At 43.1% G+C, this 72089-nt stretch overlaps 1 pseudogene; it reads left to right on the top strand.

The window, feature by feature from the left end:
• The first annotated feature begins 27355 nt into the window (after nucleotides 1-27355).
• Nucleotides 27356-47149, top strand: LOC121186786 (annotated as a pseudogene).
• The last annotated feature ends 24940 nt before the right edge of the window (nucleotides 47150-72089 follow it).

The raw sequence follows: 72089 nt of genomic DNA, 5'->3' as shown, positions 1-72089 counted from the left end.
GAATATCTATGACTTTGACATACAGTATAGTGTACAACAAGGGGAAAAACACAAACATAAAAATATACATCAAAAGAGCAAAATTAGGGGAAAATGTACGTACAGTTCATTAAATGCAGATAGTAAAATACTAATGAGTGTATACAGAATAAGGGATTTAAGATTAGTGGCATTATTACCTGAACATTTTATAACATCATATGTCACATAAATACAACATGATATTAAAATGTTACAAGAAAGAAGTTAAGAGTGATTCTTGAATACAAACAAAGATGAGTGGTCCAATATTTGTAATAAGTACAACAAACAGCCACCAGCTCCAGAGCACTGAAAGAATTTTGGTTTTCTGTAGGAAAAATATCATGAGGTTCTTCATTACTCTTAAGACTAAAAGTAGATTTTCATCTATGCCACTGTCATGCTGGAGGTTATGGGGAGAATAAATGTAGTTCACATTCATGTAGCCTGGGAATATCTGAAACTAAGAAAGTGTTTGGATGCTGTATGGGTAGAGCTGGAAGTGATATTAGGTTATGAATTACCCAAGACGTGTAGTGCTGCATTTAAGAACCTGACATGGGAAAATATACAAAATGAGAAGCGATATCTTTGTAGAGTTCTGTTAGAGGAAAGAAAATGGTGGATAGATCCACTGGCTTCCTCTTTGTGGTTTTGTAATCTGACGGATGGCACAGACCAACAGTTCTCAGACTGAATGACAAGCTTCTTTAAATACAGATGACCTCAGATCAGTTCTGTGTTTGCCGCACAATAACATGTTCTAACAGGTCTGCTTGTTTCATCAATGTGCTGAAGCCTGTGTAGCCGAAGGACCTTCTCCCTCCCTGCCACTACATGGCACTGTGCCAACTGTTGGCACACGGAGTTGTGGGAGGCGCGTTGCGCCCCTATATATATGCAGGTGTGCCCATATCTCGGTTTCTCTTCCCGTTTTGCTCATCCCCCCTTGTGGCTGTGGCCTGGCGTGGCAGAGCGTTTTGTTTGGCGTGGCTGTGACTTCTTTCAGTCGGACGCAATGGTTGTTGTTTGTGGCAGCCGACGATCACCTGTTTCCACGCATTCAGGTAGGGTGCACCTCTATCCCTCCTCTGATTTGCCTGCGTAATGAGCGCATTTTAATATGGGTTTTGTGTGCGTAGCGCACCTGGTTGCTGGCGCTTTGGGAGACGGATTGTGCCGCTGGTTTTCTTCCGGGTCCGTTCGTTTGTCTGTTTGGTAAGTCGCCATTGTCTGCCTACCTTTGCGTGTCTGTGGCTTGGCTTCAGGTCGGACAGTAATATATATTTTATGCTGCAGCGTGGTCGAGCTGCGGCCTTTGAGGCCCGAACCCTCTAATCCTCCGCGTAGCTGCGCCGTATGCCCAGGCGAGAGTGGTATGTATGGTTTCGGTTATTCCTTAAAGGAATAATCCTTTATTATTATTATTATTATTAAATCTATGCTGTGCCCTCTCTTCTAGAGTCCTGGCATTGCTTGGCCTGCCACTGGCTACCACTCCCAGGAGGCACTGCTGTTCTGTGCTGTTCTGTTCTGATTTCAGTTCTCTGCTGTTCAGTCTTACTTTGTTTTCAGTTTTATTCTGCTGTTCTGTACTACTGTTTTGTGTGGCATTTGGCGCAGACTGCTGCTCTTTTGACCACTGCCATTCTTTTGCGCGGTCCTGCTCGGCACTGTGTTGGTCGTCGAAGAGTCCTGAGCCGGTCTACTCCACAGAAACCCCCACAATATTTTAAATTGTTACTTCTGTGATTCCTTTTTGTTATATCATTTCTCTTTAGTTATTTAGGTTGTAGCTTTTTGTTTGTTGTATTTTATTCTTTTTGGGGGGGGGGGGTATTTGAAATGGTTTTTTGATTTATTTAGTCAGCACTATGTGTGTAAGCACTTGGCCTCTTTTAAATTTCTTTTCTTTTAAACAGGTCCCGAGGGCCTGAGGCGGCAGTTGATCCCTGGTGGTGGTGTTCTTCACGATTCCTTTTTGTTGGTGTGCGCTGTTACGGGTGGCTAGTTTTATGGACCTTCCCCTTTTGATTTTTCCCTGCCGCCGTGGTAAGCCTTCGCCCTATTTGCACTCCTAGGCCCAAGTGCTAGTTTTATGGTGGCTAACCCCTTAGTGCCTGATCTGTAGTTTTCTTTTTGGTATTTCAATTGTGTTAATTATTTGTGTTAAATAAAGTTATTGTTTCTTTTAAACCCTCCTGCACTGTCTCTTGTTCAATTGGTATGAAAGAACCTGTTATTCTACACTTAGTATATCTTAGTAATTTCCTGGGGTGAAATTCCCCAGGTGGCGTTGTCGCAACACCACCTTCCTTAAGCCTTCGCTCTGGCCACACCTGCATGAGTATGAGAGAAGGTAAATGTATGTAACAGACTGAATATTTATATGAGATAAACACATAATGAAGTCAGTGCTGTCCTTCAGGTAGGATCACAGCTGTAATATGAGAGGGACCAAGCATCTGTCCACATATACTGATCGAGGTTCTAACAGGCTGACAGGACTTCCAGGTGGTTTTTCTCTGACCTTCTCAGACTCTGACATGACTGGAGTAACGGGAAAGTCTTTATTGTCAAAAATTTCATTTCCGATCCTTTGCTCAAGAAGTCAGATTGAAAACTTATCGACTTCTTTCTTAAATGTATTTGTAGGAGCACTAATGAATCTGGTGTAGAAAGCGTCACTGGTGAGTTGGGAATGTATCTCATTATAGCAGGTTCCATCAGAACAATCCCATCATCTTTATCTGCTGGTTTAAACACTGTATCCTTCATTTTACTGTTGAAGTATTTTGCACATGAAAACATCCTGATATTACATCCTTATATAATATCTAGTATATCTATATATATATATATATATATATATATATATATATATATATATATATATATATATATATATATATATATATATTATGGATGTGTATATATACAGTATTTTGTGTGTTTATTGTTGATGGTATTATATATAATTATATATAAGTGTCAAACAATTTATCAAAGTCTCTTTTGAGACAAAATATTTCAACGCAAGCCATTACAGGGAGGAATGAAAGTGTTTTTGATACTTAATGGATATTTTCTGACAGAGAGAGGGTCTACAGACGCGAACATTGTCTTTGTTATATAAATTTCATACTGGTATGTAAAGGATATGAAGGGGTGCAGAGGACATATGACAAACTTCTAGTTTTCAGAGTCTGAGTCTGAGTTTTGGGCAGTGTTGGGCTATTTGTGCCTGTCTCATCTTCTTGGCTGGGTGTTGAATCAAGGTGGGTGATGGGGAGCGTGGTCCTAAACCTGACTCTTTAAAAAAAAAAAAAAAAAAAAAAACAACTCCTGGTCAGATTCAGAATCACAGTCAGATGGGCTGTAGATAGGCATCGGAGCAGTTCTCTTGGTTTGTTGAAAGATGGAAGCCTTAGCCTCCACTAGGTGGTGGAGGCTAAACCTTTGTTTTGTGTTCGGTGTCTCTATATTTCAAGGTGACTTTCTTTATCTCATGCTTCATAGTACTTAATGTGTCATTGTCTGTGTTGGACTGCATTTAGTGTTGGATTTCATCAGAGCATCTCTGGGTGTCTGAGAGTTCGGAGTGGTTGTGTTTTCAGAATTTCACAGCACTTAGCGCAAAAAGACTCACTGTTACGTCCCAGAGTGAAGCTTTTTGAATTCTCAGGCCTCTGGTATGTGTCTTGATGCGCGTACTCTCTGAGGGTGGTACCATGAAGCTGCAGTGTGGTAGCCTTCAAAGAAAAGCATCACAACCTTTTCACTAGGTTGTTCTCACCTATGGTACAAATATCCACTGACTCAACACTGTCTTCTTCGGTGTGTGTGGGTAACAGGTTATTAGATTATTATTATTGTAACAGATTATCATATTTGCTTTTCATTCATTCTTCTGCTGAAACAAGACACATAACACATTTATTTAACTGCCCACCATGACCCATCTTGACCTGTGTAATAATAGCACAGATATTTGTGTACTGAGTTTGAGAAACAAAGACAGCTTGTCCACCCTGCACTGACAGAGCCACCTTGGCATCCACCAGCATGACAAGAATGACTGGCTTCATCCAGAGAGCTGGAATAGACAGACCACAGTAAAAAAAAAAAAGAAAAGAAAAAGAAAGAAAAGAAAAGCTCCTGGCTGAGGTCTGTGTTTGGCAGCCCAGCCTGGTCATGATGCTTTTATTTTTAGCCGAAGAAATAGGAGGATCCAAAATAGTTCAATGTTCATCAGGCCTCTTTTCATGTTCTTTGGCAAAGCTTAACCTTACAGTTTTGAGCAGTTTTAAGAGAAATCTTCTTTGATGCTGTCCATAGAGTTTAACTCCATGCAATGTCCTTTTAATGCAAGGTTGTGTAAATAGTGAATTGTGGTGTCATTCATGAGACAGCTCTGGTTAGTTTACGGCTTTGTTAATGCAATTAGCCTAAATTGGAAATCACATCTTTTGTTGCAGTGGTCACAGGTGATTCACCTCAACTTAAGAATAATACAATTGTTGTAAAATGGTACAATTTTGAATCATCATTGTTTTGTTGTATGCTGGTATATTCAGTCTGCATGTGAACAAAACAACCAATAAGTAGTTTTTTTTCTTTCTTTTTTTTTTTTTTTGGCAAACAACAGAAGAAAAATCAGCCTCTGTCTGCCACCACCTCAGACTCAAACAGCATTAAAAGGAAGCCAATTCTTTACCAAGTGTGTGGAAGGACAAATAAACAGCGTGACATAAATTTCCTGCAGCGGTTGCAGCATTCAGTGGTGACTTTTATAGCTTGAAAGTGAGAGGAGAGGCGCTATCAGACTATTGGGCTTTATTACAGTGAGTATAATAGGGCTGGCTGGAGAGTTTTATACGTTTCTTTCTGGTTGAGCGCCATTGCATCTCTCCATTCTCCACTAGTGTGATTGTTGCAGCGGCAGGTTGTCTGTGATAGGCTATTGTGCCCACTCTCCAAAAACCCTTCACTTCAGCCGCGATTCCACCTCCTCTTCTCTCTCCTCTAGCCTCTGCTGATTTTCAGCAGAGCCCCCACCACCCCAACCTCCCCCCACCCACACTCTCCCCTTCTCTCCCCGTCTGAATAAAGAGCTCTATCTATCAAAGCCAGGCCAAGACTCAATCTCTCACCGGCTCTCCGGCCTTCGATCAACTATCTGTGAAAACAGTGGCTTATAGAGCTGAGGCATATATGCGAGGGCCACCGTGATTACATTTTAGATCCAGCACAGGAAACATCAAGCCCCAAGTCTCCAGCAGACACAGGCACACACAAAAACACACAGAGTGAAGCCCTGACTGCCCAAATCCCACCTCAGCACCATACATGGCTATTTTTGTTAATGAGAACTATGACAAAACATATTTGCTGACAACCCTTTTTGTTCACCAGGAAAACCAGACTAAAACTAAATAAAAAGTAGGCACTGATAAAAAAAAAAAAAGTAACCACAGGAGAAACCTTCTCTGTGCATGATTTCCATCATCTGAAAATAATAATGAAGTACAAACTGCACGTTGATACTGAACGAACCAGTAAAATGTTCCCAGGCGACAGATTTGTTTTCTGTCGAAATATTGTACACACGTAGTGACAACAGCTCCATTACATTTTTTATGGTCCTGTTTAGACCCTCACAGCACCTGGTTAAGGTTGGAGAATGATCCTGGTCTGGTCTAACACAGAAAAAGTTAACAGTGACCTCAGACATTTCTAGGAGACAGGGTTACAGCAAGGTAATTGTTTGGTGAGTTTGGTTAATCATTTAAATTTTTTTTTCTCTTCTGAATAATGAATGTATAGTATATGGATGGTATCTTTGGCGACACTAGGACATCCGCTAGAATATAAAGCTAAATTCTGTGGGTTTGAGCAGTGTTTGGCAGCACAGCATGAGTTTGTAATGACTGGTCCAGTCAGTGGGTCTGAAGAGGTTAAAAATACAGTCATGCTAAATGCAATAAGTAGCTTCAAATTGGTGAGGTAAGCTGTGAAATTGAAATAGGGCAACTAAGTTACAAAAAGCCTTAAAAGGCCTCAGAAGATTATACCACTCGAACTAACTTGCCTGTAATTAGTTTAGTGCAGGTACGAAGGTAAATGCATGTGAACAACACAATAACTGATCAGATTTTACACTAGTATTGATTGTGAGAGAGCAAACTACTCCCCCTCCTCCCTCACCGAGTTTATTGTCTCATCTGTGAGATAGGAAGATTGGTAAGAAAAGAGACAGAGCGAGAGGGAGGGAGAGATATAGAGGTATAGAGTTTTAAGCCTAGCAAGGCTCAGTGGTTAGCCCCAGTCCCCTCTTCACACTGCAGGCCTGACTGCAGCCCAATATGGTAAGAACTTAATGCCACCAGGGACCCAGCCCATTTAAATGCTCAAGCTTCCTTTATCACAGGCACAAGTGGTGCAGAAAAATTGCTCAGGATTAATTCTGGAGGCCTTGCAAATACACACAGTTGGGATCAGTGCTTACAGCTTTCTCGGAGGTGGCACTCTTTAAAAAGTGGGTCTTTTTTGGGTGCTTTTATAAACGGTGGGTTGGGCCTTTCCATTGAAGCTTTGCCTTTTGTGGGGCTGGAGGGGAGGAGGGGGGGTGTGTGCCTGAGTTGCTAATGCAACTTAAAATAGTGTTATAAGACATAATAGCATACATGTACAAAGCGATAAGAGAATTACGGCTTTTTCTGCGCTCCCCAAAAAACCTGAGTTTCCACTGAGGTTCCCAAATGTAAAGAGTTTTATCACCTTGTTGGCTGTGAACACTGCTATGCCGGTATATATCAGCCCCCCCCCCCCCCCCCCCAAATACAGTGCACGGCAGGATTTGGGTGGGTAAGTGTAAGATAGGATGGAGTACAGTTGTAAAGTGGTTTTTCTCTTGCTACTGCACTGCTTTCACTGTGTCCATTAACAACAGGAAGAGTGAAGAGTAAAGAAGCCAGCCAGAGCCACAGACCCTCCCTGGACATGCATGTCGACTAAGAACTGACTGGACTTGATGAAAGACCTGCAGGTCTGAATGTACAGTATCACTGCCTTGAGTTTATAGCCTTGAGCTACCTCATGTCGTATAATGCAGAAATGTGTTCATTCATTTCAGCGCATCTTCAAATCAATGCTTATATTATCTATGTTACCTGTGCAACTATTTAACCTCAGTGTAGGAGAGGGTGACAGAGGTGCTTCCTGTCACTGCCATAGGCACAGCCTTTGGCATGGATGATAAGGATATGGCCCTACCAATGTCAAGTCACACCAATTTGACAACAAGTATAGGGAAAAGAAACACATGACAAATGCTGTATGTATTTTTATTTCCCTAAATGTGAAGTATGTTGTCATAGTTACTTCACTGTTATAAGATTACATGCTCTTACTTGCTTTAAATCCAATATTAATGAGTGTATAAAGAAACCAGTCTTTCATTCTTTTTCCTCCTCTTCCTTCTCTTGTTCTCCTGTCTCTAAACACACACACACACACACACACACACACTGACTGACTGACTGCTGCAGCAGCCTAAAGGTGAAATGCTAGCAGCACACACTGTCACCCATCTAGTGGAGTGCACTTTGAGCACCAGTCCGCACCACACAGCCAAGCTATCATGAGACTAGTCAGCATGAATGCACACACAAATTCGCACAAACACAAACACATAGTTCAATAAACACAGACAATCATTCCCTCCCCCCATCACTTTCTCTTACACACACACACACACAGTGAAAGCTATCAGCACGGGCATGCCCCCTTCCCTTAATGCTGATGACACTGTTTCCATTTTTGTGGAGACAGTGCTCTGTAGCTGTGGCGATATGGATTCTTATGGCCGACACACTCCATCGGCCAGCGGCTTGCTTCCAGCCACATAGCTTTGTTTATGTGGAAAACCATATCAAAGTGAATTACTATTGAGAGGTAGCTAAATCAAATATGTGGCGTGAGGAGAGGAAATAAAAAAACATCAACTTTCCCATTTCAAAGTCGTTTGCCCTTGAATGTTATTCTATAACTGTTAATAATGAGTGCTTTTTATGATGTAATATGGATGCCAGAGACATCCAGGGCTGAGCTCCTGAGGTGAAAGATATGGAAGTGGACAGACTCGCTAACCATCAAGGAAAGCATAATTTCATTCAGCTCCACCTCAGTGTGTTACTCACTGCACTTGATAAAAGGTCACATTCAAATGTTCAGCCTTGTAGTTGCTGTGCACCCGTACGATCGGACAGAAATAAGACATAAAACTAGCTGTAGTTTGGTACAAATCAGGAGAAGGGATGGTGGGATGTCCTCCAGCTGCTGTAAGAGACTGTTTGGTAACTACTGAACAATTTTGTCTCAATCATTTTTATGTTCAAATCAACTGTTGATGATGAGACAAGTTCAAAGCCGAGGTAGGGGCCTGTAAAGGCTGCATTGTTCAAGAATTTTGAAAATGTTGGCACTGGATTTATAAACTGACCATAATCCCAGTTTCTGCAGTATCATATGGATGATCTTTGTCAGGCTGTTATAATCCCACCATGTTCAAAACCATGTTCAAAACGTGTAATAATAAAACTTACAAATGAATAAAGGAATAAATTACCATAGGTTATTTGAAGTTTTAAGAGATAACCAAGCATTTTTAACAACAACAATAGAAACTACCACTCACTACCACCGGCCCCATACATGAGTACAACCATTTTCCATCAGTACAGCTCTAGGATTCCACACTTCTGTGGAACAAATGCACAGAAAAAAAAAAATCAGGCAGGAGGGAATAAACAAGGAGAGGACATAAACACAGTGTTAAGGACAACTGAGCCAAAAGAGATTGAGTGCAGGTTGTAGCCTTTGAACTCAGCGAGGTGGTTAGATGGGGAGCAGGAAACCACCATATAGTAAATATGTGTGATAGCAATCAAACAGAGTCTGCCTCAATTGTCCATTCCCATCAGGATGAGAGGCCACAGTGAGGTCAGGGAGGACTGAGGGCGAGGGGGGAGGGCTCAGCTACAGCAGCTCTAATCAGCCGATGGGCTGCTGTAATTACCTGCTACCATCCATTCCAAAACTGCCAGCCCTGACCCTCTTCCAGCCACAGACAGCCCGGTTCATTTCAATACACAGCATCGTCAAGTGCAATTGGCAGAGTAAATAGGAAACTGCTGTTTGTTTCCTGTTCCGCCACTATCTTCTTACTTGATTTCAAACAAACTCTCATTTTCAACCCCTCACACACTGACACGCATAATTCCTCCTCTGGAGACAGAGGGGGGAAAGAGGATGCCATTAGCTCATGATACACAATCCTCCCCAACTAGCGGGAAATTACTGTCAGCGGGGCAGCCCACCGCACCACAAGCTGCAAAACAATGGATGGGCCTCGACCAAATTAAAGCTCCATAAATCACAAGGTGTTTAACTACGCCACGCGTGTGGTGGCTCGCCTCGTCGTTTCATCTTTCTCCATCTCTTTCCCCCTCGAAGAACAAGGGGGGACTAATGACAGATTCATATGCATGCATCAACTGCGAAGGAAGAGGGAGGAGGAAAGCTCTGTACTGTTTCCTAACAGGAACCAGGATTATTCTGTAGCACCGTACACACACAGTGTGATGCTACAGGTACAAGTGAGCCACCCACTGTAGCCAGGTGAGGCATAAAGCTGTGGCTTCACATATACAGACCCAACGTGCAAATGTACTATGGGTTTGAACTGAGTAATCATACTCACATGGTGCTCCATGTGTGACAGTCAAGATCCAGTATTCTTATAACACAGTCTTCATGGGTTTCAGTTAAGTCTACGTGTGGCGTTCAAATGCTGATATATAGTTTTTGTTAACAGTAAAAGTACCTTGGCAGAATCCTGGAGTCTTTTGTTTCTGTTCTCCAGCAGACTCTTGGAAGTGGAGGTTCCCACAGTGAATGGACACACCCCAACACAAAAGAAAGAAATTAGCACTGACTAAATGGAACCATGACTGAATGTGAACCAAGCCCCAGACATTACTCTCAATACCACAAGATTTTCCTTTTCAGTGAGATGAATGAATCACCATAGATCTTTTTTCAGTGTTGGAACAAGCAAACAGTGCTGTAACTTCTTTAGTAAGTGGCATGTTGTGTCAGAGATTCCTTTAGACTGAAATGTTCTGTGCAGCTTTACCTTGTTTTAAAAAAATCAGGTTGCAAAATTGAAGAAGAGGGATCAGTGTTGATGCTACTTTAGGTCTTTAACTCGTGACAGGCCCGGTATCAATACACCAAATTGTTTTTATTTGGATTCCATAAGAGCCCACATTTACTATAGAAGTCCCATCATAAACTAGTCCATTAGGAATCCATGTTCATTTTACTCTAAGTTATTACTATAGGACGTAGTATATTGATACTACAGTGTACTGTATTTCAAGGAGCTTCTTTAAATACAAAGTACAGTACAGTCATGGATGAATGGTTGCCAGATATCCATAAACTTTTGTCCAAATGTATCCCAGTGTTAACATACAGTTAATAGTTTGAAAATCCCCCAAACTATCAACAGTATTTCATCCAGTTGTGAGAGTTTGGACTTTGTATACAGTCAGCTCACTCAGCTGGAAAGTTATTTTTAATGCCCTAAAAAAAAAAGGAGTGCTGTTTAAACAAGTTGAAGACAGTTTACTACCTCTATGCTGTTTTACTGCTTAAAAAGTTCAAACTGACTGCATTTATGCTTTAAAATGTATCACAGCTAAACACCTGATGGAAAAAAAAACAAAAAAACTTTGAATTCAAAGGAAAAAAATTACCATGATGGCCACTAACTTATCCACTGCAGACAGTGTGAGGGTTCAGTGCAATGAGCCTCTACACAAACAGCGCCACAAACAAAACTGTGACAAATTAGCATTAGAAGAGGCCAACGCTGATACTACCAAAGCAGCTCTGATGGCTTCTAACAGTCTGTTGTTACTGCAGTGGTCACAGTCATTTCAAATAAAAGTGAAATTGTCTATGAACCCAGTCTTTTTTTTTTTTTTTTCTCCAGGTGAAAAAAATTGAGCTTGGAGTGAAGGTGCTGCAGACGTCAGACACAACATTTTGATAGGAAGGACAGAGACATTTTTTATATCATTTTTCAAGGGCACTGTGCTGCTTTCACGAAGGTCCTCATGGATTTTCAATCAGTACTAACAGCAGTATTTGGTGACTACCACTCAGGGGAGGGCCTCACACAATGATATTTGACTTGGGGTTCAAAAGGCCATAGAGTCATTCAGACTTTGGCTTTCTCCTTTTTTTTTCCCCCTCATCGTGGCTGAATGTACCATTTCACACAAAATGGAAGCCTTTGTGCAATACGCTCTAACAACAGCCACAAAAATGACTTCTCATTACTTAAAAGATATTTGGAGCAGTCTCTTAAATTACACGAGGCCTGACAATCGGTGAGACCTGGAATTCATTTTCACTGAAAAAGACAGATGGACAATTTTCAACTCTTAAATCTCTCTGGGAGAGAATAAACCATTTCACTGTGAAGAGGAGCGTTTTACGGACTGAATTGACAGCTTTGTACAGGTGAGGACTTCTTCAAGGTCCAGCGACAGAAACACTGCAGCAATTGTGCAATGAAGACTGCTGGAGTTTAATTTAAGGCACCACAATACTGTCCTGGTCCAGCAGAGTCTCCTTTGGCCTGCTCTCTCCAAATAATAATCCTAATAAATGAACACAAGTTTGTACGCACCATGCAGGGAATCTTTTGATGGGCAGAGAAAACAAGAGCATCAAATGGTTAAAATGATCTACGCTGACCTGTTTTGCTGACAGGCGACTCCTGACGGTGGCTGAATAACTGCTGTCCTCGCTCTCAGAGGAAGAGGTGGAGGTGGTGTTTTGTTGTCATAGCACTGTAACACCTGTTGAGGTGTGTTCAGACTGAAGCAAGTTCTCGCGTTCTCACGTTATTTGTGAGAATTTAACACCTGACTGATTTTGTATTCCAGGTCTATTTCCCCCCAAGCGACCTGTCGTTAGCTGTAGCTGGCTAGCAACATACACACTGACCCTGCTGTAGTAACAGGTGATGTGATAATGACAGATAACTCTATTTAATCTAATAAGAAAATAAAACTGATGAACTTGTGTAAGATGTCAGAACCTTACTGTCATGTAATACAAATGTGGAGTGAATAATGTAAAACCATTTTGTGTAATTACTAAAATGTTTTTTCCATATATTTGTCAAAGGATACTACTTCCTCACTGCAATTATTCTTGATCCTCACTTGCTTAATCCAATTCTACCATGTGCCTAGACATCCTGAGGCATGCCAAGCTCAGACTGGCCAGGACAACCAACCCAGTGGGAGGGACTCACAGTGGGTGGGAACCTAGTGAGGGATTAAGTTCTGGTTTTTCTGTATAAAGTACTTCAGCTGCTTGAGGGATGCGGTCTAAGTGACTGATGGACATATACTGACAACAAAAGATTTGAGAGAGCACATAACAAATTCTCAGTCTGCAAGCCAACATTGTAGAGCACACAGGTGCACAAAAGGTGGTTTGCCAACTATTTTTGACTTAGCAGCTGCAGCAGGACTCACCCACATCTGCACTTGTGACTTTTTCAAGCCTGCACAAGGGAAAAAAGTCAACTTTTGAATACATTGCTTCTCTGTAAGCAGCGACTGACAGTCCTATTTAGACTATTTAGGACTACTTATCCAGAAATGGTTAGCTCTTTGTGGAAAAAAATAACTAAAATACATTAAAGAAGGTTCAGCAGCAATGGAAATGAAAAACTGAGAGACTGAAAGGGATGGACGGAACAATATGAAAATGTGTAACAGAACTGACCTGATCTGAGACGGTGTGTTTACCTCTGCAGCAGACGAGGGTTCCTGGCCCAAACCCAGCTGAGCGGTGAGCCCTCTGTCCGTAAAGCTGGCATCGGCACCAGAGTCAATGAACATTGCACTTCAGGTCCAGGAGAATAAGCTGGGCGTGTAGCAGAGGTCGGGAGGGTGAATTGGGGCTGTGGGCTCAGCTCACCAGTCCAGGTCCAAGTTACTGATGAGCCTCAGCTTTTACTGGAGGTGAAGTGACTGGACAGGCCACAGTGCAGACAATGGTTCTCCCAGAGGCAGAGTTATCGCTCCTCTGGTGGCAGAGCTGGCAGGGCCGGACATGGAGGCACCAGAGGTGATTGTGGAGGCATCAGGCATGAACATGGAGGACCGTGGGAACTAGTGGGCTGAGTTTTCTTATTTCCGTCACTCTTGGAGGCAGAGATCAATGCGAATGGTGACAGAGATCAGGTCATCAAGCCCTGCAGGTGATTCAGGCTCCACCAGTTCATCTTTAATATAGTAATCACAAAGTCCATGATAATGTGCGTCATACAGGGGAAGCTTGTTCCACTTAGTCTCTGCTGCCACGTTGAGAACTCAGTGGAGTGATCGGCCACATGCCTGCCTCCTTGGCTCAGGCTGAGCAGATCTGACACTACACTGCACTTCCTCAGCACTGTGGTATACATCTCCAGGGATGGATAGAGGGATGAATGGATGGATAGATGGATGGATAGATAGTAGAGGTGCAGCAGCCACTTCGTATAAATCACAAAAACAATGACATAAGTAATAATACACTTAAAAGTTAAATGATATACAATACTTTAGTATAAAAACGAAAAAAAAAAAAAACAAATACAGAAAAAGAATAAAAGAAAATAGAGACAATATCTCACTTGGCCCATGAACAAAGAGATGATGTAGGCGACTTGGGATTGTTCCGAAGGGAAAGAGGACGGCTGGAGGAAAGGGCTTACAGCAGGTACAGCACGGCAGACAGTATGGCAGGGAATGGACTGGTATAAATACTGAGTGACTAATCAGATAGGTAGGTGGGTGTGGGAATCAGGTGACTGGGAACAGCAAGTCGTCATCATGTTTTCTGGTGTTCATGTGTGGAGCATGTCCAACTTCAACTGCTATATTTGAACAGAAATGAACATTTCTCAAACAGGGGGGAAGAGTTGGGGACTGTGTTCAGCTGTGAATTAAGACAGAGTTTAATGCAACAGAAAGATGTGTAACCTTTACCAAGCTCTGGCTACACAGACGATACAAGAAAGCTCATGTTTGATCACCTCCAAAGGCAGAGAAAGGACACAGGCTCGGTCAGGGGAGCAGGCTTAGACTGTCATTAGGTCCCACATAAAACAGCCTGTAACTGCTAAATCAATTCTGCTTATTGTCACACAATGGACAGCATCAGGTGAATTCCTCCACAGTCGTTTTGTTTCAGGGAATAATGAGCTTCTGACACAAGACCCGGCTGCCTCTGAGCCCCCTGGATTCAAAGTCTCTGAAACACATCCGGGAAACACAGTTGCTGCAGAAAAGCAAAAAGCGAACACCACTGTCTGATAAGCATGTCTGTATCTCGATTTGTTTGTTCCTCAGTGATATACTGCACACAAGCAATGTGATAGAAGCGGTGAAGTCGTTACGTGCAGGGGCCGACAGCAGTAGAAGACAGCTGGATTTCTAGTGTTCAGCATGTAGGGGACATGGAGATGGAGGTTGTGAAAGCGGCCACTGCATCATGTCAGTCAGTGAGTGAGCTGCCTGCAGTATGATCGCAGCTCCATCTAGTGTTCCACTCTTTGAATTTTAGGTAGGATTCCAGGCAAAGTCTGCCTGCTGTAACCATGGGAAGGTGCTTTACAGTCAACCTACAGTTACACAATAAAGTTTTATCATTCCTCTTATCGTTTTGGTCAGTGGAAAAGAATCCAAGCTGAAGGCAAAATATAATCCGCTCAGGAATTCAAAATATAAATGAAAAAAAAAAAAACGATGCATGTTTAATTAATGCTACATGTCTTCATAAGCCATTACAGCTGACATTTGCATTTGATTATTAGCTGGTAATACAGAAACACTATCAGAAATACAATTCAAAAGATTTGATATGAAAAATGAAAACAAAAATGTGTGTCTGTACACATACAGTTCACATATAAAAGCATTTACACACACAATCACATGCATAAGTTCATGTTCTTTTACATCCAACGGGACAGTTTATATGACAAAAATAATGATGATTATAATAAAAATTTATATAAGACGCACACCATGAGACTTTGGCTCATGGTGTGCGTCATTTTAACAGGCATTCTGACATTTAACATTCTGTCTGTTTCAGTTTATTTTATTTTATTTTTTTTTTTTTTTTATTCAACAGAGTTTATTCTACAGGAACCATACAGATAGACACTGTTACATAGGAAGAAGTCAGATGCCTCCTTCCTGGTTCAGCTTGTAAAATAGTGTTTAAACAACTAAATAAACACCTTTGAATTAGTGTCCTAATAATGGTCATGCAATTGATTAATATTTAGTTTAGGTTTTATTGTTAAGCGACATCTAGTGGCCACAGTAATCATGATGAGGGCAATAAAGTCTGCATCAGGAGGAGGCTGGGGTGGATGGATGGACACACGCACACACACACACACACAGAGGAGACAGCTGTTCCTTTCCCATGTGAAACTGATAGCCAGTATTGTTTCCTTCATCTATGACTCTTTCATGCTGTACCTTTTTTTATTGTAACAATGATGACAAAGGTTCACTAACCTTAAGGAAGCACCCAGTTTAACCCAAACCACAATCATTTCTTCATGCTAACTGCAACCTATCCACAACTGTAACTGCAATTTTATTCTAATCACACACACACACACATATATACATGATGAAGAGCCTGCATTCTTGCCGTTGGTACGCTCCTAAAGGATAGTATCCAGCTGTACATGTTGGAGGACATCTCACTTAATGACATGTAGTGACTTGTAATGACCTATTTGAAAATGAGACAATGCATTGTGGAGCTTAATAAAAAGTGTTAAGTAGCTGATTAATCTGTGATGTGCAAAAATTGGTCCCATTACAATGCAAGTACAGGATCCAAATGTAAACAAGAGGCAGCCTACCAGCAAAATTCAGACATGACTGGAACCTTCCGTGAAAATATGTGAATGTTGATTGATGAAAGCCATGTATACTGTATGAGAAACTAAAGAAATACAGCTGAATGAAGAAAAACATGAGCAAAGTGACAAAGTAGCATAAAGTCAGTAAAATAAAGTCTATTATAGAGAGCTTGCATCAGGAGAATGGCCCAGTCACCTTTTGTTTCCAGCCTGGGCTTTGAAATCCACTGAAGGGCCCTGGCCAGCGGAGCGTATTATACAGCCACATACTGCCTATCTGGGAGCTGCTGCACAGTGAAAGACAGATCCTGCCTATAGCGCGTACACCTCTCACCCCCACCATCTTTCCCTTCCCTTCCTGCTGCATCCCAGTCTGGGCTTGCCGTCACTGCTGCTGCTGCTACCGCCGCTGCACCGAGAGGGAATTTACATTTTAATAGGCAGAGCTGCTCACCGTCTCCGAATGAGGGTATGTGTTCAGGCAAACAGCAGGAAACGCACCCAGCTGCACGTTTCCAATGAACCCTCCAGACAATTTCTGGGCCAGGGAAAATGATATTTTTAGCTACTGGGCCTCCCTGTCTGGAGCTTTTGGCAGCATGTATATAAGCATAATATTTATATACATGCTGCCAAAAGCATATATATATATATATATATACATATATACACGTATACATTTTACACAAAAAATAAAAAAACGATCTGTGAAATGAGACTTAATATGGTGCCACTTTAGATAAGGTGACAATGCAGGGCTGTGTTTGACCTGCAGAGCTCTCTCTGGTGCAGGGAGTAGATAGAGACGGAGCAGGAGCAGAGAAGGCCTTGCTGTGGGCCCGTGTGATCACAGAGCATGACGGTTCCATCACAGCTGTCATTACGGGCACCAAACAAAAGGCGCATCAAGAGCAGGACAGAGAGGAAGAGGCAGAGGAGGGCGGGAGGGGATTGGGAGGATGGTTCTCGTCGCTCCTGCTCTTTCACAAGGCCTCTTGATGAAGTGTCAGCCCCGGAGCATGGAAAGGGAGGTCAGCATGACAACAGATTCCAGTTTAACACAGAGGCCATGACCACGTGTTGTTTTCTTCTTTCGCATCTCTGGATGGATCTCTGTTTTATTTTGTTTTCTTATTTCAAACCCTTTATTGATTTTAAGACATGCTAAAAAGGTACAACAATGAAGTAATCGCATCAAATTAAGCTGTCTCCCTAACTGTACCCCCAAAACCAAACACTCAGAAACATAGAGAGAGGTCAAAAAAAAGGTACAAGAGTGAGTTGGAAAACTTAGTCAGTCATAGTTTTTTTTCCAATTTAAAGCTGTGTCAGCATTTAAAGATGAACTGTAGGACAAATGATACGTGCAATATGGAAGCTGCAGCCAACCACTGTGCATGTGCTTGTTTACACATTACGCAGTTACAGAGCAACATTAGCAGCCATTAGCAGTGGTGTTTGTGTCCACCTGATGAATGGAAGTCCATTATTCACTCTCTTAAAAAAATAATAATAATCATAATCTCACATGCTTTACCATTCCAGATCTGGCCAGTGAATTATTACTATTTCATTTTACACTGTCTGAAAATAAATAAGTGGTAACACATTTCCTGTCCACATTTCTGCTGTTTGACAATCTGTTCTTAGTTAAGAAGACACTATCAAAGAGGTTACAGCCCCCACCCCTCCTACCTCCATTTTTCACAGCATCTCTGTTATTCTGGAGTGTGAGACAACACAATGCGTCACAGCTTCAGGCATGCAATCAAGACTGGGCCCCTCCCCGCTCTAATTAATAACTATTGAACATGCCAAAAACAATCAACACTAATTAAAATGTGTGCTTGTTGACAAGGGTACAAGCTTTATCAAAAGACAGGAGGGTGTGTGTGTGTGTGTGTGTGTGCGTGAGAGAGAGGGGGCATTGGTGAGGGCCTCTGTTCTCCATAATAAGTTAACGAAGTGCCCCAAGCCATAGTTTTAATTCAAAACCTACCACAACTGCCGTCGCTCTGTGACACTGACTGTTGGCGCAGGGAAGCTGGATGGCTCCCACAGCTGTGGACTGACTGAAATCCACACTGTGTGTGTGTGTGTCTTCTGGAGATATGATCATTGCAGCATCACTTGCTTAAACACAGCCAACCCACACTCTGTGAATAAAGGACATGTTTCTGTCCACAGTGATCCCAGGACATTTCATGTCTTTCCTATTTATACATCAGAGCACACAAGAAAGACATCAGGCCAAGGAGAGTAAATTAGGATGACACGCACCACCATAGAACTTTTTTAATAACACAGTCTTTATAAAGGGTTTGTTGTAGGTACGGCATGTAGGTACGGCACAAGTTTGTTTGTTTCTCTAGGCCAACACAAACACGACTCCCAATGACTGATAATGTTTTTAAGGAAATGATTGTGAACAAGTTCACCATAGCAACTTAAAAAAAAGTGATCATATGCCAATGTTGTCAGTGTTCATAACTTCCTTCAGCTGCCCCCAGGTGGTGAAAAAATACAGTGATTACAGATTTAAAGGTTCAACATCTTCAGAGGAAACTGATGAGATGAATATAAAAACAAATATCTGGGATGGACTTAACTACTTATTTTACTGATTTTGTCATCTTACTTCAAACTAAATGAAGTTCAGTTTTAATTTGTTATCAAGTAAAACACCAAGGGAAAAAAACATTTTAACAGTTCAATCAAAGGGGCAGACATTTTCTGATTTTTGTCCAGTACATGTCTAAAAACACTGGATTCCGCTTTTCCCATGAAGCAAACTGACAGCATTAGTTAGAAAGTCAGATCCTCAATGCCTGGTAAAAAGGTAGTAGTTTCCAGGCTGAGACAACCCTGATGATGTGAACTGACTTGACAAAACTCCAGAGGACACATCAGTTTCCACAGGCAGCAGCAGTCCCTGTGAGAGGTAGGTCATGTTGAGGAGTTTTAGGCCCTTAAATGGCCTAAAACTGATCTATAAAGAATTAAATACTTTTAACAATTAATAGAACCATTAGTTCCCATTTCTACCGCTCTGGTGAAGTGCTAAGACGAAGTGTCATATAAGGTCATGTCTGCATGTACATGAGTACTCAGTGATGTCACATGAACCTCAGTGGAACTCTGCATTTATAGAAAAATTGATTATGAACGTGACCCAGAAACCCTTTAACGGGCCTGCTGAAGCAAAGTTTGAACGCCCTACATTCCACCTACTGACAGTCCACTGGGTGCTGCAGTCCCTGTGGAGCCTCAGTAAATGAAAAAGCCTGTTTAAATAGGACAGCTCTGTAACGTCTGCAGACAGGCTCAAACCCACAAGCACAACAATAAACACAGTCAAGTTCAGGCAGCAGTTAGTTTACTCAGAGAAAAAAAAATGACAGGTAAGGGGTCAAACCAGGTAATCAGTCTTCAAGGTAAACAAATCCAATAAGGGTCAGGCAAAGGGAATCCAAAAATATAACAGCAGCCCAAAGGTCGGGTACAGGCTGGCAGGAACACAAGAATGGGATACTGCAAAGCTGGGTGGAAAACACTATACAATCTGGCAGAGAAGGAATTCAACTGTACAAATACACAGAGGGACCAATGAGGGCATGGGATGCAGGTGTATATGTAGGTGGGCGAGGAAACTCAGGTGAAGGGAATGAGGCAATAAGAGGATTTAGGATGTGAGTGGATCTGAAATAACAAGAGAATAAGAGACGGGATCAATGGGAGACTAATAACAGGAATTTAAAGAAGCAAGGTCACTGACACACAAAGCAGGACTGCAGCAAACAGGTGTGTTTGTTAGTGTGTGTGTGTGTGTGTGGGCTCCATTTACTATAATTGTGGGCTTCGAAAGCTGGGAGCCCACTAGACATGTGGAGGTGTGTGTGTGTGTGTGTGTGTGTATAAACAGAGGTACATAAAGTCTTGAGTGGTCAGTAGGAAGTCTAGAAAGTCAGAAAGTGTGTGTACATGTGTGTGTGCTTGTCTCAAGAAACACACCAGAGAACTGTACAATCTCGCAGTGCTGATGTTACAAATTCTGCTTGAATCAACAAAATCAAAAGCCCTCAAGTTTACAAGGGAGACACTTGACCTCGTCGTGTTTTCACTGGGCTTTATGGGCCCAAGCCTGAAGCTAAAGAATCAGCACTTTCCACCACACTGTGGTTTTTAGTCAAAGTGAAGGTAGCAAAGAGTTAGGCAGTGCACTGCATTTTCTGAAAGATCAAGACTGAAGCTGTTATAGGTGTGGCTCCAGGGATGGAAATGTCAGTAGGTCAGCCCACAACATTAGTCCAGACAGAAATATCTCAACAACTATTTAATGGATGAATATGAAATATTATAATTACTCACTAAATTATCTCAACTTATCTTCATGGATTGACACACTTTGTTCACACTTGTGGTCCCCACACAGTGTATCCTAATGACTTTTCCTCTAGTGGCACCAGCAGGTTGACAGAATGGAAGATGAGAGGAACCCTCTTACTTGTGCAAATGTGTTTGCACAGCTGCTAAACACATGATGGTGCATGTCCTCTCTGACTCCCTAATTTCACTGTTTAAGTAGTGAAATCTTAAAAAAACAAAGACATTCGTATGTCCACTGTATTGCCTTTTGCACTCTGTCTGGGGTACCATAACAGGCATCATCAGCCACTATGTAACCACTGATGCCCAGCATTATGCCAAAGAGCTGTCCTGCCTCACACTCTATTGTCAGTGAGCTCTCCCTCAAGATGTGTGCATCGTGAACAGATCCATACCACCACGCCTCAACAACAGTTCAATTCCTGTCTGCATTGCAAACAACCTGAACATTAATTGAGTGAAAGCTTTTCCTATTTCCAAAAAGATTCACTTCTTTATGTGGTGGGGAATCCTCCCCTACTCTAGGTGGAGCTGCTGAGTGCAGCCTTGAGCCAGTCCCTCCTAACTCCTCCTAATCAGGAACAAGTTATATAAGACACCTGTGATCTTTTGTCTTTCTTTGCCTCCTGCTCTGTCCTTGCTGTGGCTGTCCAGGTGCTGCATTGCTTTTGAGGAGTTTGATACTAGTTTTTAACATCCTCTGGTGAGTTGGCCTGTGTTCTTTTTTTTAATAGCTTTTGAATAAGCCGCGTGAACTCGGTTAATGGTGTTTCTTCCCCTTCTTTTTAGGTTCACCTGCACTATTGCTGTTTGGCCTTAGTTTGGTCTTGTTTTGTCCTTAGTTTGCCCCTTCGTTTACCCCGTAGTTCACCCCTTAGTTTGGCCTTGTTTTGCCCGTAGTTCACCCCATAGTTTGCCGTTAGTTTGCCTTTGTTGGACCTTAGTTTAACTTTTGCCTTGAGTTTAGGTTTCTGTTCCTTTAGTTATTTTTTAAATTGATTTCTTTTGTTTGAATTTGCTTCTGGCCAACTGGGTTACTTTGTATTTTTGCTTTGTTGATGATTATTATTTATTGGATTACATTATATTTTTTGCTTTACCATCATTGTTCATTTGCTTGAGATTCTTTTCTTTCTAGGTGGAGTGCTACTGTGGAGAGGCTAGGCACCTGTGGTGAGGGCCCTTCACTGAATTGCATGTGAGTTAATATACAGGGACTCTGTAGACTGCACCATTTGCTGTGAGGTTGCCATGAGTTTGATTTGCTTCACCCAGGGTGAGTAGTGGTAGCACTCCTTTTGTGCCTCTCTGCATGCAGCCTCTGCCTAGTGTTTTAACTTGAGTTTTAAAATCTTAAATATGTTGTTCTTTTAACTTGAATGTTGAGGCCTTCCTCCTTTTTAGTATATAGATTATAATAAAGTACATTTTAAATATTTCATTCAGTTGCCAGTATTCTTTTCACCTTTTTTTTCTTTCTTTTGCAGCAGTTTCCATCAGTTCCAGTCCTTGCTTGTTTTTTTGTGATTATTAAATACATTTATAAATCTCTTAACAAACGTCTCTGCCTCAGTAACGTACTTGTGTGTCTTGTACATTTACTAAGTCTTTATGCAAGGAATTTCCTGGGGTGTGAGTCCCCAGGTGGCGTTGTCGGTGATTTCAATCCTCCCCTCAGTGTCCCTCGCCACATTTAGATGGTGCCTGTGTGCACATGAGTACTTTGAACTTTATGCCAATCAGCACTAAACACAACACAGGGAATGTCAGTTGTTGGTTTTGCAGTTATTTGGTCATAAACCAAAGTATTGGGCCAATTAGTATTAATGACTACAGTTAACTGTGTCATGGTAATCCATCCAACAGTTGCTGAGATATTTCAGTCTGGACCTACATTGCTATCCCTAGAAGCATGCTGGTAGCATGGCTAAACATGTAACATACTGTTGCAAAAAGACAGCAGTGGGTTCATGTCATGCCAAAGCACACCATAGATGTGACTTGCCATGTGCCAGTAGTGTTATCTGTGAGGAAAAACGGGACTATTTTCACTATAGCTACCGCATAGACTTAGGAAGCCTCTACATAGGCTTCCCAAAACAATTAATACTGGTCAAATTCTGAGACAATAAATAAAATACATTTTTATTCGTCCTTTGTCACTTTCAGTGTTACAGATATCTCTATCTGTATACTCTATACGCCACAAACTGCCCCTTCTCATACTGACCTTTCCTACTAACAGAGCAGCTTCCTGGCACTGGGCCTAATTTTTACTGACAGCCACCAAATGACCAAATTCCCTGAAGTATCGACATCAGCCGCTTGTTCCCATGAAAGGCCCGCAGACAACAGGCTAAGCCTGTGACCCTGAATAAACAGCAGCCCCAGCCCTCCCCCTTCCCCTTCTCTTCCCCGCTGCCACCTAAACACGCACATTCACAACGCCCATCCTCCTCAATGAGGTGATCAATAGCTAGTGACTGATATTGATGACTCCTCCTCTTCTTCTGTCTGTTCCCAGCTAGTGGTGGTCCTGGGAAGAGATGGAGCTGGGTTGTCTGTTGCACCTACACATACACTTGTTGAGAGCGAGTCCCCCCTAACAAATGGATATTCACACAAAATATTAACTGCATTCTTTCACACATTGATGAACTCACAAACATACAGCAAACTAAGAATAACACATTTTATTTTGTGTTACTTTTAATTTTACTGCATTTAAAATGTGTTTTTTGTCATGCCACATAAAACAAAATGAAATGTATGCACATAAGTCAAAGAAAGGTCCACACACTGCAGCAGAAGTTCCCTGCAAATGTAATTTAACAGAGCTGGCACTAAATTTCAGTAATGACTATTGAATATTAAAACTATGAATATTACAGAATGTATAAAAACAGAAATATTTGCTCGCTTAGCATCATCGACTAAATTGTTTTGATCTATCAGAGATCTGGACAACAAAAGACATCTCAAAGAGGAACAAGCATTATAAAGACCATTAAAATGACGTGATTCAGAAATGGCACAAAAAATAAGTCCTTATCATCTGTAGCCTAAGATACATCTTCATTTCCAGAGCAGCTGTCATCAAATCCTCTAATATCAAAGAAAATGCTGCTCTAAACGAATTGATTTAAACAAATTTTGTCAACAAACATCAACTAAATCAGTGTGGAGGAGAGCATGTGCCCATGTTTCATTAGGGTTGGTCACAGCTGAAAGATTTATTCATTTATTTGTTTTTCTGGACCAATACAATTATTTATCTATTTAATCTGATTAGTAAATTTTAAAAATAAAAGAAAAAAATATGTCTCAGCCTTTATTAAAGGGGTGGAGGTGGGTAAAAAAAAAAAACAACAACAGAAAAACAAACAAATCACAAACCAGTCTCAGGTGCAGCAGGTAGCTGTGTCAGAGCTCATCTACAGCAGCTGCCAGAGCCATATCCCAAATATCTAAAAGTAGCTCTCAGAGAAAAAATCCAGCTGGGAGCCCAGCGGAGGCGGGGGGCTCTCATCCTGTAGCTCAGGTGCAGCTTCGTTCAATATTTCTCCTTTGGAGCCACTCCACATCCAGTGCCACACGGATCCGAGGATGGTCCCCCTAAGCACTAAACAGGTTGAAGAGGCAGATATTGTGGAGATATTAAAGCATAAATGTAAAAACAGCTGGAACAGTTTCAAGCAATTAGCAGAGAATTAAACAGGGAGAATTTAGAGAGATGCAAAAATGAAGAGGCAACACAAGATCGATGGGAACCGTATGAAAGAGCTGTTTCATTTATTCCTAAGATTTCAGAGCAGCACATGGTAGAAATGAGTATTCAAAGGGCAACTTGTAGTCAAAGCACACCAGAGTAAATCTAATTCACAAAAAAAATATATCTTACATCAAGGTCCCTGAACTAGCTTTTTCCAATTGTCTATTACCAGATGGCTTCAGTTTTATACTTGGGTCACATGATGGTAACTGGGCTGTCTCCACAATATAGTATTATGGAAGTATCTATATCCAGCTGAACCTAAAATGAGGCTTCATTAGTCTGAGTTATACAATTAAAGAAGGTATCTTTGAAGGGATATCTTCCTAAAAAGACTGTAACTCTGGATGAAAGCCTCTGGATCGGTGTAATTCAAACTGCTGAAGCCTCATATTAGCTTCAACTAAACTCTCAAATGCTTTCTTGCTCAAAAGAAGAATTATGTCCTTCATGTATTACACAGAAGTTGTGATCACCTCACAGTCAGTATGTAAAACAGGAACAGTTACAGCAGCTAACAAACTCTTTCAACGTACATGAGTGTTGTTTTAAACCAGACTGTTAAAAACTTCAAAATATGCCAAAAAACGTCATAGTATAGTAAAAGTCATACTTTAGTATGACCTCAAAATATAAAAAACGTCAGAGTATAATAAGGCTTCAAAATAGGCCAAAAAAAGAAATGGTCATAGTATAGTAAGGCTTCAAAATAGGCTAAAAAAAAAAGTCATAGTATAGTAAGGCCTCAAAATGTCATAAAAATGGTCATAGTATACATCCATCTACATCCAGAGGCCTCCGGCTACCCCCAGCGGTTGACAGGGGCTGCAGTGTCCGTGTTTGTTTGCCAATGTTCGGATAGGTTTTTGTGACAATATGGCTTGTTGTAGTGTGGACTGTACTAACCGACCGTCTAAGGAGTTTGTGTTGCCGTTTTTTCGGTAAGTAAATTTCTCACTATTTTACCTGGATGTTTGCACTAATTAGTACCGGCATATTTTGCTGCTGGCTTATGACTTAATTGCCGATTTATGGTCGCTGCTGATACAGATAGAGGACCAGAGCGGATAATCTTAGGAACACTGTTGCGGTGTGTTCCGTGCTCTCAGAGTCCGTTTATTGGGGGAATACTAGGCTACAGTTTTATTTCGTCTCATTTTTTGTTTAAAAAGTCCAACATTGCATGGACAGAGCAGCTCCGTCAGTAAGCGGCTGCTGTAACTGTAAGTGGATAGTGGGTGGAGGCAGCGGTGAAAACCGGTAAATATTAAACATTTTAATATATTATTAGCATCATTATTTTTATCGTTATCATTAATAATGACAATAATAATAATAACAATAATAATGTTTTTTACTTTTTAATATATTCTATCAATATGAAATAATAATGATTGTTTCACAGTTAAGTAACAGGCTAGAAATAAATTTCCCCCCACAGCCCCACCAAACCCTGCAGCTCCATCTAAAACCTCTCTATCTGAAACAGTCACGTTTAAAACAGCAGCAACATTATGATCTCTGTTGTATGCTGTGTGTCGCGGTTACACGGGGTCGAGCTAGTCGGGGACTGTCGTGTGGTGGATGTAGCTGCGTGTAGCTGCCGCTTAGCTTGTTAGCCTAGCTGATTAGCCTTAGGCTAGCTCTGTTGCTCCGAGTTAAGTGGCCGGGTTCTCGTCCGACTGACCCCGGCTGACCCGTAGAGTAATCGCCTCTTCGCCACATATGGAAAGTACACTCCCACTCAAATCCAAGATAGCGCAGCTCAAATGCCCATGGTTTGGTCACAAAATCGACTCCCCGAAACCAATGGGTGCAAGGAGCGGTAAGTTTCTACTTGAGTTTCTAAGTGTCTACTTGAGAAAGCGACACATACTAAACATGTACACTAATGAAAGTGTAATGCATTATTCCGCATACGGTGGGAAAAGGTAGCGTTCTCTTCTAGCCAGCTAACGTTACTAGCTAAGGAGATGAACGACTTCGCTACTTTTAGATGTCAGTTTTCTTGAAAAGCACCGGAAATACGGCAATACTTTCTTCAAAATATGAATGGGGTGCGCGGTATTACACTGTTATTCGTCTTTTATTTTTATTGGAAGTCTCCCAGGGAAATGAATGGAAGTTATACCATGCTAATTTTGTTTTTAATTTAAATTTTATTTTGGGTACGGCTTTATTTTGACAATTGTGACCGGAAGTGGTACTGTTTCATCCTGCGTCTTGACTCCCTGCTGACAACTTCTCCTTCCCTCTTCAATGTATTTTAAAATGCTAATCCTTGTTCGTAAATCTGACAATGTTGTTATGCACGGGCCTTCGTTTTAGTACTCTTAAAGTTATTATGGAAGATTCGGCATAAGATGTTTCAGCGAGCAGCATATTGTTTCAGTAAAATGTCACCTTTTATAAATGTGAGTTCAAGCGTCGTACGCGGACTGTACTTGCTTAAGAACATTGTAGGATTCCCGATAGAATGGAAAACGCCACCAAATCAAGTGCTTTTGGTACACGTTTTTCAACTAAGGAAATAGACCATTTAAATAATTTGAAAAAGTGGATTTTTTCATAGCGACTATTTTGGCTTACCATAACATGAAACCCAGAGGTGTAGTAAATAACATTAACATGGCTGCATTATATTCAGGTGAGCCAGTTCCCAGGCTCTCTTATTGTGAGTGGTGGTTCACTCATGAACCATCATTATTAATGGTATTGACAACACTTTTCCTGCTATGGCAGGTTACAGTGTCAGTTGTATCACAAGGGAAAGACGAAAATGTAGCCATTGCATATCACAATTATTATTATAACATCAGGTTTGATTATACTGCATTTCTGCGACAGTACATAATAGATTTATTTGTTTCTCTTGTATTTAAGAGGCTTTCCCAGCCTGTCACTATGGTGTTCTTGTCCAACTCATGGCCAATATAAAAAATCATCTTTATTATGTTTGCCAAAGAAAAGCAAATCAACTTAAGATTCATTATGTTTTTTTTCCCCAGAACTGTCAGCTACATCACAAACCATTCATCAACAAGTGGATCTTGCTGAGTCAGTTGTCATGGAGCTGACTCAGGTGTGATGTGGCTCAAGCTCAGTTTAGAGTCTTATTCACAACAGCTGAACAAACTCAGTTCATTGGAGAAGACCATGCGATGTGATTGAACACTGCAGAAAAGGTAGTAAGTAGACCAAGAGGTTTTTTTGTCAAACTACTTTTTCCATGAATGAACTTTTATCTGAACCTTTATGTTGATTTACAGCTGTCAAACTATTTATATTTAAAAATGTAGAACATAAACCTTAAATTCTAATATATGTTTAGTGTTAACATGAACACAATTTCATAATTTCAACACATCTCTCTTTATGTTTAGTTGTGTGGGTTCCCACTGATTGATGGAGTGGACAACATCACTATGTCTCACAGACTGACGGAGCTGGATGAACAGTTTGAGCTGTTCTTAAAAGAGGTACAGTCTGTACTGGTTACTGTGTTACTGATCATGGATTATCATGTGATCACATAAGAGTTGTGTGAATTGCATGAGTGATATTAATCATTTGTCTGTACACAATAATATGCTTCAATTGAATGAGTGACCATGAAAGCATGTGCATGCATCTGTCCAGTCCACATCAACTCCAACTGTCCTACGAGTTAAAAGAACTGTAAGCCTTAAAAAAAAGAATTATTAGCAGAACTTTACTTAAGATCACTGTTTGTCTGATAGCTGAGTTTCCAAATCTAAGCAGCAGCTGAGCAAAGCTGTGGAGCCGAGAGGACAGCAGCTAGCTATACTGTCTTCACCATGTTGGCAAATATCAGAGATGCCACAATAATGGTCTTTTCAAAGGACAGACATATAAGTGCTTAACATCAGAGATGAAGACAAAGGATTTCATTGTGTAAAAAGCACAGTCTTATCCTGAGGGCATCTCTCTGACTTAAACCTGATTCCCTGTCAGAACCAACAGGCCAACTGTCAAATTAATAGTCCAAATAAATGGGGGGCAGCATATTACCAGAAAGCTGATGGAGTTGATGGATAGCATGGATAAATCTAACCTCAGCTTTAACATGTTGCCAAACCTGCATGGATTAGGGGATAATGATTTCCACACAGGTTTACCTTGCAGTGTGTGAAACAGGTAGGTTGTTTTCTGTGGTTATTGTTAGAGTGACAATGACAGTTTTACACACAGTCAAAGAGAAAGGGACGGACAACATGGACAGGACAAACTGGACACCACAGTTAATCACTAAAACCTCTTGAGATACAAAGCGGTTATTATCAGATGAGAGGGGCCGGGGCTGGCTGGTTAGCTCGCTAACTTCATCTGTTAGTTCATCTGCTTCATCTATTGCTGCTACTATTTGCAGCAAAATACATAGATATCTTTAACATAACATCAAAACTAAACTGTCTTAACATTCTCTTTATAATTTTGGTTAATTATTGTCTAAAGTGAAAAATAAAGGCCAAAGGCTCACTAGGTAATATCTTGACAGAGAGAGAGACCTGCATTAGAATTCCTTTTTTTCTTGCTATAAATACAGTATGTACAGTTTGGATGCAGACATATTGTTATTCTTGTAGGATAACTAAATGTGTAATGTTTGCATCCCTATCTGAAATTAGTGTACTTGCTCTATTTTCTGCCAAAGTTAGAACTTTCCTTTTTTTTTTTCATTGTCTCTTTTCACTGGTTTGATGTGGACGGGATGTTGGAAGAATGTGATGATGATCATGTCCTTCTGTTCCCGAGACATTTAAATCACAATCTGATATTTCATCAGATCTGTTTAAATAGAGCGCACAGTCCCGACAAGAAGATTAACTGAGTTTTTTAATAATTTAATAATTAATGATGTTTGTTTTACTGTGATTGTTGCTTATCCAGTCATGAATATATAATATTATGGAGAATTAGTAAAAATGTGAAGCAGAGTTTTCAGGAGCTATAATACAATACCATCTGTGTAGGTTAAAACATAGCAGAGTCTGAATGTACGCTTCAATATAAGATAGTTAACAACTGAGAGTTAATATATAACTTAAAATGTATTCCTTCCACAAGCAGATGGACATCATTCTTTATTAATACTTAATAAGACAGAATGGGAGACTGATGATAGAGCTGCATTTCTGGGACTGCACTTTCTACTACAGACTACATCCCTCTACATTTCTAATGACACTGATGTGTGTTTGGTATGGTGCTGTGCAGTTACCATTATTTGGATTTGGTGAACATACAAGTGTGATTTTATGCCGTAAGATGTGACTTGCTGCTGGCACCTTTTGGTTGTTTGTAACAAAAACATGTTGATAACTGTTAAGATGTTGACTTTGGCACAATCATTGATGCTTAGAGGTTTTCTGGCCTTTTGTTTCAACCTCAGAATGGGAACGATTAGTTGTTTTAGTTTGCTTCTTCTCTTCTTCTACTTATATTTGGGTTACTTAAATGATGAGTAAACGGTCTATGTATCTGACACATTGAAATAGCACAGCTGTACTTTACCTCACACATCTTCTTTTTTACCAGCGTCTTAACTCAAATACTGAAGTTTATGGTTTAAAAAATAAAGTTTAGATTTAACTTTAGGGCTGTCACTAAGTTACACACAGAGTTAACATTAATCAGTGACAGCTGATGTGACGTACACCTGGTGATGTCATTTTAACCAGCTAAAGCTGAATGTTTTCTACACTGCTTTGCTAATAATAATGATAAAGTGGCTTATGCAGCGCGAAGCTGGATGTCATGAAGGAGGAGCTGCAAGGATCCTGAGTCAGTTGCTCAGGAAAGCTCTTGTACAGTTATCTTCAGTTCAGTCAAAAACATCCACAGAAGTGCCACAGAATTGGTAGTACAGCTCTTCCTGTGCCTTATTATGACTGCTACAACTGTGTGGTACTCAGTTTTGTTGAATACTGACTATTGAAGCGCACTGGGTGGCAGCATGGAGCCATTAGCTTTAGAATGAAAACAAGTGTCTTATTTTGTAGCCATCTCAACATAAACGTGGACCCATAATACTGATGTTTGACGTGATCACTAACTGAAGTCCCCGACCTGTGTTGCATGATTTCTTGCATTGCACTGCTGCCACATGATTGGCTGATAGTTGTGTATTTGTAGTTGTTGATGATAATCTTCGATTTAGTTAGATAAACTGATGTTGTATAACTACATGTCCTCATGTCCTCTAACAAAAACCTTTCTCTAGGACTGCTGGGTTCGGGGAAGTCCTTCAGAAAGTCTTTGAGGAAGTCTCACCCTATTCGCGAGGAGGATGAGGATCCAGGAGACGCTGTTTTGAAGGAAAAAGGGCTAGAAGCAGTTGTTCTCAGCAGCATCAACACAGAGACGGAGGGTGAGACCACAGTGAATAGAAATATGATGCTGGATTGAGCAGCTTGCCTGCATGCTTCATATGAACTAGTGTGTGAGAGAAGAACTATTGTGTGTAAGAGCCTTACAACACGATTCCAAATAGCAAGTCATGGACGTACACAGCGGCCTTATGGGTCTCAGTCTCTCTGCTTGGTGTTCATATCCTGTTTGCACAGCAGACGTTGCACCTTCCATTCCTCATTTATCCTCATGCAGATTGTCAGTTTTTCAGTTCAGAACTATCACAGTTGTGTTTCCACTTGTGCTCTTGTGATATGTGTGTGTGTGTGCAGAATCAGTGATGGTACCAGCAGTGAACATGACCAGCATGGGCTTGGAAACTCTGGATGAAGAAGAAGAGAAAGCAAGTTTTTGTGCACGACTAGAAGCAGGAGCCTCATCAACTATAGATTACTCCAAACTGAACAGAGAGCTGGACTCAACTAGTTCCACCATTGGTACTAACCTCAGGTATGGAAATGGCCTTGGTCTGTTATTACACCCACTAAGAGATAAATTTAGAGGAGTCAGGGTAACAATAACACAATGGAAGAAGTCAGCTGTTTTCCTATCATGCTTCATACTTGAGGCTTGATTATTCATTTTGAATGTGACATTTGTTTCTGTATTCCTCTGTTCATTCCACCAGTGTTTTCTTGTTGCATCTTCATGTTGCCTGCTTTCACAATGTACAGTACACGGTTTCCTCTTTGAAGCTGATTAGCAGAATGAATGGCTTTGTGCACCCATCAGGCTTGCTGTGCAATGTGCTTGTGGTATGAACAGGTTTGGTTATTGACAGATTATTACTGATTGTAATAATCAGTAATAAGTATCATGGAACCATAGGCAAACTATTAATGCAGTTTCAGGTCGGGTTCACCTATAAGTGTCAAAATCTAGGAGTTATTGAACAGTATCTAGAGCGGTAGAAGAGAAGATGGCTAACGACTTCATGTGAGTGAGAACGTCGAGAGTGTGGAGAGTGTGAGAGACAAATGTGGAGTAAACCCACTGTCTGAATCAAAGTGCTGCAGGTTCAGTGTTGGTTGTCAGTGACTGTTACAGCTTATAAGGAGCCGGTTAATGTGACATGTGTTTTCATCTAAATCTAGTGCTGCAGAATTGATGCCTTTGCTGATTCATTTAGCTTAAGACAAAAACTAAAATCATGAGTTGAATAGAACTAACTGTCCACAGTTACCTAAAGTTTTTCTTTGCTTTGGGTAAATAACTTAATCTTTGAACAAGTTAAGCATATTTTATGAATGTCCTCTGTGAATTTACAATAGCTAAACAAATGGAGCAATTAGTATGGTTAATGAGGTGCATGAATATGTTGATAAATCCTTTATAACCCTGTACCTTCTGTAGTTTTAATCCTGTTTGAATGATGCCTTGAATTAACTTTTTACAAGTTCATCAGCCCTTGGCCAATGTGCTAAAAGTTTACATTGAAACTTCACTGGAATAGCATAATTACAGACCCTGTGCTTGCTTATGGAGTATCTAATGTGGTGGCTGGTACTTTGCCCTGTCACTGTAATGTAATGAGGATGGATATCTTCCCCCAGGAAAGCTGAGGAAGCACCAGAGCAGAGTGATAGTGGTCAACAGAAGGCTGGAGGGACAGAGACCGTTAGAACCTCCCCAGGTAAGAGCAGGGAACCACTGGGAAACCTTTTTTTCCCACTCCTCGTCTCTCTGTGTGACTTAATCAGGTCGTTTCTCTCTCAGCTTTGGCAGGCTCTCCACACTACAGTGATGATTTTGAGGATGAGGAGAAACAGCCACAGGAGGAGGTTTGTTGAATGTATAATGATAAAAGTCAGACAGTGGTCTTTGTCATTTAAACAATAATCCAAGTTTGAGCATGAAAATTCCCTTGTGTGAACCCTGTGTGACACAGAGAGATTATAAACCATCTTTATCAAAGATGGTCTCCTTGTAATGAAACTGGTGAAAGCACTTAACATGATAGAAGTACATTTATCTTTGGACTTCACCATGCTGATATTGGCTAGATTGATACAAAGCAAGGGGGGAGTTGTAGGTTTCAGCAGTGAGGATCACTTCCGCATTCAAAAAGCTTCAGTTCCTCGGCTGCCGCTGGGGGCTGGCTCCAGAAGTGAGCAATTCTCCATTGAACCCCATGTTAAAATAGCTAACTTTACAGCCTAAAAAAACATATTTACAGCCTGGTACATTTTTTGTTTTTGGTCTCTATTGATAGTTTCCACCTCCGTGAACACTGTGAGGGGGTGAATTTTTTTATACCACAACCGTTTTAGTGTTATTTAGGCTTAATAAATTGGGGCGTGTTTACGTTGAGTGACAGCCCGTAGACAGGAACTGGCAGTTAGCTCTTTGCTAAAGCATCGGCTGGGCTAGGCGGCTACATCCAGAGGCCTCCGGCTACCTCCAGCGGTTGACAGGGGCTGCAGTGTCCGTGTTTGTTTGCCAATGTTCGGATAGGTTTTTGTGACAATATGGCTTGTTGTAGTGTGGACTGTACTAACCGACCGTCTAAGGAGTTTGTGTTGCCGTTTTTTCGGTAAGTAAATTTCTCACCATTTTACCAGAATGTTTGCACTAATTAGTACCGGAACATTTTGCCGCTGGCTTATGAGCTAATTGCCGATTTATGGTCGCTGCTGATACAGATAGAGGATCGGAGCGGATAATGTTAGGAACACTGCTGCGGTGTGTTCCGTGCTCTCAGAGTCCGTTTATTGCGGGAATACTAGGCTACAATTTTATTTCGTCTCATTTTTCTGTTTAAAAAGGCCGACATTGTATGGACAGAGCAGCTCCGTCAGTAAGCGGCTGCTGTAACTGTTAGTGGATAGTGGGTGGAGGCAGTGGTGAAAACTGGTAAATATTAAACATTTTAATATTTTATTATCATTATCATCATTATTTTATCGTTATCATGAATAATAATGACAACAATAACAACAACTACAATAATAATAATAATAATAACAATAATGTTTTTAACTTTATATATTTTATCAATATGAAATAATGATTATTTCACAGTTAAATAATAGGCTAGAAATAAATTCCCCCCCCCACAACTCCACCAAACCCTGCAGCTCCATCTAAAACCTCTCTATCTGAAACAGTCATGTTTAAAACACAGCAGCAACATTATGATCTCTGTTGTATGCTGTGAGTCGCGGTTACACGGGGTCGAGCTAGTCGGGTCGGACTCGGGGACTGTCGTTTGGTGGATGTAGCTGCGTGTAGCTGCCGCTTAGCTTGTTAGCCTAGCTGATTAGCCTTAGGCTAGCTCTGTTGCTCCGAGCTAAGTGGCCGGGTTCTCTGACCCCGGCTGACCAGTAGAGTAATCGCCTCTTCGCCAAATATGGAAAGTACACTCCCACTCAAATCCAAGATGGCGCAGCTCAAATGCCCATGGTTTGGACTCCCCGAAACCAATGGGTGACGTCTCGGGTGCTACGTCCATGTCTTATACAGTCTATGGTACAAAGCAGAGGTCAGCTCTGAAAACAAATAATCACAGTGTTTTAGTTCAAGTTTTATTTTGAAACATTACAAACTGACATACTAGATTTCTACATGGTTTGCATCTGTTTTTCAGAAGCCTAAGATGTCTCCAATTATTTCCAAAGGTAAGAGAAAAACAACACTACACTTGTTAATTCACCATGGTAATAATAGTAATAGTGACCTCACTACCAACATTGTGTGTATAAACTCATTCAAATGTCAGATTACTATTGATTCAAATTAACTGTATAAATAAACATTATTTTTATTAGAACTTCACAGCTAAACTTATTTGAAGAAGTTAATGTGGACCTATAGCTAGCCATATAATGGAGTATGACTTAAAAGTGGTCACTCGAACTTAATGTTTGTCTCACTTTCTCTGTATGATTTTTTGGATGACACCAATGGAGAGGACAGAAGGAAGGACAGAGCAGGGTCACTGGACAGAGGTAACAAAAAGAAATAGTGTCAAGAGAATAATGTTATTCAGTATAATAATAGGTAGAATAAAATAGGCAGCAGGCAATATAATGAAGTCTTGCAGTCCATTCATTCCATCTATTAGCTGTACCCACTTATACTTGAGTTTTGCGGTGGAGCTTAAGCCTGTCACAGCTGACACCAGGTAAGAGACGAAGGTCAGTCACAGGGCTGACACGGTAGAGGTGGACAACCACTGCACTTGAGTACTCTTGAAGTAGAGTAGATTGCTATGTTACATGAAATTTGCATTCCATTTAAAACAGTGAATATATCAAATGCACAGAAATCAGTCTTTATTAGCAAATCTGCTGGAGCCCTGTTATTAGCCCTATTACTAAGGGAGCCATGCAGAGCAGTGTGGCTCCCTTTACACCACTGGGACTGGGAACCCTGCGGTAATTGCTCAGATTTTTATTGTTATTGATCCAAGCCTGAGGGACTAAGAGCCACACATGTGAAGCATGTAAAAATTATGGAAAAAATTATTTAAGTGAACGACATGAAAAGATCGCTGTGAAAGAGACCTTTGGGTTCTTTGCATAACCACTCTTTGCTTGTGTGTAGCCAGGAAGAAGTGACAGTCATACATCCAGTAATTATTGTTTGAATGACTGTCAGCGTGTAGTGTCAGCCCTTTTAATAGGGGGAGGGGGTCTCTGCCCTTTCTGACACACTTAGGTGTGAGTTTGAATCCTCACCTACACTACCCAAAGAACTGTGGTAATGTAAATAACCCAGATAACCCCAAGAAGCTTAAAGAAAACATAATTTAGGTTGTGTATTGTTTCTCTTAAAACATATTTATATATTTGCTGTTGCAGATTACTTATACATAAATGTCATTTTTTTTAAATATTCTTTCTTATCATGCTGATCCGAGGGGGATTTAATGATCCCGCTGCATCATTTTTGTCTCATCTTGGATTGTCTTTGATAGAGCGCATTAAATTTGTTTCCTGTACAGGCCCCTCATATGTTCAGAGTGGAGGCTCTTCATGAGGCCTACAGACAGATCCATGTTGTGGAGGATTCAGATGACTTTAATCACCACTATTCATCTGTGGAAGAGAAAGGAAGGATCCACAGATCCGTGTCTCCATCCTTCCCTCTTCAACGTGCCACACAGTCTCTTCATCCTTCTTCTACCAATGAATCAGGTCAAACACTGACACCAGCAGTATTTGGGGGAATGGTGGAGTCCCTATCTGTCTGTCTGTATAATTCACTACTCTAACAGCAGGAATGATGCATCTACAAAAGCTGCTTCCCAGTTAAAGCACCAGCTCCCCCAGTTGTAGCATGATTACCTTTTCTAGTTGTTACTTAAACTGTTATTTGAGTTGAAATAGATGTACTTGTTAATTTCAGACTCTTCCTTTGGTCTCGTAAAGCCTGTGTGGAAGCCCATAACAACACTGTGATTTTGGTATGATTGGGGAGAAGGCACAGGTTCAGCATGGTAGATTTTCAGATGTCCAAAGGTCACAGCATTATGGGCCATACTCTTTGAAGGAGGCAGCTTCAGAAAGAGGCCACATCCTCTGTGCTCAGTTTTTTACGTGGCTCACATCAAGACCGGAGTGAACTATGTGGAATAATCATTACGTGTTTGTATTTAGATCTACCCACTGCAGAGGAGCTGATGAGGCCCATCCGCCCAGAGAGGGACCATATCAGAGGGTTCACCCTCCAGCCTATCTGGTTAGTACTAAATCTTTGAGTTATTCAAAATGGCACATCACAAAACATTATTTTGATCATTCACAGGTTGGTCCAGTTTTCACATCAAGTATCTCAGACTGGTGGATTTTCAGATTTGGGGACATTATGCACTTGGTTGAGCCTTTGTCTTTTTGCTTGCAGTGTCTGGATTGTGTTTGTTGTGTGTACCATACAAACTCTTGCAGGTGTCAGCAAGCCTGCACTTTTGCAGGTTGGACCTTCAAGCTTTCAGCTTCAAAGAACCAGAAAAATCATGACTCATGTCAAATCATCAGCAGTCTAATCTGGATAACTCAGTTGTCCACATAAAAAGGGGCCCAGGGCCTTGCTCAGTCTGAAATTCAAATTCAAGATGTATCCAAGACTTTACAGTTTGAAGTCTGTGAATGAGATTTTTTTGGATATAATTTCAGTTTAAGATGAGTTAGAACCAGAAGCTGAAAACACTGGCTAAAGTTCAGTATTTAATTAGCAAGTGACATTAGCAGACTTTCAGGGCACATATTCTGTTTTTCTTCAGGGTGGCCTGCGGGACCTTTAGTATATCTCCTTCTTGCAAAAGCTCTTCCTTTGTAAAAGGAGTCTGACGAATGCACTTGTTGCCATCTCTAAACCCACAGGCAAAAGAAAAGGTCAACATCCTGTACAGACATATAGAAAGAATGTTTTCGGGGTTCAGAATTGGGGGCAAACTGTTTTGGGACACTGTTGAGTGTAGTGCCTCAAAAAAACCCTTTCTTTCAGCTCCAAACCTGAATTTAGTTAAAAGAAAGTTACAACAGTAACACAAGTTTTACTTACAGTGCTGTGGAACTTGACCAAGAGAAAACATGCTGCTCCTTGGAAAGGACTTTCCCAAGTGCAGACAGAGTCACAAGTGAAGCAACCAGGAAAGACTGACCCTGTCGTGGGAATAAAGGGAGCCAAGGAACCGACTAGCCACCCATCCAGCTCCTCAGACCATCCCAACCATGACCTGACATGGAGCATCAGAGAGGAAGTGGACAGGCTGATGGAGGATCACTACAAGTCTTCTTCTTACATGTCGTCTGAGGCTGGCAACGTTAGGAAACAAATGGTGGGACAAAATTCACACTCTTCTCCGTTTCAGCAGATAACATTATGGAAACATAAAATTATATAAATATATATATTAGAAAATTAACCGTTACTTAGAATAGGCTAATTGTGTAGAGCATAAACAGTTCAAATTTATCTAATGTTAGAGTGACATTGGCTGAAAATAGGCTTGGATGCTGCTTAGATACTTAGAAGCTGGACCAACACCAATATGTACCAATGAACTTTTTTTTTTTTTGAAGCAAGAAAACCTTTTTTTCTGTAAAATATTTAATTACAGTATTGTTTAACCATGGTTTAATTACTAATAATAATAATTATGGACATTTTTCCCAGGCCTTCCGTAGCTCCACCATTTCTCACCCTTCTACATCTTCAGTGAAGAAGCCCACAGTGGCCCCTAGGAGAGGCAGAAAAATAGAGGGGAGAACAGCAGCAACTTCCAAGTCATCAGGGACCAGTAGAGCTGCTGCTACAGCCAAAACCCGTTCTCCACAGAGTCCGTCAAAAGCTGAGTCCGCGAAGAGCCAAGAAAAAGATGACTACTCAGGTTATTAGTGACCCTCACACCCAGATCATCAAGTTACCAAAACTGCTCTGATAATTCAAGATGAGGATTTGTCTTATACTGATGATACTGTTATATATTATACCATGATACAGATGCTATACAAAATATTCAACCCCTTTATTTCTTGCACATTTCATTGTTTAATGTTTTGTTCTTGTGCTTTAAAGCTATGCAAAATTCTTTTTATCCTATTTATGTTCAGTTGCCATTGAAGTTTGATTTGGATTTCTGAAGCCCTGCGTGCCTGCAGGAGCCAGTTGTGGAGCTTTGGAGTCAGTGTGTGTGTGTTTTTTTTTTATGTAAAGGCACTGAATGACTTTTGTCTGATTATCTGAGGCAGATGTAAAGGTGAGCAGTGAGCTGGTGGCATCTGTTCAGTCCTTAGTGGCTGTCCTCCAGCAGCAGATAGACACCAGCAGTCACCAGGACACCAGACTGACACACAGTCCTCCGAAGAACAATGTAAGAAAATACTTAAAATATGAAATCCCTGCAAAAATATTGTCAGTGTGCAGATTTAATAACTACATACATGATTTAATGCTAACTCACCACTGGAACGGTTAAAAAAACCCAAACTTTTAGTTTACATAATCAGGACAGTATATACTCAGTATTCTCACCGCTTGGTGATCCATGCAGATGATGTGGAGGATCACTGTTTCTGTTTTTCAGGGTGGGGACACAGTATTTAGAGTGTGACGAGGAGACAGTCTCATCAGAGTTTGCGAGACTGTCGTGATTCATGACAGATTAAAAGTAACCTGTATATATACATTTTAATAACTCCGTTTTTAAAGTGCAAATGCAAAGTAATCAAATGAATTAAATTCATCACTCAGCCCTAACTGTCAGTGTTTGCAGGTGAGATGCCAGCGAACGATCATGTGAACGTTGCTGCGCTACTGAATCCTTCTGAACGATTGCATCGTGTAACAGTATTATGTTACTTCATCTGATACTGGTGTTGATGTCTGACTTGCAGAGGGATGAGGGCAGCTCTTTGGTGGACGAGCTGAGAGTCCAGCTGGCTCAGAAGGAGAGGGAGATACAAATGATGAAAGGAGGAGCAGAGAAGCTCGACTCCCTCAGACAGCAGAACTACCTGCTGCAAAGCAAGGTGCGCAAACATTCACAACACACAAACTTTCAAAACAAAATATGAATCAGCTACTTGTTTGTTTTAAAAATATTCCTTCAATTCATATTGTGTCACATATTGTGTGTTTACCACACTGTGTGATTTAGTGCAGGGGCAGTTGGCTGTAGACTATTTTATTTGCTGTAAGTTGGACTATGAATTATCAACATTCAGAACACCTCATTCTCAGGTTTAGCTGTAGCAGGATCCCCAAGGGTGAATATCCAACAGTGAATGGTTGTAGTGCTGTTGCCACTTTTTCACAATATTTGTCAGCGTTTTAAAGCACAACCACCTGTGAGACTCTCAGTCAAGTATTTTGCCCACTTTGTTGTGTCGTAGATTTATAGAATAGAATTTTAAATGGATAAAACTGCCATTTCTGCCCTTATCTTGAGGGAATGATGAATGTCCTTGAAGAATATCTGTTCCAGAGTGGATGTGACCTGAGACTGGACGTGACTTATGACTCCAGCATATAGTAGTGACCCAAAGCATGCAGCCAAGGCAAAGCTGGAGTTACGGTAGAAGCTGAAAGAGCAACAGATGGTTGAGACTGGAGTTAGGCTCAGGGAGATGTTTTGTGTGATCACTTTAGTGTGGGTGTTACAGACTTTGGTTTGAAACACACACCTGACAGGACATAACAGCTCAACAAAGCTCATAAAAATGCAGGGTTAAGGATTGAGAAACAAGGAAAGGAACGTAAACAAGGTTATAACTAAAGCCCTGATAGTATATGTATATGATAGTAGCTTTGCATCTATTTTCAGCTGTGTTTTGCAGGCACACTGTGCTTCTGCTGCTTGTTGAAAGACAGATTTGCAGATGGTCAGTGCTGAAGAACTCTGAATCAGATACAACAAAAGTGGCCGGTCATCCCTTGTAGTAGCAGTGGTACATCAATATGTAATAAATAAGCTGTGTTGTTGGTTTTTTCTTTTTTTGACTCCTCAGCTACGAAGTGCAGAAGGAACCAGTCAGAGGAGGAGATGGGCTGAGGCCACAGACAGATACATAAAGAAAAGGTTACCAGCAGGTTTGTCTCCCTGAACTCTCTTACTCTGACTGTCCTCAGTGCTCATGTCTGTCCTTAGAGGACTAGTGTAGGATTTATCGGGATCTACTGGCAGAAATAGAACACAATACTAATATTGGGGTAATAACTTAAAACTATGATTGCAGAACAACCTTGTGACTGAAAGTCTTTTATGAAGCTTCCCACTCTAATTCTCAGCACGGATCAGGGCGACTCCTGTGCGTGTGACGTCGCTGTTTTACAACCCTTAGAATAAAGTCAAAATGATGGTATTTTTTAAACAAGTGTTTAACAGTGGTGAAATTCAAATAGCTGAAAATAGTTTTTGTAGTGTAGGTTATTCAGGCAAATAACTTTCTGGGGTTGTATACAGCATTGTGCAAAAAAAATTTTAGACTTTTAGATTCTTATCCATCATGAAATACCAATACAGTGAGGTGTATGATCAGCAACAAGAACACTCATCATGTTACTATCACATGACTAGATCTCGAGCATTGTCACACACTGAAAGTAAGATTAATGAGACCGTGCTGAGTTTGTGATCACTAAGGAGCTTCCATCATCACAGTAATCAAAGAGTGGTGCGAGTAAAGTAAAAAGCATCCTGATAAACCGAAGCCCGGCAGAACAGGACACAGCTTCGAAGCACCACATACATTTTTTGTTTTCTTCTTTTTCTTCTTGTGTTTTTTTTAATGTTTGCACTGTTATACCACAGTAAAACTAAGGTACTTTACAGGAGAATGAGAAGCTGTACTCGCAGTTGAAGGCTCAGCAGGCAAAGACTAAAGCCAACGAGGAGGCCATGTTTAAGGAAAACCAGAGGCTGCTGAGTGAGCTGGATTTCACAAGGTGGGTTCAGGGTACATTATTGTTTGTACGTGTCAACAAAATAAAAATTTCCATTCAAAATGAACACTGGCCCAATTAGGAAACTTTACACATGGTTTTTAAATGTTTTTATGGTTTTGGTTTACCAGGGAGCAGCTGCGTAAAACCCCAAGGCCTGTGGGAAATATCTGTTTGATGGATCACACTCAACGCATTGCAGACTTGTTAGCTCAAATACATACATTTCAGGTAAGTCCCACTATCACTGAATTACTGTTTGAATGGCAATCTGTTTCAGCCCCATCACTTATCTCTTATAAAAATATGTGTCTGTGTGCAGAGGAATGAGGCTAAGCTGTCTGAGGACATTCACAGACTGAAACAGGAGAAGCAGGCTCTGGAGGTAGACCTGCAGCTGATGAAGAAAGAGAGAGACCTGGCTAAAGCCAAGGCCATCTCCACTTCAGGTAAGACTGGATACAAGACAGGGCTAGAGGTGGAATGACCACTGAAAACTTGGATGTTAAAAGATTAGAAGCAGATCCCAGTTTTTATAAGACCCTTTTTTTTTGTGCACACTGTGTGTGCATAAGTGATCTTTGTACAACGTGTATCCATCCTAAATGTGCCAGGTGATAAGACCTGTGAGATACGTGTATTGGAGGACAAGCACCGAGAGGAAGTGTCGGCCTTGAAGAAGAAGCTGCAGTGGTTTGCTGAGAACCAGGAGCTGCTGGACGGAGACGCTGGCAGACTGAAGGCTGCTACAGCAGAGATAAACCAGCTCAAAGAGCAGGTGAGGCTGAGCAGTCACATGATGTTTATATACTAATTCTCATTTCATTTACCTTCAGGATAAGGTATACAAAGTCTTCATTTCACTGGGTTATCACGTCAGTTCATAGTGTTTATGTGTAGGGTTGGAAAAAAGAATACAGTGGCTTCAGGAAGTAACTTTTTGAACACTTTATTTTGTTGTAGATTGAATTGTACATGAATAAAACTTCCGTTTTTGCCCATCAGTAGACACTCAGTAACCCATAGTGAAAACGTGCTTTTAGAAATTTTGAGAACATGGTCAGGTGCATCCTCTTTGCTTTCATTATCCCCAGGATGAGTCTTGGACTCAGTTGGACTCCCTGAATGGAACTGATTGAACATACTGAAGTACTTCAGTTATGATTAATTATTTTTTTCAAATAGCTGTATGACAATTGTTAGAAAGCTTCAGCACCCCCGTGTGCGATCACGTGATGCGACGTTGACGTCATCGCGCGACGTCCCTGTTCTGCCGCGACAAGGACGCGCATAATCCGAGGGCAGTGTACTTCGATAGTTAATAGTCAGTCTATAACGCACATAATCCTGATAGTACCTGCAGTTCCAGCCGCTGATGTTTCCAGTTTCAAGTCGCTGATGAAACGTGAGTGTTGCTGTGTCGTATCGTTAAGTTTGTTTACTTATTACCGAGTCGCTATGCTAGTTAGCACTGTGTATTTGTCCGCCGCACGTCGCGGCGTCGTAAGGCTGCATGAAGTTCACTCGTGTATTTACATGTCGGTTCATTTCTATGTGAACAGTAAAGTTATGTGGCGTTATATTGAAAGAGGGAAATGAGAGGAGGTTGTATGTTTGATGTAGAACTTTATTTGAGCCCATGTTAAGTTGTTTATATTTTTTATGTGCTCCTTAGTTGCATTTAATGAGGCGGTATAATGTGTGTGTGTTGATGAATTAGCTGAATGCTGTTTTATTGCTTATTTTAGACTACTGTGATGCTGTGAACATCAAAGAGCAATAAATACAGCTGGAGCACCGTTCCAAATCCTGTACTTCTTTACCTGTGTCCTGACCGACACAACATCTTGTCTGCTGTTGAACATTTGAGTAATCAGCGTACCAGCTTCCTACCTAACAACAATGTAACAGGTAAAAGGGGTTTCTCGTAGTGAGAATCACCACCTGAATCTGCAGCTCCCTCCTGCTTTATGGAGCTTTATGGTGAGTGTCAGTTCATTGTTTAACTGTCTGACCCACAACTCTACTGTTCTGATTCAGTCTCACCGTTCTCGGGCAGCTGTTTTCAGCAGAAGCTGTAAAAAAAACCCACTGTCCCAACACCTGCTCAGCATCAAACAGATACAGTAGAGGCTGAGTTATTGTATCGGTTAAGATTTGCCTTTGGTACCTTAAACCATCTCCCAGAAGGTAAAGGCTCATAGAGTGATTGCAGTGACTGGTGTTCTTTCCTCTCTATAATCTTCACTTTGTACAAGACGTAATGTTTGGTGGAATTAACAGCACCATCAGTGCTCCTCCTCTGCTTGGATGCAAACTGCCTGGGATCCAACACTGGATTAATCTGAGCTCCAAGCAGGGAAACAGTGTATTTTTTAGGTTTGTTTGTTTGTTTGTTTTTTTCCAGAGTGCTGGGACAGTGTGTGTGGGTCCAGTGCCTGCTGAACACAAATGCATTTTGTAGTGTTTTGTCATCACCAGCTGTAAAAGGAGCAGAAACATTGTGCTATCAGCTATAATGTGGAGCTGAAAGACAGTTTACACGTCCTCAGTCTAACCTTGTGTGCTGTGTTGGAGATAACAGGTCGTCCTTATTTCAGGTGGAAAAACTGAAAATGGAGGTGGGCAAAAGAAGCAGCGAGCAGCCCCGAAAGACAAAAGAGAAATCGGTGGAAACAAAGAAGATGCAGGACCTGGAGAGACAGGTTTCTCACAACAAACAAACAAACAAGCCCCTCCTCCCTCACAGGTTTATGTCTCTTCATAGTTTAAAGAGTCTTTCTCTCTTTACCAGGTGAAGGAGCTGGAGAAGATACTAAGACACAGAAACCCAAACTCCCTGCCTGCTCTTATCTACGCCGCAGCTAGTGCTGGAGGCGAGGAGCACGCCGACGCCGCTAAGACGTCTCCGCCCGGCCGCATCACCACTCTGCTGGAGCGGAGGATTCAGCGTCTGGAAGCGGAGCTGGAGAACCGTGATGAAGAGGCCAAACACAGTCTGAGGGCCATGGAACAACGGTTCCACAGAGTGAAGGTACATTTTGTCAACATTGTAATATCTGAGCTGTGATGTAGTAACTTGCCAGTGTTTACTCAACAATTAAAATATTTTAGTGTTATCAAAGCAGCATTTTGTTACACTTATATCTACAGCACAATAGAGTGGGCAAAAGGCGTGGAGGTTTGAAATGAGATAAAATAATAACACAAAAATGAAAAATAAATTCCATGAGAGTCTTTGTGTAGCTGCACTACGAGCAGCAGATCTCAGAGCTGGAGCAGCAGCTGGAGCAGAAACAGCAGGTTGAAGCAGCAAACTCAGCACCTGAGACAAAGCCGTGGATGTCACAGGTTCAAACTCTGGAGGAGGAGCTACAGCAGGCGGAGGAAACCCACCAAGAGAAAGAAAAAACCCTTCACAGCCAGTTTGAGTCTCTTTAGCAGCAGCTCGTAAACAAGGTAGGTTAATAAAAACTGTTACAGTAGCTCTAGCACGCTGTTACAGGCTGGTCTGTGGTGTGACAATGAAGGGTTTGTTAAACACAACCTTTAGAGAGAAAAGGTTGAGAGAAATATGACTATAAATATTCTTTTTTTCTGACTTGAATCGGATTAAGCAAAAGCCAAATCTTACCTGCCCGTGCAACCTGATTGTAAACCCCTCCCCCTGCAGGTCCAGCCGAGTCCAAGCCGACACCAGCGTCAAACCGAGGCAGCGTTCGGAGTTCAGATAGAGCGGTTGAACCACGAGCTTGCTGCCAAAACGCGAACCATTCAGGAGCTGAGCCGCACCGTGGAGAGGCTGCAGAAGGAGAGGAGGAGCATGCTGTCCATCCCCAACCCACGAGCAGAAACCCATTCTACAGAGACGAAACGGCAGCCAGGCCCAACAAAGACGCCCTGCTCTGCTACTGCGAGAGAGACATGTGGAGTGGAGGAAACTTTCCCAGCTGCTCAGTATGAGAAGACCTACCAACCCACTGTCTTTGCAGGTGTGGACATTTTGTTATGGTCAGCTTTTACATGCTTCGATGGATACTGTGCCCTGACATTAAAAAGGAAAGGCAGAATGACTAAACAGCTGAATGAGATATAAGATATTTGGATATTTCATTTTAATGTTGTGTCCCTTTGACAGGGAGTCACATCTCTGAGGTTCTGCAGGAGAGCGAGGCTCTGAGGCAGCGCCTGGAGCTGCTGCAGCTGCAGAGTGAGCAGGAGAAGGAGGCGTTAAAGGCTGAGGCTGCGCAAGCCAAGGAGGAGCTCTGCAGGTATGAGCTTCTGTGCGAACACGTAGATGTTTTTCCTGCAGAGCATCAGTGTGAGTGGACATCAGGATATAATGTGGTCTTTTAGGCTGAAGGAGCAATCTGCAGAGCAGCTGTCCTCTATGAAGGCCGAGCACCTCAGGGAGTGAGACCAGCTGCGTATCACCCACGCCCTGGAGCACTCGTCCTCAAAGGTTGCTGAACAGGCCAATCAGCTCAACACTCAGGAGGTACAGCAGAGGATCACTAACCAACCAGGCTCATTTCCACATCATGAAATCCTGAACATGTTTCTGTTGCTTTAAACTTTACATGTACCTGCAGATAATGATGAGACATTTGCAAGACCAACTAAAAGAGCTGCAGGGAACTAAAGAGGCACTGGCAATATCCAGGACCCGAGAGAACGCTTTGCAGAAGCAGGTGAGCAGGAGGTGGAGAGTTGGGGATGGTTCACACAAAAAAACATGTTCTGGCAAAATAAAATCTGTAGACTCCAAGCACCAGATACACATCAGAATGCGCTTATGAAATGACAACACTATGTGCAACATATTTAAATGAAAGTAAAGTAAGAAAAAGAAAATGTGAGGGAATGGGGGAGTTTGAGTGTATTAGCAGCATATTTTAGCAGCTGTAGCACCAGCTGGGAATATTCTTTTCTACAGAGGTCTAAAGTAGAAAGATCGTTCAGAATCAATATTTCCAAACATTTGGTATTTTGGTTTATAGTCTGTAACTCAAAGCTGCAATGTGTTTCCACACCTCTTCACACTTGGACCCAGTGCATTTGCAGATATGGGTGTTCCTGAGGTTTTCAATTCAATTCAATTTTATTTATATAGCTCCTTCCACAATCAAAATTGTCTCAAAGCTCTTTACAGAGACCCAGAGTCTGACCTCAGAGCAAGCACTTAAGGCGACAGTGGCAAGAAAAAACTCCCTGAAGATAGAACAGCTAGGAATGGAGGAGAGGAGGAGAAATGGCAATGGACAATGTTAGAGGGTCAGCATTTAGATTACAGTTAGTGGATAATGTGTGCTCTGTCTCTATTTCAAAATAAGTGTGTATCTGTTGCACTGAATTATCATGTTTCATTAGATCCAAGAGGGAAAAGTTAATTATTTTGGTTTGTATTTTTTTTTCTTATCATTTTAACATGAAGTCACTGTTTCCACCTTGTGTATAGCTGACCAGACTGCTGAAAGAGCTGAAGGAAGCTAAAGAAGCTCAGAGCCCTGAGGTGAAACTCCTTTGTGGCCTGGAGAGGAAGATCCTCAACATGGAGCTCAGACACCAGCACAGAGAGAAGGAGCTGAAGCAGGTACCCAGGCCACAGACCTTTACCTTTACCCTGTAATTGCTTGCTGCTTTATGAAAAGTCATTTTTTAGGTGCTTTTTGGGGTCGTTTTGGAGCTTTTTCTCTACAGAAACTCAACAAGCTATGACACAGAGCTTCCCATAACCTGCCTGGTTTTTCACAGTGTTTTACAAACAGACTGCCATACATTTGCTTATCAAATGAAAATTAAATCCACCAATTTGCTCATCGCTTGCTCCTGGAAATGTCACATGGTGTTGAAAGTACCAAGCCTACTCCCCACCATCTTACCTCAGTAACTGTGCCTGCAGGTGATTAGTGGGTCATGGCAGGTGCTGGAGGCTAATCAGCAGTCAGAGGTGGAGCACTGGAAGCATCTGGCTCAGGAAAAGAGCAGAGAGCTGGAGGCTTTCCGTGTGGAGCTCGATTCCATCCTGGACATTGTGAGACACCTTCAAAGACAAGGAGTGGTGTTTCCCACTCCTGACCCCCCACCCCCATCACAGCCCTCCCTCAGTTAGATCTGACTCGTAGAGGCCAGTGAAAACTTGTGCACTGAAGCCAAAGACAACAAAAGCAATACTCAGTGTCTCAGCCTGAGACTTGGTTCAGGTGAAAGGACTCTCCTTTGACAGGCAGTGTCAATGGACATTTCTTTCTGTTCCAGACCAGTTGCAGACTCAACATTAGCAATAATTCATGTTTACATAACAAACAGACATAAGGCTACAAGCTGCAGAAACATTTGAAGCTGTGGCTCCGTAAGGAAAAAAAAACAGATTGTCTTAATACATATACAAAAGCTACTTTTTTATTTAAATTATTGAAACTTATTTAAGGTGTAGTGAAAATAAAGGGTTTTTTTTTTTTCAAGTGTCGTCTAACTATGATTTATTGTATTCAGTTAATCTCAGAACCTCAGTCCTGACAGTGTAAACTGTTTAAGCAGTTTAATCTCCAGATTCCCCTTAATCTTAACGCAGAGGATTTATAACATCAGTGCAGTGATTTAGGACACAGGGAACATTTATTAAACAACTGCATCTTTCTTTAAGGTGCTTAACAGTTGCGCCTGTTACTGCTGCAGCAGAGGACATATGTCTGGCATGGGACATGCCTTCTGGGTCTGTTCCCTTTGAGGTTTTCTGGGCACATCCATTCAGTAGGTGACCCCATGGTTAGAACCAGAATCGACAGAAAAAACTACACCTCTGTCCTGGGAATGTCTCGGGTTCCTCCAGGAGGAACTGGTGAGACTAAAAGCTCAGGGGTCACAACGATTATCAGGAATTTATTAGGAAATTCCTCCATGGGGGACAGTGTCAGTCAGTCAAAACAAGCTCCTTTATCAGGAACCAGTTTGATACCCAATCTATTTCCTAAAACTATAAAAAGTAACTTCACACTTCGTTGATCCAGTAATAGGTAAGAAATCATTTCTTCAAGCCATTTCCTATAAGTCATTTAAAATTCTTTGATCTCAGTGAACTAAACGTCTTCTTTTCCTGTGTTTAGTCACAAAGTGGTTCAGCATATTATCCATGTTAAGTTGGAATCAAACCAATGGCGTCTGCTAAGTTATCCCATCTGATGAGCAGCTGCTCTCAGCTCTCCAACTCTATGTGAAATCATTGTGGTTATTGGTGTTTCCTGCCACTCTCGTCCCGCCCATCTAGAATGACTGGCAGCTCTGGCTCTCCCAGCAGCAGGTCACCCTCTCCTACCGTTGAGCTCTGCTCAGAGCTCACACAGTTAGGGATGCTGAAGTGGGCCAGCAGGATCGCTTCTTTCTCCCTCCTGTTAGCTGCCACTTCCAGCTCCTGGAGGAGCAAACCGTCCCCCACCTCCAGGCTGCTGCTGGGCCTCCTGTGGGAGCCTCCTGATACTCCTCCACCCACACCACCAGCTGACATCCACAGGGGTCTGGAGCTCACCTGACCCTCCTTGGTAATATAACACTGGAAGAGAGAGCAGGACGGGTCCAGGTCTCTAGGCTGGGGAGGAGGGGCTCCACTGTTGAAGTTGGTGTCTGTGTATCCAATCACATGCAGGTGCTTCTCACATGGCTGTCCACTGCTGCACACATGGAAAGGAGAAGATACAAAGAGAGACAGAATGCAGTGTATGTTAATTTTATGATTCATTTGAACAGTGTACACCAATGGCCATTAGCTTCTGAAAACCAGAGCTGTAACTGATCTTTTGACCTACTGACTGTGGCAGCTCACTCTCAGTGTGCTGTCATTTTAAACAGTGTCCAGGCAAAACATATTGGAGTATGTTCCTCTGACATTAAAGGACAGATACACATTTTTTTTGAGTCTGTTTAAAACAATGTAGCTGTACTTCTGTCAGTTAAAAAATAAGGTCAGGAAAAATGGAACCAGCATGGTTTAAAACAAACAAGCTGTTATTTAACATGAAAAAGTTATGTCAGTCAAAGGTCACAGTCAAGTTGATATAGGCTGTTGAGGAGCAAGTTAATTTTACAATTCCTTGGGTTACTCCTGTTACAGCTCCTGTTGTCACAGGACTCCTTGTATTTCCACTAGACATTACTCTTCATATTCAAAATCCCACTGTAACTACAAAAATAACTAAATAGGGGGGCGGTAGTTACACTCGCAGCAGCAGTAGCACATGAACAGGAGAGCAGGAGGGGCAGAGAGATAGAGAGCTAGGGGCTACAAGAAAAGACAACATTGACGCATTAGAAAGGTATAGTTAAATGAGTGACACCAAGGAAAGAAACAAAATCTGGAACCATTTCAGTTATACTGATAATACAAGGGCAGAGTGTAGTGTCTGCAAGAAAAGAATTTCATATAGAGCCGGCTCCACAAAGAACCTGCACAGGCACCTGAGAATTGTTTGTTTAAAAGAAAAAAGCTGAAAGTTTAATATTGTTAAAATTTGAATTTTAAATATTTTTTTGTATATTTTATTATTTATTATTTATGTGGAGTAAATGAAGATTATTTATATATAAATAAGAAATACATAAGTAATTAATTCTTTACATATTTTTACATTATTATTGATAGTAAATTAAATAGTATGGCCTCAAAATGGGCCAAAAAACGGTCATAGTATAGTATGGCCTCAAAATGTCATAAAAATGGTCATAGTATAGTAAGGCCTCAAAATGTTTCGACCCCCCTTTTTGTGGTACTTTTTGTGTAGCTGAAGTTGGTGTTTACGGTTGTTAAGAGTGTACAGGGCTTGGAATTTTAACCAGGGTCAGTTTTGACTGATCCTCAGGGGAGCAAGATAGAGACATGGGACCTCGTCCTACCCCCCATTTGTGTATACCCCGAGTCCAGCGGTACCACCCTTGAGTCTCTAGGACTTAGGTTTCCGGAGTTATGAGCATTTGAAGTTCCCCCATATAAGTGAGTTGGGAGAGTGAAAATTTGGGGTTTTGACCAGGGTCAGTTTTGACCAATCCTCAGCGGAGGATTTTGCCAAAAATTGGTCAAAAGTGTTCCCCCAGAAAGTGTTTAGGAGCACGTTTCAGAGCCTTATTAGTGGTTTGGACCCCCCTTTTTGTGGTATTTTTTGTCAAGCTGAAGTTGGTGTTAACTGTTAAGAGTGTACAGGGCCCCTTGAATCTCTAGGCCTTAGGGTGCCGGAGTTATGAGCATTTTAAGTTCCCCTATATAAGTGAGCTGGCAGAGTGAAAGTTTGCCTAAGTGTGAGAGGCCAAAAGTGTTCCCCCAAAAAGTGTTTAGGAGCCTTAGGAGTGGTTTGGACCCCCCTTTTTGTGGTACTTTTTGTCAAGCTTAAGTTGGTGTTGTGGTGTTGTGGTTGTGTGATGGCCACACCTGTGACCACACAACACATGGCAATGTCGGTATCCTCTGCACTTACACAGTAAATGAACACATGGGATTTGTTAATACAGTACACACATTTTATTCATCCTTTGACAGTACAATTGGTTCTATTTGTAGTGCGCCCATTTAGTTAAATTTTGTACAGTCAACTCTTTGTTTAAATGGTTCATTCTAATTTTGGTTTGTTTGAGTTACAAGTGCAGAGAGTGCTTTTGCTGCTGGTGCCACTGGTGTTGCTGAGTGGTGTCCTGTGAGGCTGGGTCCAAAAGGGGCTGCCCATAGAAGTGCAGCCATTATATGGAGGGAGCGGCCATATTGGGCTGGACCAAGTGGATGCCACATCATGGGGGGAAATTAGGGATTTAGTTTGTATAGTTGATTATTTCTTTAGACTGTTAGTTGTTGATTTGGATTGTTTAGTTAGTAGTTAAAGATATTCATTACTGACAGGCTGATTGTCTGGTTTTGTTTATTGTTGTCGTGTTTGTTGTTTGTAAATCCCCCTTTTTGTTAGGATAATGGCCTTATCAGTGTGTAGGTCTGTTTGTCTTCTGTTTGTCAGTTGGTCTGTTCAGTTACTTGACTTTGTATTTCTTTCAGTATAGTTCTGTTAGTTTGAACTCTTTTAGGGATCCAAGTTTGTTATATTTTGGTTAAAATATTTCTTTGCATCTTTTTTGGGGTAAATAAAACCCTCTTTTTGAAGAAATTCATCTGTGGTCCTCGTGCTTGCCAGCTTGGTCCCTTACATTTGGTGGCAGCGGTGGGATCAGCCAGTTGAGGACACAGGCATTTTTTTTACTTTTTTGTCTTCCCCTCCATTTTGTGAAGGCATGCACCGGGGAGGAAGAGTTGCAGGAGGCCCGGGAGATGGAACGAAAGGAGGAAGTTACACGGCAGTAGCAACGGTTTGAAGCACTTCAAAATCGGTTCAGACTTTTACAGCAGGAAGTACAGGCTCGTACGACTCCAGTGCCAGAGCTCACTTCAACAGTGTCACACCCTTTGGAGACTCCTGATTCAGGTAACGATTTCCAGCAGGCCCAAGCCGCAGGCTCATCGGAGCCCAACTACTCTGCCAATAATCCATCAAGCCAGGTTCAATTATCTCACGAACCCAGACTAGAAAAATTAACAGAAAATGATGATGTTGAACACTTTCTCATTGCATTTGAAAGGATTGCAGCAGCATGTCAGTGGCCAAGATCTGACTGGGTTTTCCGACTCATTCCACTCCTGACTGGCAAACCCAGAGGAGCTTATGTTAATATGGATGTGGATGATTCCCTTGAATATGATGAGGTCAAAGCTGCTATTTTGAAAAAATATGATATTAACCTTGAGACCTACAAGCAGAGGTTCCGCTCTCTAGATGTCAGACCTGATGAGAGCCCCAAGGAGTTGTATGTTAGGCTGAAAGAGCTGTACGGGAAGTGGATCCAACCGCAAGGTAAAACTGTCCAAGAAATTGGTGAAATAATCATTATGGAACAGTACTTGAGAATGTTGTCTCCTGAACTCCAGGTTTGGGTAAAAGAGCATGGTCCAAAGTCAGCGGCTGAAGCTGCCACTCTAGCTGATGTGTTTGTGGCTGCTCGGAAAAAGAATCAGCCATGGAGTAACCATACCTGGAAGGCGGGGAAGAATAGCCGTAAGCCTGCACCCCCTCAACACCACCAGAGGTCATCAGCAGGTGTGGGTAAGCCTCCGGTAAGGGAGAACCAACAGGTGCTTTCAAGGGCTTCTAGCCAAACACCCATTTGTTATCTGTGTGGACAGGAAGGCCATATTAAACCAATGTGCCCAAAGAATCCAGCTAAGCTCACTCAAATGTGTTTTGTACCACGACAAAGTGTTGACATTAAGCCTCAGGGTAACCAATCCATGAAAACGACTGATGTAAAGATAAATGGAGAAAACCTCAGAGCCCTGATTGATACAGGCAGTACTCAGACTCTTGTATACAGAAAATATGTGCCAGCTAATACCATCTGCACTCTTGAGACAATCCCCATTTCCTGTGTACATGGTGATGAGAAGTCTTATCCCACGGCAGATGTTTATGTGGAAGTGCAAGGACAGAGCTATCTGCTAAATGTGGGAGTTGCAGATAACTTGCCTTTTCCAGTGGTTTTGGGGGATGACCTGCCGGTGCTCTTTGATTTGTTGAATCCTGTGCAAAGCTGTAATGTTGCAGTCACCAGGGCACAGTCTCTAGGTCTTAGGGTTCCGGAGTTATGAGCATTTGAAGATCCCCCATATAAGTGAGTTGGGAGAGTGAAAATTTGGGGTTTTAACCAGGGTCAGCTTCGACCGATCCTCAGGGGAGAAAGATAGAGACATGGGACCTTGTCCTACCCCCCCATTTGTGTGTACCCCGAGTCCAACGGTACCACCCTTGAGTCTCTAGGACTTAGGGTTCCGGAGTTATGAGCATTTGAAGATCCCCCATATAAGTGAGTTGGGAGAGTGAAAATTTGGGGTTTTAACCAGGGTCAGTTTTGACCGATTCTCAGGGGAGCACGATAGAGACATGGTACCTTGTCCTACCCTCCCATTTGTGTGTACCCCGAGTCCAACGGTACCACCCTTGAGTCTCTAGGACTTAGGGTTCCGGAGTTATGAGCATTTGAAGATCCCCCATATAAGTGAGTTGGGAGAGTGAAAATTTGGGGTTTTAACCAGGGTCAGCTTTGACCGATTCTCAGGGGAGCACGATAGAGACATGGGACCTTGTCCTACCCTCCCATTTGTGTGTACCCCGAGTCCAATGGTACCACCCTTGAGTCTCTAGGACGTAGGGTTCCGGAGTTATGAGCATTTGAAGATCCCCCATATAAGTGAGTTGGGAGAGTGAAAATTTGCCTAAGGGTGAGAGGCCAAAAGTGTTCCTCCAGAAAGTGTTTAGGAGCACGTTTCAGAACCTTAGGAGTGGTTTGGACCCCTCTTTTTGTGGTACTTTTTGTCAAGCTGAAGTTGGTGTTTAGGGTGGTTGAGAGTGTACATGGCTTGGTGTTTTAACCAGGGTCAGCTTTGACCGATCCTCAGGGGAGAAAGATAGAGACATGGGACCTTGTCCTACCCCCCCATTTGTGTGTACCCCGAGTTCAACAGTACCACCCTTGAGTCTCTAGGACGTAGGGTTCCGGAGTTATGAGCATTTGAAGATCCCCCATATAAGTGAGTTGGGAGATTGAAAATTTGGGGTTTTAACCAGGGTCAGCTTTGACCGATCCTCAGGGGAGAAAGATAGAGACATGGGACCTTGTCCTACCCCCCCCCCCCCCCCCCCCCCATTTGTGTGTACCCCGAGTCCAACGGTACCACCCTTGAGTCTCTAGGACTTAGGGTTCCGGAGTTATGAGCATTTGAAGATCCCCCATATAAGTGAGTTGGGAGAGTGAAAATTTGCCTAAGGGTGAGAGGCCAAAAGTGTTCCTCCAGAAAGTGTTTAGGAGCACGTTTCAGAACCTTAGGAGTGGTTTGGACCCCTCTTTTTGTGATACTTTTTGTCAAGCTGAAGTTGGTGTTTAGGGTTGTTGAGAGTGTACATGGCTTGGTGTTTTAACCATTGTCAGCTTTGACCGATCTTCAGGGGAGAAAGATAGAGACATGGGACCTTGTCCTACCCCGCCATTTGTGTGTACCCCAAGTCCAACGGTACCACCCTTGAGTCTCTAGGACTTAGGGTTCCGGAGTTATGAGCATTTGAAGATCCCCCATATAAGTGAGTTGGGAGAGTGAAAATTTGGGGTTTTAACCAGGGTCAGTTTTGACCGATCCTCAGTGGAGAAAGATAGAGACATGGGACCTTGTCCTATCCCCCCATTTGTGTGTACCCCAAGTCCAACGGTATCACCCTTGAGTCTCTAGGACTTAGGGTTCCGGAGTTATGAGCATTTGAAGATCCCCCATATAAGTGAGTTGGGAGAGTGGAAATTTGCCTAAGGGTGAGAGGCCAAAAGTGTTCCTCCAGAAAATGTTTAGGAGCACGTTTCAGAGCCTTAGGAGTGGCTTGGACCCCTCTTTTTGTGGTACTTTTTGTCAAGCTGAAGTTGGTGTTTAGGGTTGTTGAGAGTGTACATGGCTTGGTGTTTCAACCAGGGTCAGCTTTGACCGATCCTCAGGGGAGAAAGATAGAGACATGGGACCTTGTCCTAGCCCCCCATTTGTGTGTACCCCGAGTCCAACGGTACCACCATTGAGTCTCTAGGACTTAGGGTTCCGGAGTTATGAGCATTTGAAGTTTCCCCATATAAGTGCACCTCTAAAGAGTAGATCTCCACCAGAACAGATGGTGGCAGTAATGCACTTAACCTGAATGTCAACTACCAACAGAATTGCAGGAGAAGAAGTAATTATTGAAGTTCACCTGGGGTTCCCTTCTCATTATCTATGCACTGTTTACTTGCATTTCCAGTGAAGAAGAGTGGACTTTTCCCCTTTTCCAGAAGTTGGAGGTAAGTTTGATTTACTATGTGTGAAATGTTTGTTGTCTTAATGTAGGCTATGAACAACTTGGCTATGCTGGGGTTGAAACAGATATGGCAAAGTTTGCTAATTGAGGCTGTTAACAGTATGAAAGTCGAAACAGTTTCACCGTGTCACTGCTATTGGAAAAAAAAACAGTTACTACATGGCAGTCACTGCCTGTATAAGTGAGTGAGTGAGTGACTAAGAAACACCATTAAATCAGCCACCCCTGTGTAAGCAATGGTCTCAGTCTGGCCACCCCTATGAAAATTGTCTGGCTCCGCCGCTGGTGAGAGGCCAAAAGTTTTCCTCCAGAAAGTGTTTAGGAGCACGTTTCAGAGCCTTAGGAGTGGTTTGGACCCCTCTTTTTGTGGTACTTTTTGTCAAGCTGAAGTTGGTGTTTAGGGTTGTTGAGAGTGTACATGGCTTGGTGTTTTAACCAGGGTCAGCTTTGACCGATCCTCAGGGGAGAAAGATAGAGACATGGGACCTTGTCCTAGCCCCCCATTTGTGTGTACCCCGAGTCCAACGGTACCACCATTGAGTCTCTAGGACTTAGGGTTCCGGAGTTATGAGCATTTGAAGTTTCCCCATATAAGTGCACCTCTAAAGAGTAGATCTCCACCAGAACAGATGGTGGCAGTAATGCACTTAACCTGAATGTCAACTACCAACAGAATTGCAGGAGAAGAAGTAATTATTGAAGTTCACCTGGGGTTCCCTTCTCATTATCTATGCACTGTTTACTTGCATTTCCAGTGAAGAAGAGTGGACTTTTCCCCTTTTCCAGAAGTTGGAGGTAAGTTTGATTTACTATGTGTGAAATGTTTGTTGTCTTAATGTAGGCTATGAACAACTTGGCTATGCTGGGGTTGAAACAGATATGGCAAAGTTTGCTAATTGAGGCTGTTAACAGTATGAAAGTCGAAACAGTTTCACCGTGTCACTGCTATTGGAAAAAAAAACAGTTACTACATGGCAGTCACTGCCTGTATAAGTGAGTGAGTGAGTGAGTGACTAAGAAACACCATTAAATCAGCCACCCCTGTGTAAGCAATGGTCTCAGTCTGGCCACCCCTATGAAAATTGTCTGGCTCCGCCGCTGGTGAGAGGCCAAAAGTTTTCCTCCAGAAAGTGTTTAGGAGCACGTTTCAGAGCCTTAGGAGTGGTTTGGACCCCTCTTTTTGTGGTACTTTTTGTCAAGCTGAAGTTGGTGTTTAGGTTGGTTGAGAGTGTACATGGCTTGGTGTTTTAACCAGGGTCAGCTTTGACCGATCCTCAGGGGAGAGAGATAGAGACATGGGACCTTGTCCTACCCCACCATTTGTGTGTACCCCGAGTCCAACGGTACCACCCTTGAGTCTCTAGGACTTAGGGTTCCGGAGTTATGAGCATTTGAAGATCCCCCATATAAGTGAGTTGGGAGAGTGAAAATTTGGGGTTTTAACCAGGGTCAGCTTTGACCGATCCGCAGGGGAGAAAGATAGAGACATGGGACCTTGTCCTACCCCCCCATTTGTGTGTACCCCGAGTCCAACGGTACCACCCTTGAGTCTCTAGGACTTAGGGTTCCGGAGTTATGAGCATTTGAAGATCCCCCATATAAGTGAGTTGGGAGAGTGAAAATTTGCCTAAGGGTGAGAGGCCAAAAGTGTTCCTCCAGAAAGTGTTTAGGAGCACGTTTCAGAACCTTAGGAGTGGTTTGGACCCCTCTTTTTGTGGTACTTTTTGTCAAGCTGAAGTTGGTGTTTAGGGTTGTTGAGAGTGTACATGGCTTGGTGTTTTAACCAGGGTCAGCTTTGACCGATCCTCAGGGGAGAAAGATAGAGACATGGGACCTTGTCCTACCCCCCCGTTTGTGTGTACCCCGAGTCCAACGGTACCACCCTTGAGTCTCTAGGACTTAGGGTTCCGGAGTTATGAGCATTTGAAGATCCCCTATATAAGTGAGTTGGGAGAGTGAAAATTTGGGGTTTTAACCAGGGTCAGCTTCGACCGATCCGCAGGGGAGAAAGATAGAGACATGGGACCTTGTCCTACCCCCCCATTTGTGTGTACCCCGAGTCCAACGGTACCACCCTTGAGTCTCTAGGACTTAGGGTTCCGGAGTTATGAGCATTTGAAGATCCCCCATATAAGTGAGTTGGGAGAGTGAAAATTTTCCTAAGGGTGAGAGGCCAAAAGTGTTCCTCCAGGAAGTGTTTAGGAGCACGTTTCAGAACCTTAGGAGTGGTTTGGACCCCTCTTTTTGTGGTACTTTTTGTCAAGCTGAAGTTGGTGTTTAGGGTGGTTGAGAGTGTACATGGCTTGGTGTTTTAACCAGGGTCAGCTTTGACCGATCCTCAGGGGAGAAAGATAGAGACATGGGACCTTGTCCTACCCCCCCATTTGTGTGTACCCCGAGTCCAACGGTACCACCCTTGAGTCTCTAGGACTTAGGGTTCTGGAGTTATGAGCATTTGAAGATCCCCCACATAAGTGAGTTGGGAGAGTGAAAATTTGCCTAAGGGTGAGAGGCCAAAAGTGTTCCTCCAGAAAGTTTTTAGCAGCACATTTCAGCGCCTTAGGAGTGGTTTGGACCCCTCTTTTTGTGGTACTTTTTGTCAAGCTGAAGTTGGTGTTTAGGGTTGTTGAGAGTGTACATGGCTTGGTGTTTTAACCAGGGTCAGCTTTGACCGATCCTCAGGGGAGAAAGATAGAGACATGGGACCTTGTCCTACCCCCCCATTTGTGTGTACCCCGAGTCCAACGGTACCACCATTGAGTCTCTAGGACTTAGGGTTCCGGAGTTATGAGCATTTGAAGATCCCCCATATAAGTGAGTTGGGAGAGTGAAAATTTGCCTAAGGGTGAGAGGCCAAAAGTGTTCCTCCAGAAAGTGTTTAGGAGCACGTTTCAGAACCTTAGGAGTGGTTTGGACCCCTCTTTTTGTGATACTTTTTGTCAAGCTGAAGTTGGTGTTTTGGGTTGTTGAGAGTGTACATGGCTTGGTGTTTTAACCAGGGTCAGCTTTGACCGATCCTCAAGGGAGAAAGATAGAGACATGGGACCTTGTCCTACCCCCCCATTTTTGTGTACCCCGAGTCCAACGGTACCACCCTTGAGTCTCTAGGACTTAGGGTTCCGGAGTTATGAGCATTTGAAGATCCCCCATATAAGTGAGTTGGGAGAGTGAAAATTTGCCTAAGGGTGAGAGGCCAAAAGTGTTCCTCCAGAAAGTGTTTAGGAGCACGTTTCAGAACCTTAGGAGTGGTTTGGACCCCTCTTTTTGTGGTACTTTTTGTCAAGCTGAAGTTGGTGTTTAGGGTTTTTGAGAGTGTACGTCTTGGTGTTTTAACCAGGGTCAGCTTTGACCGATCCTCAGGGGAGAAAGATAGAGACATGGGACCTTGTCCTACCCCCCCATTTGTGTGTACCCCGAGTCCAACGGTACCACCCTTGAGTCTCTAGGACTTAGGGTTCCGGAGTTATGAGCATTTGAAGATCCCCTATATAAGTGAGTTGGGAGAGTGAAAATTTGGGGTTTTAACCAGGGTCAGCTTCGACCGATCCGCAGGGGAGAAAGATAGAGACATGGGACCTTGTCCTACCCCCCCATTTGTGTGTACCCCGAGTCCAACGGTACCACCCTTGAGTCTCTAGGACTTAGGGTTCCGGAGTTATGAGCATTTGAAGATCCCCCACATAAGTGAGTTGGGAGAGTGAAAATTTGCCTAAGGGTGAGAGGCCAAAAGTGTTCCTCCAGAAAGTTTTTAGCAGCACGTTTCAGCGCCTTAGGAGTGGTTTGGACCCCTCTTTTTGTGGTACTTTTTGTCAAGCTGAAGTTGGTGTTTAGGGTGGTTGAGTGTACATGGCTTGGTGTTTTAACCAGGGTCAGCTTTGACTGATCCTCAGGGGAGAAAGATAGAGACATGGGACCTTGTCCTACCCCCCCATTTGTGTGTACCCCGAGTCCAACGGTACCACCCTTGAGTCTCTGGGACTTAGGGTTCCGGAGTTATGAGCATTTGAAGATCCCCAATATAAGTGAGTTGGGAGAGTGAAAATTTGCCTAAGGGTGAGAGGCCAAAAGTGTTCCTCCAGAAAGTGTTTAGGAGCACGTTTCAGAACCTTAGGAGTGGTTTGGACCCCTCTTTTTGTGATACTTTTTGTCAAGCTGAAGTTGGTGTTTAGGGTTGTTGAGAGTGTACATGGCTTGGTGTTTTAACCAGGGTCAGCTTTGACTGATCCTCAGGGGAGAAAGATAGAGACATGGGACCTTGTCCTACCCCCCCATTTGTGTGTACCCCGAGTCCAACGGTACCACCCTTGAGTCTCTAGGACTTAGGGTTCCGGAGTTATGAGCATTTGAAGATCCCCCATATAAGTGAGTTGGGAGAGTGAAAATTTGGGGTTTTAACCAGGGTCAGCTTTGACCGATCCGCAGGGGAGAAAGATAGAGACATGGGACCTTGTCCTACCCCCCCCCCCCATTTGTGTGTACCCCGAGTCCAACGGTACCACCCTTGAGTCTCTAGGACTTAGGGTTCCGGAGTTATGAGCATTTGAAGATCCCCTATATAAGTGAGTTGGGAGAGTGAAAATTTGCCTAAGGGTGAGAGGCCAAAAGTGTTCCTCCAGAAAGTGTTTAGGAGCACGTTTCAGAACCTTAGGAGTGGTTTGGACCCCTCTTTTTGTGATACTTTTTGTCAAGCTGAAGTTGGTGTTTAGGGTTGTTGAGAGTGTACATGGCTTGGTGTTTTAACCATTGTCAGCTTTGACCGATCTTCAGGGGAGAAAGATAGAGACATGGGACCTTGTCCTACCCCGCCATTTGTGTGTACCCCGAGTCCAACGGTACCACCCTTGAGTCTCTAGGACTTAGGGTTCCGGAGTTATGAGCATTTGAAGATCCCCCATATAAGTGAGTTGGGAGAGTGAAAATTTGGGGTTTTAACCAGGGTCAGTTTTGACCGATCCTCAGTGGAGAAAGATAGAGACATGGGACCTTGTCCTATCCCCCCATTTGTGTGTACCCCAAGTCCAACGGTATCACCCTTGAGTCTCTAGGACTTAGGGTTCCGGAGTTATGAGCATTTGAAGATCCCCCATATAAGTGAGTTGGGAGAGTGGAAATTTGCCTAAGGGTGAGAGGCCAAAAGTGTTCCTCCAGAAAATGTTTAGGAGCACGTTTCAGAGCCTTAGGAGTGGCTTGGACCCCTCTTTTTGTGGTACTTTTTGTCAAGCTGAAGTTGGTGTTTAGGGTTGTTGAGAGTGTACATGGCTTGGTGTTTTAACCAGGGTCAGCTTTGACCGATCCTCAGGGGAGAAAGATAGAGACATGGGACCTTGTCCTAGCCCCCCATTTGTGTGTACCCCGAGTCCAACGGTACCACCATTGAGTCTCTAGGACTTAGGGTTCCGGAGTTATGAGCATTTGAAGTTTCCCCATATAAGTGCACCTCTAAAGAGTAGATCTCCACCAGAACAGATGGTGGCAGTAATGCACTTAACCTGAATGTCAACTACCAACAGAATTGCAGGAGAAGAAGTAATTATTGAAGTTCACCTGGGGTTCCCTTCTCATTATCTATGCACTGTTTACTTGCATTTCCAGTGAAGAAGAGTGGACTTTTCCCCTTTTCCAGAAGTTGGAGGTAAGTTTGATTTACTATGTGTGAAATGTTTGTTGTCTTAATGTAGGCTATGAACAACTTGGCTATGCTGGGGTTGAAACAGATATGGCAAAGTTTGCTAATTGAGGCTGTTAACAGTATGAAAGTCGAAACAGTTTCACCGTGTCACTGCTATTGGAAAAAAAAACAGTTACTACATGGCAGTCACTGCCTGTATAAGTGAGTGAGTGAGTGACTAAGAAACACCATTAAATCAGCCACCCCTGTGTAAGCAATGGTCTCAGTCTGGCCACCCCTATGAAAATTGTCTGGCTCCGCCGCTGGTGAGAGGCCAAAAGTTTTCCTCCAGAAAGTGTTTAGGAGCACGTTTCAGAGCCTTAGGAGTGGTTTGGACCCCTCTTTTTGTGGTACTTTTTGTCAAGCTGAAGTTGGTGTTTAGGGTTGTTGAGAGTGTACATGGCTTGGTGTTTTAACCAGGGTCAGCTTTGACCGATCCTCAGGGGAGAATGATAGAGACATGGGACCTTGTCCTAACCCCCTTTTTGTGTGTACCCCGAGTCCAACGATACCACCCTTGAGTCTCTAGGACTTAGGGTTCCGGAGTTATGAGCATTTGAAGATCCCCCATATAAGTGAGTTGGGAGAGTGAAAATTTGCCTAAGGGTGAGAGGCCAAAAGTGTTCCTCCAGAAAGTGTTTAGGAGCACGTTTCAGAACCTTAGGAGTGGTTTGGACCCCTCTTTTTGTGATACTTTTTGTCAAGCTGAAGTTGGTGTTTTGGGTTGTTGAGAGTGTACATGGCTTGGTGTTTTAACCAGGGTCAGCTTTGACCGATCCTCAAGGGAGAAAGATAGAGACATGGGACCTTGTCCTACCCCCCCATTTGTGTGTACCCCGAGTCCAACGGTACCACCCTTGAGTCTCTAGGACTTAGGGTTCCGGAGTTATGAGCATTTGAAGATCCCCCATATAAGTGAGTTGGGAGAGTGAAAATTTGCCTAAGGGTGAGAGGCCAAAAGTGTTCCTCCAGAAAGTGTTTAGGAGCACGTTTCAGAACCTTAGGAGTGGTTTGGACCCCTCTTTTTGTGGTACTTTTTGTCAAGCTGAAGTTGGTGTTTAGGGTTTTTGAGAGTGTACATGTCTTGGTGTTTTAACCAGGGTCAGCTTTGACCGATCCTCAGGGGAGAAAGATAGAGACATGGGACCTTGTCCTACCCCCCCATTTGTGTGTACCCCGAGTCCAACGGTACCACCCTTGAGTCTCTAGGACTTAGGGTTCCGGAGTTATGAGCATTTGAAGATCCCCTATATAAGTGAGTTGGGAGAGTGAAAATTTGGGGTTTTAACCAGGGTCAGCTTCGACCGATCCGCAGGGGAGAAAGATAGAGACATGGGACCTTGTCCTACCCCCCCATTTGTGTGTACCCCGAGTCCAACGGTACCACCCTTGAGTCTCTAGGACTTAGGGTTCCGGAGTTATGAGCATTTGAAGATCCCCCACATAAGTGAGTTGGGAGAGTGAAAATTTGCCTAAGGGTGAGAGGCCAAAAGTGTTCCTCCAGAAAGTTTTTAGCAGCACGTTTCAGCGCTTTAGGAGTGGTTTGGACCCCTCTTTTTGTGGTACTTTTTGTCAAGCTGAAGTTGGTGTTTAGGGTGGTTGAGTGTACATGGCTTGGTGTTTTAACCAGGGTCAGCTTTGACTGATCCTCAGGGGAGAAAGATAGAGACATGGGACCTTGTCCTACCCCCCCATTTGTGTGTACCCCGAGTCCAACGGTACCACCCTTGAGTCTCTGGGACTTAGGGTTCCGGAGTTATGAGCATTTGAAGATCCCCCATATAAGTGAGTTGGGAGAGTGAAAATTTGCCTAAGGGTGAGAGGCCAAAAGTGTTCCTCCAGAAAGTGTTTAGGAGCACGTTTCAGAACCTTAGGAGTGGTTTGGACCCCTCTTTTTGTGATACTTTTTGTCAAGCTGAAGTTGGTGTTTAGGGTTGTTGAGAGTGTACATGGCTTGGTGTTTTAACCAGGGTCAGCTTTGACTGATCCTCAGGGGAGAAAGATAGAGACATGGGACCTTGTCCTACCCCCCCCATTTGTGTGTACCCCGAGTCCAACGGTACCACCCTTGAGTCTCTAGGACTTAGGGTTCCGGAGTTATGAGCATTTGAAGATCCCCCATATAAGTGAGTTGGGAGAGTGAAAATTTGGGGTTTTAACCAGGGTCAGCTTTGACCGATCCGCAGGGGAGAAAGATAGAGACATGGGACCTTGTCCTACCCCCCCATTTGTGTGTACCCCGAGTCCAACGGTACCACCCTTGAGTCTCTAGGACTTAGGGTTCCGGAGTTATGAGCATTTGAAGATCCCCCATATAAGTGAGTTGGGAGAGTGAAAATTTGCCTAAGGGTGAGAGGCCAAAAGTGTTCCTCCAGAAAGTGTTTAGGAGCACGTTTCAGAACCTTAGGAGTGGTTTGGACCCCTCTTTTTGTGATACTTTTTGTCAAGCTGAAGTTGGTGTTTAGGGTTGTTGAGAGTGTACATGGCTTGGTGTTTTAACCATTGTCAGCTTTGACCGATCTTCAGGGGAGAAAGATAGAGACATGGGACCTTGTCCTACCCCGCCATTTGTGTGTACCCCGAGTCCAACGGTACCACCCTTGAGTCTCTAGGACTTAGGGTTCCGGAGTTATGAGCATTTGAAGATCCCCCATATAAGTGAGTTGGGAGAGTGAAAATTTGGGGTTTTAACCAGGGTCAGTTTTGACCGATCCTCAGTGGAGAAAGATAGAGACATGGGACCTTGTCCTATCCCCCCATTTGTGTGTACCCCAAGTCCAACGGTATCACCCTTGAGTCTCTAGGACTTAGGGTTCCGGAGTTATGAGCATTTGAAGATCCCCCATATAAGTGAGTTGGGAGAGTGGAAATTTGCCTAAGGGTGAGAGGCCAAAAGTGTTCCTCCAGAAAATGTTTAGGAGCACGTTTCAGAGCCTTAGGAGTGGCTTGGACCCCTCTTTTTGTGGTACTTTTTGTCAAGCTGAAGTTGGTGTTTAGGGTTGTTGAGAGTGTACATGGCTTGGTGTTTTAACCAGGGTCAGCTTTGACCGATCCTCAGGGGAGAAAGATAGAGACATGGGACCTTGTCCTAGCCCCCCATTTGTGTGTACCCCGAGTCCAACGGTACCACCATTGAGTCTCTAGGACTTAGGGTTCCGGAGTTATGAGCATTTGAAGTTTCCCCATATAAGTGCACCTCTAAAGAGTAGATCTCCACCAGAACAGATGGTGGCAGTAATGCACTTAACCTGAATGTCAACTACCAACAGAATTGCAGGAGAAGAAGTAATTATTGAAGTTCACCTGGGGTTCCCTTCTCATTATCTATGCACTGTTTACTTGCATTTCCAGTGAAGAAGAGTGGACTTTTCCCCTTTTCCAGAAGTTGGAGGTAAGTTTGATTTACTATGTGTGAAATGTTTGTTGTCTTAATGTAGGCTATGAACAACTTGGCTATGCTGGGGTTGAAACAGATATGGCAAAGTTTGCTAATTGAGGCTGTTAACAGTATGAAAGTCGAAACAGTTTCACCGTGTCACTGCTATTGGAAAAAAAAACAGTTACTACATGGCAGTCACTGCCTGTATAAGTGAGTGAGTGAGTGACTAAGAAACACCATTAAATCAGCCACCCCTGTGTAAGCAATGGTCTCAGTCTGGCCACCCCTATGAAAATTGTCTGGCTCCGCCGCTGGTGAGAGGCCAAAAGTTTTCCTCCAGAAAGTGTTTAGGAGCACGTTTCAGAACCTTAGGAGTGGTTTGGACCCCTCTTTTTGTGATACTTTTTGTCAAGCTGAAGTTGGTGTTTAGGGTTGTTGAGAGTGTACATGGCTTGGTGTTTTAACCAGGGTCAGCTTTGACCGATCGTCAGGGGAGAAAGATAGAGACATGGGACCTTGTCCTACCCCGCCATTTGTGTGTACCCCGAGTCCAACGGTACCACCCTTGAGTCTCTAGGACTTAGGGTTCCGGAGTTATGAGCATTTGAAGATCCACCATATAAGTGAGTTGGGAGATTGAAAATTTGGGGTTTTAACCAGGGTCAGCTTTGACCGATCCTCAAGGGAGAAAGATAGAGACATGGGACCTTATCCTACCCCCCCATTTGTGTGTACCCCGAGTCCAACGGTACCACCCTTGAGTCTCTAGGACTTAGGGTTCCGGAGTTATGAGCATTTGAAGATCCCCCATATAAGTGAGTTGGGAGAGTGAAAATTTGCCTGAGGGTGAGAGGCCAAAAGTGTTCCTCCAGAAAGTGTTTAGGAGCACGTTTCAGAACCTTAGGAGTGGTTTGGACCCCTCTTTTTGTGGTACTTTTTGTCAAGCTGAAGTTGGTGTTTAGGGTTTTTGAGAGTGTACATGTCTTGGTGTTTTAACCAGGGTCAGCTTTGACCGATCCTCAGGGGAGAAAGATAGAGACATGGGACCTTGTCCTACCCCCCCATTTGTGTGTACCCCGAGTCCAACGGTACCACCCTTGAGTCTCTAGGACTTAGGGTTCCGGAGTTATGAGCATTTGAAGATCCCCTATATAAGTGAGTTGGGAGAGTGAAAATTTGGGGTTTTAACCAGGGTCAGCTTCGACCGATCCGCAGGGGAGAAAGATAGAGACATGGGACCTTGTCCTACCCCCCCATTTGTGTGTACCCCGAGTCCAACGGTACAACCCTTGAGTCTCTAGGACTTAGGGTTCCGGAGTTATGAGCATTTGAAGATCCCCCATATAAGTGAGTTGGGAGAGTGAAAATTTGGGGTTTTAACCAGGGTCAGTTTTGACCGATTCTCATCGGAACACGATAGAGACATGGTACCTTGTCCTACCCTCCCATTTGTGTGTACCCCGAGTCCAACGGTACCACCCTTGAGTCTCTAGGACTTAGGGTTCCGGAGTTATGAGCATTTGAAGTTTCCCCATATAAGTGCACCTCTAAAGAGTAGATCTCCACCAGAACAGATGGTGGCAGTAATGCACTTAACCTGAATGTCAACTACCAACAGAATTGCAGGAGAAGAAGTAATTATTGAAGTTCACCTGGGGTTCCCTTCTCATTATCTATGCACTGTTTACTTGCATTTCCAGTGAAGTAGAGTGGACTTTTCCCCGTTTCCAGAAGTTGGAGGTAAGTTTGATTTACTATGTGTGAAATGTTTGTTGTCTTAATGTAGGCTATGAACAACTTGGCTATGCTGGGGTTGAAACAGATATGGCAAAGTTTGCTAATTGAGGCTGTTAACAGTATGAAAGTCGAAACAGTTTCACCGTGTCACTGCTATTGGAAAAAAAAACAGTTACTACATGGCAGTCACTGCCTGTATAAGTGAGTGAGTGAGTGACTAAGAAACACCATTAAATCAGCCACCCCTGTGTAAGCAATGGTCTCAGTCTGGCCACCCCTATGAAAATTGTCTGGCTCCGCCGCTGGTGAGAGGCCAAAAGTTTTCCTCCAGAAAGTGTTTAGGAGCACGTTTCAGAGCCTTAGGAGTGGTTTGGACCCCTCTTTTTGTGGTACTTTTTGTCAAGCTGAAGTTGGTGTTTAGGGTTGTTGAGAGTGTACATGGCTTGGTGTTTTAACCAGGGTCAGCTTTGACCGATCCTCAGGGGAGAATGATAGAGACATGGGACCTTGTCCTAACCCCCTATTTGTGTGTACCCCGAGTCCAACGATACCACCCTTGAGTCTCTAGGACTTAGGGTTCCGGAGTTATGAGCATTTGAAGATCCCCTATATAAGTGAGTTGGGAGAGTGAAAATTTGGGGTTTTAACCAGGGTCAGTTTTGACCGATCCTCAGTGGAGCAAGATAGAGACATGGGACCTTGTCCTATCCCCCATTTGTGTGTACCCCGAGTCCAACGGTACCACCCTTGAGTCTCTAGGACTTAGGGTTCCGGAGTTATGAGCATTCGAAGTTCCCCCATATAAGTGAGTTGGGAGAGTGAAAATTTGCCTAAGTGTGAGAGGCCAAAAGTGTTCCTCCAGAAAGTGTTTAGGAGCACGTTTCAGAGCCTTAGGAGTGGTTTGGACCCCTCTTTTTGTGGTACTTTTTGTCAAGCTGGAGGTGTTTAGGGTGGTTGAGAGTGTACATGGCTTGGTGTTTTAACCAGGGTCAGCTTTGACCGATCCTCAGGGGAGAAAGATAGAGACATGGGACCTTGTCCTACCCCCCCATTTGTGTGTACCCCGAGTCCAACGGTACCTCCCTTGAGTCTCTAGGACTTAGGGTTCCGGAGTTATGAGCATTTGAAGATCCCCCATATAAGTGAGTTGGGAGAGTGAAAATTTGCCTAAGGGTGAGAGGCCAAAAGTGTTCCTCCAGAAAGTGTTTAGGAGCACGTTTCAGAGCCTTAGGAGTGGTTTGGACCCCTTTTTAGTGGTACTTTTTGTCAAGCTGAAGTTGGTGTTTAGGTTGGTTGAGAGTGTACATGGCTTGGTGTTTTAACCAGGGTCAGCTTTGACCGATCCTCAGGGGAGAGAGATAGAGACATGGGACCTTGTCCTACCCCACCATTTGTGTGTACCCCGAGTCCAACGGTACCACCCTTGAGTCTCTAGGACTTAGGGTTCCGGAGTTATGAGCATTTGAAGATCCCCCATATAAGTGAGTTGGGAGAGTGAAAATTTGGGGTTTTAACCAGGGTCAGTTTTGACCGATCCTCAGTGGAGAAAGATAGAGACATGGGACCTTGTCCTATCCCCCCATTTGTGTGTACCCCAAGTTCAACGGTATCACCCTTGAGTCTCTAGGACTTAGGGTTCCGGAGTTATGAGCATTTGAAGATCCCCCATATAAGTGAGTTGGGAGAGTGGAAATTTGCCTAAGGGTGAGAGGCCAAAAGTGTTCCTCCAGAAAATGTTTAGGAGCACGTTTCAGAGCCTTAGGAGTGGCTTGGACCCCTCTTTTTGTGGTACTTTTTGTCAAGCTGAAGTTGGTGTTTAGGGTTGTTGAGAGTGTACATGGCTTGGTGTTTTAACCAGGGTCAGCTTTGACCGATCCTCAGGGGAGAAAGATAGAGACATGGGACCTTGTCCTAGCCCCCCATTTGTGTGTACCCCGAGTCCAACGGTACCACCCTTGAGTCTCTAGGACTTAGGGTTCCGGAGTTATGAGCATTTGAAGTTTCCCCATATAAGTGCACCTCTAAAGAGTAGATCTCCACCAGAACAGATGGTGGCAGTAATGCACTTAACCTGAATGTCAACTACCAACAGAATTGCAGGAGAAGAAGTAATTATTGAAGTTCACCTGGGGTTCCCTTCTCATTATCTATGCACTGTTTACTTGCATTTCCAGTGAAGAAGAGTGGACTTTTCCCCGTTTCCAGAAGTTGGAGGTAAGTTTGATTTACTATGTGTGAAATGTTTGTTGTCTTAATGTAGGCTATGAACAACTTGGCTATGCTGGGGTTGAAACAGATATGGCAAAGTTTGCTAATTGAGGCTGTTAACAGTATGAAAGTCGAAACAGTTTCACCGTGTCACTGCTATTGGAAAAAAAAACAGTTACTACATGGCAGTCACTGCCTGTATAAGTGAGTGAGTGAGTGACTAAGAAACACCATTAAATCAGCCACCCCTGTGTAAGCAATGGTCTCAGTCTGGCCACCCCTATGAAAATTGTCTGGCTCCGCCGCTGGTGAGAGGCCAAAAGTGTTCCTCCAGAAAGTGTTTAGGAGCACGTTTCAGAACCTTAGGAGTGGTTTGGACCCCTCTTTTTGTGGTACTTTTTGTCAAGCTGAAGTTGGTGTTTAGGGTTGTTGAGAGTGTACATGGCTTGGTGTTTTAACCAGGGTCAGCTTTGACCGATCCTCAGGGGAGAAAGATAGAGACATGGGACCTTGTCCTACCCCCCCATTTGTGTGTACCCCGAGTCCAACGGTACCACCCTTGAGTCTCTAGGACTTAGGGTTCCGGAGTTATGAGCATTTGAAGATCCCCCATATAAGTGAGTTGGGAGAGTGAAAATTTGCCAAAGTGTGAGAGGCCAAAAGTGTTCCTCCAGAAAGTGTTTAGGAGCACGTTTCAGAGCCTTAGGAGTGGTTTGGACCCCTCTTTTTGTGGTACTTTTTGTCAAGCTGAAGTTGGTGTTTAGGGTTGTTGAGAGTGTACATGGCTTGGTGTTTTAACCAGGGTCAGCTTTGACCGATCCTCAGGGGAGAAAGATAGAGACATGGGACCTTGTCCTACCCCCCCCATTTGTGTGTACCCCGAGTCCAACGGTACCACCCTTGAGTCTCTAGGACTTAGGGTTCCGGAGTTATGAGCATTTGAAGATCCCCCATATAAGTGAGTTGGGAGAGTGAAAATTTGCCTAAGGGTGAGAGGCCAAAAGTGTTCCTCCAGAAAGTGTTTAGGAGCACGTTTCAGAGCCTTAGGAGTGGTTTGGACCCCTTTTTTTGTGGTACTTTTTGTCAAGCTGAAGTTGGTGTTTAGGGTTGTTGAGAGTGTACATGGCTTGGTGTTTTAACCAGGGTCAGCTTTGACCGATCCTCAGGGGAGAAAGATAGAGACATGGGACCTTGTCCTACCCCCCCATTTGTGTGTACCCCGAGTCCAACGGTACCACCCTTGAGTCTCTAGGACTTAGGGTTCCGGAGTTATGAGCATTTGAAGATCCCCCATATAAGTGAGTTGGGAGAGTGAAAAGTTGGGGTTTTAACCAGGGTCAGCTTTGACCGATCCTCAGGGGAGAAAGATAGAGACATGGGACCTTGTCCTACCCCCCCATTTGTGTGTACCCCGAGTCCAACGGTACCACCCTTGAGTCTCTAGGACTTAGGGTTCCGGAGTTATGAGCATTTGAAGATCCCCCATATAAGTGAGTTGGGAGAGTGAAAATTTTCCTAAGGGTGAGAGGCCAAAAGTGTTCCTCCAGAAAGTGTTTAGGAGCACGTTTCAGAACCTTAGGAGTGGTTTGGACCCCTCTTTTTGTGGTACTTTTTGTCAAGCTGAAGTTGGTGTTTAGGGTGGTTGAGAGTGTACATGGCTTGGTGTTTTAACCAGGGTCAGCTTTGACCGATCCTCAGGGGAGAAAGATAGAGACATGGGACCTTGTCCTACCCCCCCATTTGTGTGTACCCCGAGTCCAACGGTACCACCCTTGAGTCTCTAGGACTTAGGGTTCCGGAGTTATGAGCATTTGAAGATCCCCCATATAAGTGAGTTGGGAGAGTGAAAATTTGGGGTTTTAACCAGGGTCAGCTTCGACCGATCCGCAGGGGAGAAAGATAGAGACATGGGATCTTGTCCTACCCCCCCATTTGTGTGTACCCCGAGTCCAACGGTACCACCCTTGAGTCTCTAGGACTTAGGGTTCCGGAGTTATGAGCATTTGAAGATCCACCATATAAGTGAGTTGGGAGATTGAAAATTTGGGGTTTTAACCAGGGTCAGCTTTGACCGATCCTCAGGGGAGAAAGATAGAGACATGGGACCTTGTCCTTCCCCCCCATTTGTGTGTACCCCGAGTCCAACGGTACCACCCTTGAGTCTCTAGGACTTAGGGTTCCGGAGTTATGAGCATTTGAAGATCCCCCATATAAGTGAGTTGGGAGAGTGAAAATTTGCCTAAGGGTGAGAGGCCAAAAGTGTTCCTCCAGAAAGTGTTTAGGAGCACGTTTCAGAACCTTAGGAGTGGTTTGGACCCCTCTTTTTGTGGTACTTTTTGTCAAGCTGAAGTTGATGTTTAGGGTTGTTGAGAGTGTACATGGCTTGGTGTTTTAACCAGGGTCAGCTTTGACCGATCCTCAGGGGAGAAAGATAGAGACATGGGACCTTGTCCTACCCCCCCATTTGTGTGTACCCCGAGTCCAACGGTACCACCCTTGAGTCTCTAGGACTTAGGGTTCCGGAGTTATGAGCATTTGAAGATCCCCCATATAAGTGAGTTGGGAGAGTGAAAATTTGCCAAAGTGTGAGAGGCCAAAAGTGTTCCTCCAGAAAGTGTTTAGGAGCACGTTTCAGAGCCTTAGGAGTGGTTTGGACCCCTCTTTTTGTGGTACTTTTTGTCAAGCTGAAGTTGGTGTTTAGGGTTGTTGAGAGTGTACATGGCTTGGTGTTTTAACCAGGGACAGCTTTGACCGATCCTCAGGGGAGAAAGATAGAGACATGGGACCTTGTCCTACCCCCCCCATTTGTGTGTACCCCGAGTCCAACGGTACCACCCTTGAGTCTCTAGGACTTAGGGTTCCGGAGTTATGAGCATTTGAAGATCCCCCATATAAGTGAGTTGGGAGAGTGAAAATTTGCCTAAGGGTGAGAGGCCAAAAGTGTTCCTCCAGAAAGTGTTTAGGAGCACGTTTCAGAGCCTTAGGAGTGGTTTGGACCCCTTTTTTTGTGGTACTTTTTGTCAAGCTGAAGTTGGTGTTTAGGGTTGTTGAGAGTGTACATGGCTTGGTGTTTTAACCAGGGTCAGCTTTGACCGATCCTCAGGGGACAAAAGATAGAGACATGGGACCTTGTCCTACCCCCCCATTTGTGTGTACCCCGAGTCCAACGGTACCACCCTTGAGTCTCTAGGACTTAGGGTTCCGGAGTTATGAGCATTTGAAGATCCCCCATATAAGTGAGTTGGGAGAGTGAAAATTTGGGGTTTTAACCAGGGTCAGTTTTAACCGATCCTCAGTGGAGCAAGATAGAGACATGGGACCTTGTCCTATCCCCCATTTGTGTGTACCCCGAGTCCAACGGTACCACCCTTGAGTCTCTAGGACTTAGGGTTCCGGAGTTATGAGCATTTGAAGATCCCCTATTTAAGTGAGTTGGGAGAGTGAAAATTTGGGGTTTTAACCAGGGTCAGCTTCGACCGATCCGCAGGGGAGAAAGATAGAGACATGGGACCTTGTCCTACCCTCCCATTTGTGTGTACCCCGAGTCCAACGGTACCACCCTTGAGTCTCTAGGACTTAGGGTTCCGGAGTTATGAGCATTTGAAGATCCCCCATATAAGTGAGTTGGGAGAGTGAAAATTTTCCTAAGGGTGAGAGGCCAAAAGTGTTCCTCCAGAAAGTGTTTAGGAGCACGTTTCAGAACCTTAGGAGTGGTTTGGACCCCTCTTTTTGTGGTACTTTTTGTCAAGCTGAAGTTGGTGTTTAGGGTTGTTGAGAGTGTACATGGCTTGGTGTTTTAACCAGGGTCAGCTTTGACCGATCCTCAGGGGAGAATGATAGAGACATGGGACCTTGTCCTAACCCCCTATTTGTGTGTACCCCGAGTCCAACGATACCACCCTTGAGTCTCTAGGACTTAGGGTTCCGGAGTTATGAGCATTTGAAGATCCCCCATATAAGTGAGTTGGGAGAGTGAAAATTTGGGGTTTTAACCAGGGTCAGCTTCGACCGATCCGCAGGGGAGAAAGATAGAGACATGGGACCTTGTCCTATCCCCCATTTGTGTGTACCCCGAGTCCAACGGTACCACCCTTGAGTCTCTAGGACTTAGGGTTCCGGAGTTATGAGCATTTGAAGATCCCCTATATAAGTGAGTTGGGAGAGTGAAAATT

Source organism: Toxotes jaculatrix, chromosome 9 (genome assembly GCF_017976425.1).
Source record: "Toxotes jaculatrix isolate fToxJac2 chromosome 9, fToxJac2.pri, whole genome shotgun sequence".
NCBI lineage: Eukaryota > Metazoa > Chordata > Actinopteri > Toxotidae > Toxotes > Toxotes jaculatrix.
Note: the sequence above shows the minus strand (reverse complement) of the source record. Positions and strands in the feature narration are given on the sequence as shown.